Source organism: Bos mutus, chromosome 24 (genome assembly GCF_027580195.1).
Source record: "Bos mutus isolate GX-2022 chromosome 24, NWIPB_WYAK_1.1, whole genome shotgun sequence".
In the NCBI taxonomy this organism is placed as follows: Eukaryota; Metazoa; Chordata; class Mammalia; order Artiodactyla; family Bovidae; genus Bos; species Bos mutus.
Window position 1 is genome coordinate 26,037,870 of NC_091640.1, and position 60,948 is coordinate 26,098,817.

The following is a 60,948-nucleotide window of genomic DNA, read 5'->3' on the forward strand; positions in this document are numbered from 1 at the left end:
GTCTTTGACAGCCTAAATTCATCTCTGAGAAATGAATGTAATGCATGGGACACACTGTATGTTCCACCCTCGATCTCTTGGAACCTCTTGCCTTCTCTTGTTTCTTTCCCAGATCTGCATGTTTCCTGGCTGACTTAATACAGATACAAAGAGCATCTTGCCTCTTGATCGTACAGTTTTTTGCCATGTCCCCTCCATTTCCCCACCACACAGGTTTGAAGTGACTTTAAGTCCTGAATAAATTATTGCTCAGAAAATGTCATTTTAATTTTATAGTATTTAAAACACACTGGCAGGGATTATAAGCAGAATGTAAATATGGATACTTGCATGTTGTACATGGAGGATAATTGGGAGTTTATATCTTATGTTGTTATATTATCTTTAATAGACTTGTAGTTTATAACAGTAGGAGTCATCTTTTTGAAGGAAATTCTCCCAAGAAGCCTAGCAGCTACTTTATTGGAATGATTTCCTAAATAAGTTCCCTAAGAATATTGTTTGACTCTATTTATTAATGCAATTCCACTAAGTTGCTAAGCTAAAACTAGAGTTTAATATTTAATATCCTCAATAAAATAAAAAGAAATCAAATGATTTTTATTAAAATGTTCTCTGTCATACAAATGAAGAGGTCAGAAATGAAAACAAAAACAGAAACTCTGCAACCTTATATCAGGATGCTGTTTGCTGTGAAATGTACTTGCCTTTAGATTTATATATGAATATTTGAGGGATGCCCCCCGTGGCCCAGTGGTAAAGACTTTGCTTTCCAATGCAGGAGGTAGGGGCTCGATTCCTGGTCAGGGAGCTAAGATATCACATGCTTCCCAACTCACAAACCAAAGAGAAACAATGTTGTAACAAATTCAATATTTAATCCAGGTGACTGCAAATTTCACAGATTAAGCAATTCATGTGCAGAAAAGTGTTTTAACTCAAAGTACACAAACGTAAGAGGCAAACCTACCCTTTAAAAGACTAAATGGCTAAATGACATTACCTATTATGCTGAATGGGGTTTTCCTGGTGGCTCAGACTTTAAAGAATCCACATGCAATTTAGGAGACTCAGGTTTGATCCCTGGGTCCAAAAGATCCCCTGGATGAGAGCATGGCAACCCACTGCGGTATTCTTGCCTGGAGAATTCCATGGACAGAGGAGTCTGGTGGGTTACAGTCCATGGGGTCGCAAAGAGTCAGACATGACTGAAGTGACTTAGCATGAGCGCATAATGCTAAATGAGAGCATTATTCCAGGAGCTCAGCCATGTTTCCGATCCCTCCTCTTCCTTTTTCTTCTATCTTTACTTCTCTCCTTTTTATGCTTGCAAATAATTTATTTACTTATTTGGCTGTGCTGGCATGTGGGATCTTCGATCTTTGTTGCAGCACGTGGGATCATTCGAACTCTTAGTTGCAGCGTGTGGGATCTAGTTCTCTGACCAGGGATGGAACCTGGGCCCCCTGCATTAGAAGCACAGAGGGAACCACCAGGGAAGTCCGCTGCTTGAAAAGAATTTTTAGGACTCTGAACAGACTTTTCGGCAAGGAATTCCAAACTCAGAATACAAAAAAATCTGTTAATTTTTCCTAAAGGAACAAGAGAAATAGTCTATTCATCATACACTCTTTTTCCCCCCTCCAGGGAAACCGCAGCACCAGGGGAAGGGACAAAATCTGTGTGCTGGACGCTGCTGGACTCTGTGGATGCGATGATCAGCAAGACTCCTGAGGCCTTGCCCTGATGGAGGGCACATTCTAATGGAGAAGATAGACAAAGAGATAAGAATAGATGAGATACAGTGTGCAATCGTAATAACTGCTAAGAAGGAAACAAAGAAGGGACTGGCAGAGAAAGTCATTGGGATCATGGGATCTGCTCTCAGGTGGCCAGGAGAAGCTCTCTGAGAGGAAGATATAAGCTGATTCATGGCTTCCCAGGTGGTAAGGAATCCACCTGCAAAGCAGGAGACTCAGGTTGGATTCCTGGGTCAGGAGGATCCCCCAGAGAAGGAAATGGCAACCTGCTCCAGTTTCTTGCTTGGGAAATCCTATAGACAGAGGAGCCTGGCGGGCTACAGTCCATGGGGTCGCAAAAGAGTGGGACACGACTGAGTGACTAAACTACCACCACCATGGAAAGGGGGATGAACCAGGGGTGAACTAACTGCTGAGGAGAAATTCCAGACAGAGGGATAGGGCGTGGCTAAGTCAAGGCAAGAATGATGACTTACCTGTGTGGTCTCATGGGGACCAATTATTTTCTTAACACCTGATCCTGTCATTTTCTTTTTTATTCAACAAAAATTTATTTGTTTCTCTGTGGGAGGCATAATTCTAGCCAAAGGGATTAAACAGTCCCTGAACAGAAAGAATTTATTGTCCAGGAAGGAAAACTTGCCAGTCAACTGGAAATGACTAATCAGAGTAAAAGGAGGCTTTCTATGAGAAGCATACCTAGTACCAATTCACGAGGGGGTAAAGAACCAGGAAAGGTTTGCCTACACAGGTAACGTCCAAGCAGACATAAGAGGAATTATATGTCATTAACGGGGCATGGAAACACAGGGGGTGTGATTGTCTCCTTTCATTGGATTGGAAGAGTTGAATAAATGACTTCAACATCTCTGTGGTTGAATTGTGTTCCCCCCATATTCATATGGGCTTCCCCAGTGACTCAGCAGTAAAGAATCTACCTGCAATGCAGGAGCTGCAGGGAACATGGGTTGATCCCTGGGTCAGGAAGATCCTCTGGAGGAGCACATGGCAAACCACTCCAGTATTCTTACCTGGAGAATCCATGGACAGAGGAGCCTGGTGGGCTACATTCCATAGGGTCACAAAGAGTCGGACATGACTGAAGCGAATTAGCACGCACAGGAATATTTATATGCTGAAGACTGGTACCTCAGAATGTGACCTTATGTGGGATCAGGGTCATAGCATCTGCCCATTAGCTAAAATGAGGCTATTATTATGGGCCCTAATCCAATGTGACTGGTATCTTATAAAAAAAGAGGACATTTGGACACAGGGACACATAAAAAGGGAAGGTAATGTGAAGGGACATGTGAAAAGACAGTCATCTCTAATCCAGGGAGAGAGGACTTGAACAGATCCTTCTCCCTGGAAAAAACACTTTGCTCACATCTTGCGAACAATGAGATTATAAATTTCTGTTGTTTAAGTCACCTGGTTTGTGATATTTTGTTACAGCAGCCCTACTAAGCTAATATAAACATAAACTAGGAAATACCTACATGATTGTCTTAAATGAAAGGAATATACGGAAATGAACACACAGAAAGTATATGTGTTATGCATATGTGCTCATTTGTGTCCAACTCTTTTCAACCTCAGTGGACTGTAGCCCACCAGATTCCTCTGTCCATGGAATTTTCCAGGCAAGAATATTGGAGTAGGTTGCCATTTACTTCTTAAGGGGATCTTCCTGACCCAGGAATTGAACACAAGTCTCTTGAATTTCCTGCACTGGCAGGAAGATTCTTTACCATTGCACCATCTGGGAAGCCACAGAATATATATATATATTCACCTATAACTTGGTGAGCTATCCTAAAATTGCACACATACAAACAAAAATATTACACCTTTGGGAGAAAATATTTGTGAAAGATGTATCTGATAAAAGATTGGCAGCCAAAAATATACAAAGAATGTTTCAAAATTCAGCAGTAAAAAAACAAGTCAACTAAAAAATGGGCCAAAGAACTCAAGTCCTCATCAAATATGATGTGTATGTGTGTGTGTGTGTGTGTGTGTGTGTGTGTTAGTCACTCAGTCCTGTCCAACTCTTTGCAACCCCATGGACTGTAGCCTGCCAGGCTCCTCTGTCCACAGGATTCCCAGGCAAGAATACTGGAATGGGTTGCCATTCCCTTCTCCAGATGATATACAGATGGCAAATAAGCATATGAAAATATGCTTCACATCATGTCATCAGGGAAATGCAAACTGAAATAACAATGAGATACCACTGCACACCTATGGCACCCCACTCCAGTACTCTTGCCTGCAAAATCCCATGCACAGAGGATTCTGGAGGGCTGCAGTCCATGGGGCCGCTGAGGGTTGGACACGACTTAGCGACTTCACTTTCACTTTTCACTTTCATGCATTGGAGAAGGAAATGGCAACCCACTCCAGTGTTCTTGCCTGGAGAATCCCAGGGACAGAGGAGCCTTGTGGGCTGCTGTCTATGGGTCGCACAGAGTTGGACACGACTGAAGTGACTTAGCAGCAGCAGCAGCATACCTATTAGAATGGCTAAAACCTGGAACACTGACACCACTAAATGCTGACAAGGATGTGGAATAAAAGGAAAACAAAATGATACAGTTGTTTTAAAGGCAGCTTAACAGTTTCTTTCCCAGTTGGCCCAGCTGTAAAGAACAGTCTGCCAAAGCAGGAGACACAGGTTCGATCCCTGTGTCAGGAAGATCCCCTGGAGAATAAAATGGCAACCCACTCCAGTATTCTTGCCTGGAAAATCTCCTGGACAGAGGAGCCTGGCAGGCTACAGTCCATAGCATTGCACAGAGTCTGACGCAACTAAAGTGACTGAGCATGCATAAATGTTCTTGTCTGGAAAATCCCTTGGACAAAGGAACCTGGTGGGGTACAATCCATGGGTTGCAAACAGTCTGACACAACTGAGTGACTAAACAACAACAACGAGCATACTCATATGATCCAGCAATTGTATCTCTGTATTTACCTAAGAGAACTGAAAATTTATCTCCACCCAAAAACCTGCACACAGATGTGTATTGCATTTTTATTCACCATTGCCAAAACTTAGAAGAAACCAAGATGTCCTTCAGCAGTCGAATGGACTCACAAATTGCAATACACTCAGACAATGGACTATTAATTAGTACTATAAAGAAATGAGCTGTCAAGTCATGAAGACAATGAAGAAACTTAAACGTATATTACTAAATGAAAGAAGCCAATTTGCAAAGGTTCCATACTGTGTAATTCCAACTATATGACATTCTGGAAAAGGCAAAATTGTGGAGACAGTAAAATGATCAGTGGTCCGCAAAGGTTGGGGTGGGGAAGAAGGATGAATAGGTGGAACACAGCCTAATTTTAGGGTAGGTAAACTATTCTGTACAACACTGTAATGGAGGCTACATACACATTCACCAAACCCATACAGTATATACCCAGAAATAAACTCTAATGTGAACTCTGGACATTGGATAACAATGATCTATCAGTATTCCCTCAGTTGTAATAAATGTTCCATTCTGGTGGGGATGTTGCAAATAGGGGAAGCTACTATGTGTGGGGGTAGGAGGTATGTGGGAACTCTTTGTCCTTTCCTCTCAGTGTTGTTGTGACCCTAAACCTACTCTAAAAATAAGGTTGGGGCTTCCCTGGTGGTCCAGTGGTTAAGACTCCACATTTCTAATGCACAGGGTGTAGGTTCAAGCCCTGACTGTAGAACTGCTGCTGCTGCTGCTGCTGCTGCTGCTAAGTCGCTTCAGTCGTGTCCGACTCTGTGCGACCCCATAGACGGCAGCCCACCAGGCTCCCCCGTCCCTGGGATTCTCCAGGCAAGAACAGTGGAGTGGGTTGCCATTTCCTTCTCCAGTGCATGAAAGTTAAAAGTGAAAGTGAAGTTGCTCAGTCGTGTCCGACTCTTAGCGACCCCATGGACTGCAGCCTACCAGGCTCCTCCGTTCATGGGATTTTGCAGGCAAGAGTACTGGATTGGGGTGCCATTGCCTTCTCCGGACTGTAGAACTAGGATCCCACATTTCACACAACCAAAAAAACTTTTTAAAAAAGATTTACTTTAAAAAATGCTGTACTTTGTTTCATAGAGCCCTTTAATTAGAATATATGAAAGCAAGCTAAATCTTCCTAATTTGGTAAATACAAAGCATGACATTTCTCTTGACTTTTCAAAGAAAATCTTTATAGGTTAAATCTGCAGCTTTGTATCTTGTTCTTGATAATTACATTAGTTCTATGTTTTATTGCATAAGTAACACTTGGGATTCATAACCAGTCTAAACTGGAAATTTTAAAGAAACATATTTTTTTTTTAAAGAAAGTTTTCTCCAATAATATTGATCTTAGCCCTGAGTCACTTTTTATTTATTTTAATGTTCATTGGACCTTATTAAAATTAAAGAAGAACATTTTCTCTACAAGGCTGAGTAATGAAAATAAAGAGAAAATTCTTAAATAGCAAGCAGATATTTGTATACATAGGGTAGTGTGTGTGTGTGCATGCACGCTTGGTCATGTCTGACTCTGCAACCCTATAGACTGTAGCCTGCCAGTCTCCTCTGTCCGTGGAATTTCTCAGGCAAGAATACTGGAGTGAGTTGCTATGTATGCTCTGGTTTAAATTGTTTGGGGAATGAGTGAGATGTCCTCAGAGATTTTAAATACTCAGAATATGCATGGAAGTAAATCCACTTTTTCTTCCTCTCTACCTTCCTTTTCTCTATTTAAAAATTAATACATGAAATGACAAGAGGAAGAAATAGACTCATTTCTTGTAGTCATCAAAACACGTAGAAGTGCCCCAAATTTGCTACCTTTTATTTTAAATTTCTAAAGATATCCACAGATTGGATGAAAGGCATTTCTTGTGAAAAGTTTGTTAGTTCTTGTTAGGGGAGGATTCTCTTAGCTTATTTAGATTGGCCAGTGGTCCTCACTCTAGGCAGCACATTCAAATCACCTGGAAGGATATCTTTGGTTTCTTTGTTTATTTAAGTATCTGAGCTCAAATCCCAGAGATTTGGATTTAATTGGCCTGGGGTGGGGCCCAGACATCAGTAATTTTTTTTTTTTTTGACTTTATAACTGGTGGCAGTTGAGAACCCCTGACCTAAGCAGTGTTTCTCCTCCTTGGCTAATCATCAGAATCACCAGGGCAACTATTAAAAATGTAGCTTCCTTGGTCACTCCCTCAAGAATCTGATTCCTTAAGTCTGAAGTGGACCAAAGGAATCTGTGCTTTTAACAAGCACCCTGGGTGTTTTGATAATCAGCCAAGTTTGAGAAACACAGGAGAAGTCCAATAAAAATGCTTAACAAGCTCAACTGGTCTGTTTTTTGTCTGATGACAAAATTCCCTCCAATCCATCTTACTGCTGCCTCTCATTGAAAAAACAAAGTTTTTCTTTTAAAATCTTCTACCTTTTCCTTGCATATGTGTTTGTGCATGTGTATTTGGTTTAACTAACCATCCATCCCTTTCAGAGCATTCAAGGACCAATTCGCCATGTTCATTTTATGCACACACAGTCACAGATGCCCACAACATAAATAAAACCAAATAGCGGCAAAATATTTGTGTATTTTTAATCACTCTAAACACTGGGAAGAGTTTTTTAAATGATATTTTTCTTTAGGGAAAATTGCTTTTCAATCAGATGCTACTTTCTTCACTGACTGAATCACCATGTTCTATCCACATGAATTTACAGAATGCATACAATCAAGCACTTTCCTTCAATTTCCTTCAAGTCCCCCCTGTCAGAACACCTCGTCCTCATCCTCCTTTGGGAGGTAATACCTGGTGTCTCATCTGGTAAGGAATCTCCCACCAGTGCAGGAGACCTGGATTCAGTCCCTGGGTTGGGAAGATCCCCTGGAGAAGGGAATGGCAACCCATTCCAGTATTCTGGCCTGGAGAATTCGATGAACAGAGGAGCCTGGCAAGCTGCAGTCCATGGAATCACAGAGAAATCGACTAACACTTTCATCACTAACTGGGGTTGGGAAGGAAGCTCCATTCTGCTGACTAGACTTTTCAAGTGACTCTGCCCAGTGAGATTCTGCAAAAGGTGTTTCTTGTTAGACAGGTGCCTTTCAGCCAGGACTCAAATTGCAACTAAGTTTCTAGGGTGGGGTGAGAAGGAAGGAATTCCATCTGTATTTTCACAGTTTAAATGTTATAAGCAGCATTCTAATTTACAGTATCTATTAAGCACATTTGTACTTCTTAAATCAACATGGAGTTCTAGAAGTATGGATTTCACACAGAAAGACTTCTTTGGAACTTGTATTCAGGAAATAAACCTCAAGTTTATTGAGGTTTCAAGCTTGCTGCTTCAAACATACTAGAATTTCCAGATTTAACAAACAAAAATGAACAGAACAGCATCATCACCAATGAAAATAATGACAAAATAAAGGGGCAAGAACTCACAGAGTTTCTTTCTCTATTTTCCTTTTTTGCTGAACTCTTTGCTTTTACCTGCAGCTGTTTTTCACTTGAATCTTCAGGCCTTCTGTAGTTAGATTTTTTACTTAGACACCAACATGTTTATTTTGTTTTAATTCTTTACAAGAAAGTGAAACATATTGATACATTTTCTTTCACTTTTCCCCCCCTCACAATCGGAAATAGAGTAAGACTGTCCTAGTCTAAAAAAAAAAAAACAAATAGAATAAATAATCAGTTATCCCTGGAAGAAACACAAGCTGGAATCAAGATTGCCAGGAGAAATATCAATAACCTCAGATATGCAGATGACACCACCCTTATGGCAGAAAGTGAAGAGGAACTCAAAAGCCTCTTGATGAAAGTGAAAGAAGAGAATGAAAAAGTTGGCTTAAAGCTCAACATTCAGAAAACAAAGATCATGGCATCTGGTCCCATCCTATTTCATGGGAAATAGATGGGGAAACAGTGGAAACAGTGTCAGACTTTATTTTTGGGGGCTCCAAAATCACTGCAGATGGTGACTGCAGCCATGAAATTAAAAGACGCTTACTCCTTGGAAGGAAAGTTATGACCAACCTAGATAGCATATTCAAAAGCAGAGACATTACTTTGCCAACAAAGGTCCGTCTAGTCAAGGCTATGGTTTTTCCTGTGGTCATGTATGGATGTGAGAGTTGGACTGTGAAGAATGCTGAGTGCCGAAGAATTGATGCTTTTGAACTGTGGTGTTGGAGAAGACTCTTGAGAGTCCCTTGGACTGCAAGGAGATCCAACCAGTCCATTCTGAAGGAGGTCAGCCCTGGGATTTCTTTGGAGGGAATGATGCTGAAGCTGAAACTCCAGTACTTTGGCCATCTCATGTGAAGAGTTGACTCATTGGAGAAGACTCTGATGCTGGGAGGGATTGGGGGCAGGAGGAGAAGGGGACAACAGAGGATGAGATGGCTGGATGGCATCACTGACTCGATGGATGTAAGTCTGAGTGTACTCTGGGAGTTGGTGATGGACAGGGAGGCCTGGCATGCTGCGATTCATGGGGTCGAAAAGAGTCGGACACGACTGAGTGACTGAACTGAACTGAACTGATCCCAGTTGGTTGTTTAACAACCAATTCTCCAGAAAAATATATCTTTGAAAAAATGTTCTGATTTAGCGCCTATGATGTTTGCCATGGGGTAAATACTCCCACATTGTTGATTTCAAGCTACCAACGTGATTCTCTGAGGGCAGATTTTGGAAGAGATGTGCATAGTTGGGTATAAAGAACCAGGACACGCGCCTTCCATGCATCCCTGGCGGTAACGTTATGAGCATTTATTCATTTAATTTAATCCATTATAACCTAATAAAGTGGAAGAAGAAACTTAAAATCAATTGAGTCTGGGTTTTGGTCTAGCCACTTACTAGCCATGTGAACTCAGGCAAGGAACTTCATTCTCTCTGATCCTGAGTCCTTCTGACTAATGTATTTAAAGTTTTCTCTATAACCATCTCCTTCTGAATGTTATCTGCTTCTCAGCATGTTCCAAAACAAGTGTAAAGTATGTCATGTTGCTAGCATGTACTTTGAAATGACGTAATGAAAATGGCACTTCTACTGCAATTTAATCATGGGAAAAATATCAGACAAATCCCGTAGGACACACAGTCTCTGACCAGTACTCTTTAAAACTGTCAAGGTCATTGAAAGCAAGGACAATGTAAGAGACTACTACAGTCAAGAAGAACGTAAGAAGACGTACTTACTGAATATTATATGATATAACATCAGCCTCCTGATGGGAGGCTGGAGCAGAAAAAGGAAGCAAAATAAAAGCTAAAGAAAAATCTGAATAAAGTATGGACTTTAGTTAATAATAATATATCAATCTTGGCTCACCAATTATAAGAAATGTAGCACAATAATGTAAGATAGTAGTAGGAGAAAGTGAGTGTAGAGTGTCTAGGAACTCTGTACTCTTCTTGAAAATTTTCTAGAAGATTGAAACTGTTCTAAAACATATCAACATGAACAACAACAAAAAAATTCAAGTGTAAGATTTTCCCCATGGGATAAATATTTGGAAAAACTATTATATAATATCACCACTGAATCCTCTCTTCTATAGGATGGAAATTCCCAGTTTTTTTTAATGATCCTTTACGTGTTACATCTTCAAGTTCCTCCAACCTGGGAGTTTCTCATCACTTCCTGAATAAGCGTTGTTCGTCACACTGTTTTTGGTTTTGGTTATAAACTTCTCTGAAGATTGTTCTTCCTTTGGATCCCTTTAGTTGCTTAACTTCACTTCATCTTTCAAGAGCCACTCAAACAGTGCCTCCTCCTTTATGACGCACCAAATCTAACGGACTGCTTTCCTATCCACTGTGCCAAGTGACTCTCTCTTCTCTGTACTCTCATGACATTTGTTCAGAGCTCCTATTACATCATGCAGTGTTATAATTTTTCTCATCTGTTTCTTTTTTTCACACTTTAAGAAGAGGCCATGTCTGTAATCCTGGAAAACCTAGAAAAGCACCAGATACAAAGAAGGGACATGCTAATTATCAGTTGATAAGTTTGGTCCTACCTATTCTAGCCGGTAATGCTAATCCATTTTGGTCAGTTCTCCGTTCAAATTTACAGTTGTCGCTAGGTATCCAAGGGGGACTGGTTCCAGGATGCCCCACTCACACCACTGAGGATACGAAAATCTGTGGATGTTCAAGTCCCTTAAACAAAATGACATAGGACAATTGGGTCTTGATATCCACAGGTTGGAATCCAAGGAAGGTAACTGCAACCAAGGGTGGGGCGCTGTGTTCGCGTGCCTCTTTTAGATCGGATGTTCTGCATCCTCTTTTTGCTTATCTAATTCCTCTCTATCTTTCGATTCTCCATTTACAAGATACACTTTCTTTCTGAACCTCCATCTCACTTATAGTTAGTGAGGCGGCATTAACTTGTTTATCCTTGTTTTAATGCACACTTACTTTGATTTCAGGGCCATTTTCTTGATCTGTGCTTGAAGTCCTTGGTCTAGGCTTGAAGAACATGTTGGTGTCTATGCTTGGTCACCTAATACTGGCTAAGATGTTCTGGTGGTCTGGTTTTCTGATTGTCCTGCTCTTCTGTGAATGTCCTTCCTCTGAATGCTGGAAAACTAAAATTCTGACCAATATTTAGCATGTGCTCATGTATTTCATGGGGCTTCCCTGGTGGCTCAGACAGTAAAGAATTTGCCTGCAATGTGGGAGACCCAGGTTTGATCCCTGGGTTGGGAAGATCCTCTGGAGAAGAGAATGGGACCCCACTGTAGTATTCTTGCCTGGAGAATTCCATGAATAGAGGAGCTTCATGGGTTACAGTCCCTGAGATTGCAAAGAGTCGAACATGACTGGGGACTAACACTTTCTTTCTTTCATATATTTCTTGTTCTGTTCTCTCTTTGAAACATAGGCATTTTGTCCACTTCACAGCATTGTAAGCATTTTTTAGGGCATAAGTGTTTTCCCCTACAAATTTTGTTTTTCTCACATTCCCAGGCAGTGTGATAGACACATCAGTTCAGTTAAATTCAGTTCAGTCACTCAGTCGTGTCCGACTCTGCAACCCATGAACTACAGCACTCCAGGCCTCCCTGTCCATCACCAACTCCCGAAGTCCACCCAAACCCATGTCCATCAAGTCGGTGATGCCATCCAACCATCTCATCCTCTGTCATCCCCTTCTCCTCCTGCCTTCAATCTTTACCAGCATCAGGGTCTTTTCCAATGAGTCAGCTCTTCGCATCAGGTGGCCAAAGTATTGGAGTTTCAGCTTCAACATCAGTCCTTCCAGTAGACACACAGCAAATCCTTATTAATAAATAGGGGTCTTATTCTAATTCACACTGACGACCTGGCAAAATACTGGGCCTGTTCCAATATGAATCCAAACTCTGCGAGTTAAGTCTGGAAGTTCCTACAGTCAGTGCTTTCTAGACTCACTTTCCCTAAATTATTCCAGGGCTGGAGAATTGTATGTTACCAGTTGATTGCAGAAGCATCTAGAGTGCAACAATAATTTGAGTCCAGTGGCTAATTGAGGCTATTTCATAAAGGGAGTATGCTTTAAAGGGTGTGGTTTCTTTTGTTTAATGTTAATCACTCTTAATCCATTTACATAAAGGAATGTGTTTACACAGTTAATACAAACCTAAAGTGTAAATGTGTATTTTTAATGTAACTTAGTCCACAAATATTCAAGGGGCACTACCTTCCCTTTCTCCATCAATCACTATTTTATGCATTATATATTCTATGAGTTAAAAATTCTTATATATTCTATTGATGAAAGTAACACCATCAGGGCTTCAGCAAAACAGACTGTAGAATTATTTTCTTTCTGAATAAAGGTAAAATCGCAAAAGAGTCAGCACAATAGTTGAGACCAAGTTGAGATAAAGCCGAGTTCTTTCACTGTACCTGAGACCTCTGATCAGTCTCAAGAGAAGCACAGGGGGCAGCCAGGCACATTTTCGAAGTACAAATATTCTCAGAAACAGTCTAGTTCAAATGTGTATAAGGAAACTTTTACTAAAAGACAAAACACTTTACAAAGTGTTTCTCTATTCACACGGGAGAACATGTTTTGTTTGATCGTGCACAGCAGTTTCTGCTTCCCATTCTTATTATCTTCCTGTATATGACTCAGGATGTAAAGAATCCACCTGCCAATGCAGCAGAATTGGGTTTGATCCCTGGGTCAAGAAGATCCCTTAGAGAAGGAAATGGCAACCCACAACTGTATTCTTGCCTGGGAGATCCCACCATGGACAGAGGCGCCTACTGAGCAACAGTCCATGCAGTTACGAAGAGTTAGACACTATTAAGCAACTAAACAACAACACTGCATATAAGAAATAGCAGCAGTTCATAGCAACCCTTGTAAGGACCAGCAATTTAATCCCTCTTCTTTACTCTTTGAGCCTTAAGCAGCAGCAGGACCACTGATTTGATGATTTGACAGTCTGTTTGTTCAGTTAACCTTAGATAAGAACAAATTCTTAGGGGCATTTCATGAAACACTATACAAAATCAGATCAATAGAGATTTATTTTTATGACATCCAAAACAAGCTACAAGAACCTTAGCGAATGGGTTTTACTTTTAGTTCAAGAATGAAAGAAATTAGAAATGGTTCCACTGAGTATGAATCACATTTGCTATAGAAATGACAACACGTATTTCAATCTAGCCAAAAATCAATTTATAAAGCTCTGGGTGAGTTCATGGTTCTTACTTCAGAAAATGTCAGTAGTTTCTCAGGGAAGATTAGTGTTGCAATGGACTTATAAGGCAGAAATACTTTTGCAGTCAATGCGTTCTGTTGACTCAATCACAAAGTTACAAAAGGCTAGAAATTAAGTGTAAAAATTTTCTCATCTCAAGAAGGTCCATTGAAGAAAGGCTTTTAATTATTAACGTGTTTGGTGTGTTCTATGGTTTCAAATATGTGCCAATACATAAAAAAGAACATAGGTATTATAAAAAAAACTACAATGGCTTGGTAGTTGCGAAAAGTGCTATACATCATGTTTAGGTAAATACTTCAAATTAAAATTATAATTTTTTTTACTTAGTAACATAGAAAGATTTTTAGTGATATGGTAACTTTTGACCCTGGTGAGAGTGTTTATTGTTGCATTCACTGTCAGTAAGAATGTACATAGATAGCATCACTCATTATTAGAGAAATGCAAATCAAAACCACAATGAGGTATTATCTCATGCTAGTCAGAATGGCTGCCATCAAAAAGTCTACAAAAAAATAAATGCTGGTGTGGAGAAAAGGGAACCCTTTTGCTCTGTTGGTGGGAATGCAAACTGTACAGCCACTATGGAAAAAACAGTGTGGAGATTCCTTAAAAACTGCAAATATAACTGCCATACAACCCAGCAATCCCACTGCTGGGGGACTGCTCCCACACATGGAGGAAACTAGAATTGTAGCACTGTTTACAACAGCTAGGACTTGGAAGCAACCTAGATGTCCATTGGGAGGTGAATGGATAAGGGAATAGGATTCAGATCAGATCAGTCGCTCAGTCGTGTCCGACTCTTTGCAACCCCATGAATCGCAGCACGCCAGGCCTCCCTGTCCATCACCAACTCCCGGAGTTCACTCAGACTCACGTCCATCGAGTCGGTGATGCCATCCAGCCATCTCATCCTCTGTCGTCCCCTTCTTCTCTTGCCCCCAATCCCTCCCAGCATCAGAGTCTTTTCCAATGAGTCAACTCTTTGCATGAGGTGGCCAGCTATAAAAAAAGAACGCATTTGAGTCAGTTCTAAAGAGGTGGATGAAACTGGAGCCTATTATTCAAAGTGAAGTAAGTCAGAAAGAAAAACACCAATGCAGTATATTAACTCACATATATGGAATTTAGAAAGATGGTAATGACGATCCTATATGCAAGGCAGCAGAAGAGACACAGATGTAAAGAACAGACTTTTGGACTATGTGGGAGAAGGCAAGGGTGGGATGATTTGAGAGAATAGCATTTAAACATGTATATTACCATATGTAAAATAGATGACCAGTGCAAGTTCGATGCATGAAGCAGTGTTCTCAAAGCCGGTGCTCTGGGACAACCTGGACAGATGGGGTGGGGAGGGAGGTGGGAAGGGGGTTCAGGATTGGGGGACGGACACATGTGCACCCATGACCGATTCATATCAATGTATGGCAAAAACAACCACAGTAGTGTAAAGTAATTTCCCTCCAATTAAAATTAATTAATTTTAAAAAAGAAAATATCCAGGTTGACAAAATTAGAGGGAAAAAAAAAGAATGTACACGGGTACTCTGATTTTGTGACGCAAGTTGATTTTGTATACTAAAAGCTATTAAGTCCCATTAAATATTTTTGATCTAGAACTTTGTAGGACTTGTAGGACTCTATCTTGAGAAGATGCTCCTAAATCTAGAGAGAGCCATCCAAGATAGCACAAGTGGTAAAGAACCTGCTTGCCAAGGCAGGAGACAAGAGATGCAGGTTTGATCCCTGGGTTGGGAAGATCCCCTGGAGGAGGAAATGGCAACTCACTCTAGTATTCTTGCCTGGAGAATCCCATGAACAGAGAAGCCTGGTGGGCTATAGTCCATAGGATTGTAAAGAGTCAGACTCAACTGAAGCAACTTAGCAAACAAATCTAAAGAAGGGTTTATCTGTCAAGATGATCTTTATAACCATAAAAATAAAAAATTAAATGACTTAGATATCCAATATTAAGGAGTTGGGTAAATCAATCATAAATCATTTATTTGAAGAAGTTTAATACAGTCACTGGTAAATCTATGTAGGACTTATGACATAGGACAAATGTTTGTTTTATTTTATTAAGTGGACAAGGCATGCTATGTAATTATATTTATAGCACAGTATAACAATGTTAAAAAATTCTATATACAGAAACTGGACTGGAGTATATACCCTGGAAGATTACCTTTAGATCATAGGTGAAGATTCCCTTCCTCATTTTTTATCTTAACAAAGTTTAGGTAGGGAATGTATATTTTTATGTTTAAAAATCAACATTTAAAAACATGATTTTTAATATGTAATATGAATAACTGACAGTAAAATTCCATTTGTCATTTAAAAATACTTTTTAAAAACTTAATTTTGAAAACCAGCACAGAAAATAATAATTGGCGGAAATATCAGAAAGAGATTAAAAGTCTAAAATATTCATTGTGTTTCTTTCACCAGGATGAAGTACTTTAATTTTCAAAACTGATAGTAGACTGTAAGCTTCATGAGGGCAGAGATGGTGTTTTTTCCAGCTTCCATTCAGCAGCACCATGAGTAGTGCTTAGGAAACAGAAGGTGTTAATAAATGATTGATGGATAATCCACTGACACTGTTGAAATGAGAATAAAGAAAAGGTCAGTTTACTGGGCATCATACAATCTGTTTTTCCAGACACCTTTTTCTGTCAATAGCTGACAACTGTCTTGGAGCAAGACCTTCCTCACCACTTCTTGCCCATGTGCTCTGGCCTTCCTTTGAGGTTAGCCTTTGGGGCAAGACTCTCCAGTGGGATTGTGTTTACTCCAATTAGTAAAAATGAGACATGCTCTTCCAACTATGGATTACTGAACAACTGACTGCAGTCTGAGAGTTTCTGGTTGCCATCTTTGGCTCTGTACTGAGAACACACTGAATGATAGTGAAACCAACAGAAAGTCAGAGCTAAGAGATGGAGAGAACCAATAGCTTTACTTATTCACTTGTTTTTGGCTGCACTGCGTCTTACTGTGGTGCACAGGCTTTTCCCTGTGGTGGCTTCTCTTGTGGAAGAGCACAGACTTCAGGCCCAGGGCTTCAGTAGTTGTGATGTGTGGGCTCAGGTTCGGTAGTCGTGACACAAGGGCTTAGATGCTGTGAAGCATGTGAAATCTTCCTGGACCAGGGGTCACACTGGTGTCCCCTGCCTTGGCAGGCAGATTCTTAACCCCTGGGCCTCCAGGGAAGTCCGAGACAGCCAGTATCTTGGTGACATCATTTGATCGCTTGACTTGAACTATGTTTGAATCCAGGACATCCCTGGACTTCCCAATTACATGACCTAACAAATGCCTTTATCCTCAATAATTTTGTTTTGTTTTGCTTCTCTTAAGCCAATTTAAGTTGGGTGTGTGTGCTGAATAGAGAGAGTTCTAAATTATACAGATATTTATGCTGATGTTTCTTTTCATAAGTTTGCCAACAATTTTGATGATAATGGGAAGTGGTCATTTTTCATAAAATTAGTCAGTACTCTATGCAAACAGCCTTAAGAAATTGTTCCTTAGTAATTGTCAATAGCTATGAGTTACTTCTAATTTTTAGTAACATTTTACCCAGATAAAAGTCCATGAGTTCACTGGAATTGTAGGGACTTTCCATGGCACATTGAATCTCTGAGACCCAGATGGCTTTCTACAGTTAACTTCTTTTTAACTCCTTTATACATTTCTAATCTTCCACATTAAGCCCACACACTCTGTTTTATTCCTGTAGTTTCTGTTTTCTTCAGTCCTATACACTTAACCTAAATATGCTTTGTGAGGGCTTCATTAACATGTAAAGCATTCCTACCAGTCCAGAGTCTTTCAGAATAAACTGGGTAGCCTGACATAGATAATATTTTATAAGCAAGAGGCTATTTTGAGGCCTAGATTTTATTCATAAGCAGTACTTTCTGCAAGTCAGCTGTGAATAAATATCTTTTATGAAAACTGTCACTGTGCTTCTATAAGACACATTCTTTGAAATTCACAGAAAGGCATATATTCTTGACACCTCTTAAACTAAAAACTAAAGAATTGCAGAGGTCAGGTGGCTCTTTAGACTTAAATCTTTCTCTGTGTGAGAAATAAATAAATCTAAACAAATAAGTCTATGGTGGAAAACAAAATATACAATATATACATATTTTAAATTAATTCTTTTCTTTCACAGGAGTCTCTCTGTTAAGCATGTAATCCTTATCTATTCTTAATTTCTCTCTAAATTGTTAAGATATTTAATATTTGTTAAATTGCCTCTTTTTAACCTATGTGCTGTGGTGTGATTTTGAACTAAAAGAGAATAGATTTGCATTCTGCTCCACAAAGTATGCCTTTATGAATAGTAAGATTTCATCTTCTTTTCTTTCTGTATATGGTGCTAATTGTTTAGCAGGGGTCAGAGCCCAATATACAAACCTTTAAATATTTCTCCAATGAATCTATCTGGTTATATATCTTTAGATAACATTTTCAAGAGACCTTGGGTTTGCAATAATTTAGTGTTTATTTCATTTAAAATTCAGTCTCTGATTTTTTTATTATACTCCTGGGCAATTATATGGTATAAAACATTAGTACTTGCTATGAACCAGACGGTGTTCAAAGTGTTCTATGTAACATCATATTTACCCTCATAATAGCCTAAATTAGCAGCTATTATTACCCCCATTTTACTATGAAGAGATTGAGGCACAGAGGGTTAATTGACTTACCTAATGGCATACTGTGACTAAATAGTAAAGCCAGGAGTTGAAGCCAGAGTCTAAGCCCTTAACCACTGTCCTACACTATCAGTCAGTTATGTTGTTAATTCAGACACAGATTAAAAGAAACAAAATACAACAAATGTACACATAAAAATAAAATAGAGCTCTTTTTGAAAAACCTGATGGCAGGAAATTGAAAGGGATGATTTTTATTTTCATTTAACTTGATTTTAAGGTAATTGATTTATTATTTTATTTTATTATAAAAATAAATTGTTTTCATATAAAGTACTTAAATTTTTAAGGAAAATTTTGTGTATAAGTAGCAAATACAGGGAAAATATTGTTGATGTGGTAAATTTGCAAACCAATGATTCAGAGTTAGCCTTTTAAAAAGTTTTTTTAATGACTTTCAAGAAAGAATTAATTGGAGGAAAAACAAAGACTGTGTAACAGGCAGGCTAAAAGAAGTAGAATAAAAAAAAAAGATTCCAGAACCATGGAGAAGATTCTGGATTAACTTGAACTTAGTGATGAATGCCTTGCATCTCTTCTACAGGTCATACATGCTAATCTTTTCAGTATCACTAATTTAGTTTTTGTAATGCATTCCTCCCAATTTCAATGGAGAATGTCATAATATAGGAAGATGCAATTATGACTACATTAATTGGAAAATATAACCCAACTTTCCAGGATTCAAGAGTTGAAGAACTTTAGTCTTTGAATTCAGGAATAATATATATATATATATATATAATTAAATATATCTTTATTATCTAAATCTATATTTAGATAATTATGCTTAAACATACACAGAATTTCAGTTGAATTTTACATATATATACATTTTAGGTAATTATTCCTGTTTCCACATTTTCATTCTTTTCTTCCAAAACATCAAATATAAAATTTGCCAATTGAAATGATTTTATTTTCTTAGTGAAAATCAATTGCAACACAGATTCAGAATATATATTTATTGGTGATTTTATCTTTGGCAATAACATACTACAAAATATCATTCAGTTCTTTTTCCAGGACCTTTTATTTTCCAGTTATATTATTATTTCCATCTCTACATATTCTGTCAGATTATAAAAAAAAAAATCTTTAACTTTTCCTTTCTCTGAAGCATGGAGATTAAACTGTACCTTTTTTTTTTCCTTTTGAGGTAGAAATATAAGTAACAAGAGCAAGAAGACTAATTTCAAGTATATGTTTGTGTTAGTTTTTCAGTCATGTCCAACTTGTGATCCCATAGTCACGACCCCATGGTCTGTAGCCCACCAGGCTCCTCTGTCCATGGGATTCTCCAGGCAAGAATACTGGAGTGGGTACCCATTCCCTTCTCCAAGGGGTCCTCCTGAAACAGGGATTGAATCTGGGTCTCCTGCATTACAGGCAGATGCTTTACCACCTGAGCCACCAGGGAAGCTCAATTTCAAGTATAAACATTTGTAAGGTAAGTAGTTGAATAGCCATTTTACTTTGCCTATAGAAAGACCCCACAAAAGAGGCCAGATGCCCACAGTATTCTAGAATAATTGACTACAATTAAGAGGTGTAGCATATAACTGCTTCTGAATATGTTTCACTGGTTTCAAACTGGCTTATCATTCAACAAGACAGAATTCTCACATTCCTGACCATCATTTTCTGCCCATTTTCAGTATATTGATATATATTTATTATCAGAATAGCAAGAAAGAGTGAAGGAGTAGCACCTTGGTGACGGTCAGACCCGAGTTCACATGTTTACTTCTCCTTTTTCTCTGGGTTAATGGGCAGAGGTTGGTTACTTCCTTTCTCATGGTGTCATTACCTAAAAGGAGCCCTCATTGGGCTGTTTGGGAGGATTTAGTGAAATGCCTGTCAGTGGTTTCTTATTCTTGCTGCTGCTGCTACTAAGTTGCTTCAGTCGTGTCCGACTCTATGCGACCCTATGGACAGCAGCCCACCAGGCTCTAGGCAAGAATACTGGAGTGGGTTTCCGTTTCCTTCTCCCTCTGATTCTTAGTAGTGGCTAATTAAATATGAATTTAAGTTTCCTTTTGATGCTCCAAATTAAACAATTACCATATGAAAATATTTACCCTCCTTTCCCAACTTCCATTGCTGCTGTGGGTGTGCAATTGATACTGACTGGTATTGAACTCATTGAGTTATGATGGGAGAAATGATGCTAAAGTTGCCATTGCCGGAGTCATTAGTGTTTAAAAAAACTAAGCTTGATGGGAAAATGTACTTTTAGGCAAGAATGTCCTGCATGTAATGTACAAGTAATTTGGATGAATGGAGTGATTTTTAAAAAGAGTTGGTCTTAGATTATAGGTGTTCTCAAATAAAGATATTCAAGGGAAAACATCTCTACATGAGTAATAAAAAGAATGCAATAAGAAGAGAATTGATATTTTATATTCCAATGGTATTTTTCACAGAAAGAGAAAAAGCAGTCCTAAAATTTGTATGGAACCACATAAGGCCCAAAAGAGCCAAAGCAGTCTTGAGAAACAATAAAATCGGAGACACTGTGGGACCTGATTTCAAACTCTATCACAGAGCTATCATAATCAAAATAGTGTGGTATTGCACTCGGATAGTGGCTGCAGGAGCAGAGTGGAGCAGTTGCAGCAGCAGCTGAGCTAAAGACCCAGCATGTCTGGTCAGCTGGATCTGGATCCAGTGGTGCAGTGAGCAAGGCTTGACCGCTCGAGCGGTGCAGGTCCATGTACCCATGGAGTTGCCAGTGAAGGGGGCGTCTCCCCAGACCCACCTGCCAGGCTTGGAGAGGCCAGAGGCCCAGGCACACAGGGGTGGGTGTCAACCTCAGGGTTTCTCGAGTGAACCTTTAATTAAGTGTGCCAAGGGAGGACGATGTTAGCCAATGGGTGCTACCTCCTCAAGGAGGGAGAGGAGGACCCCGACCATGATGCACTCTATCAGAAGTACTGCCTAACATTATTTTTTAGAAAATAGTATGATATCGGCATGAAAACAGACAGATCAATGGAACAGAATAGAGAGCCCAGAAATAAACCTACAGTTAATGTGGTCAATTGATTTACAACAAAGGAGCTAAGCATATACAATGGGGAAAAGAGTTTCCCCAATAAATGGTGCTAGAAAAACTGGACAGCCAAATGCAAAAACAAATGAGACAGGACCACAATATTCCACCACACACAAAAACTCAGAATGACTAAGACTTGAAGATAGGACCTGGAAGCATAAAGCTCCTAAAAGAAAACAAAGGGGATAAGCTCCTTGAAATAAATATTGGCCATGATTTTTTGAATCTAATCCAAAAGCAAAAACAACAAAATCAAATACTAACACAAGCAAGTGGGACTATATAAACTAAAAAACTTCTTCACAACAAGGGAAAATATCAACAGAATGAAAAGACAATCTATTAAATGGGAGAAAATAATTGCAAATCATATATTTGATAATGGGCTAATATCAAAACATGTAAAGAACTCATGCAACTCAATAGCAGAAAAGCAAACGATCTAGTATAAAAATGGACAGAAGATCTGAATAGACATTTCTCTAGAGGAGACACAGAGATTGGTCAGTAGGTACATGCAGAGATACTTAATATCACTGATCAACAGTGAAATGCTAATCAAAACCACAATGAGATATCACCTCATTCCTGTTAGAGTGGCTATCATCAAAAAGATTAGAAATAATAAGTGTTAGTGTGGATGTGGAGAAAAGGAACACTTCTGCACTGCTGATGGGAATGTAAATTGGTACCACCACTATGAAAAGCAGTATGGAGGTTCCTCAAAAAATTAAAAATAGAACTACCATATCCAGTTATTCCACTTCTGGGTATTTATCCAAGGAAAATGAAAACACTACTTTGAAAAGATATATGCAACCCCTTGTTCTTTGAAGCATTGTTTACAATAGACGAGATATAGAATCAACCTGGATTCCATTGATCAAGTCTCCATCAATGAACGAGTGGATAAAGAAATTGTGGTGTGTATATATACAATGGAATATTATTCATGCGACAACATGAATGGACCTGGAGGGCATTATGCTAAATGAAATAAATAGGACAGAGAAAGGCAAATGCCCATGATCTTACTTTCATGTGGAATCTAAGAAAAAAAATAAATAGATGGAAAGCTAAGCTCATAGATACAGAGAACAGATTGGTGGTTTAGAAGAGAAGCGGGAGGTGGGAAATGGTGGAAGAAATGGGTGAACTCGGGGTTTTTTGTTTTTGTTTCTTCCAGTTTAAATAAATAGAATTAAAAAAAATTGAAGACTGCAATAAGAAAATTATATCTCATTCACTTACTGTTATAACATCAATATACACTGTAGTAAATTCCTCTGACAGAGAATCAAACCAGTGTGCAGTCGATAATAAGGAGCAGACACAGTGCCATCTGCAAAGTTGCTGCTGTGGACTGCGGCGCTTGGTCTCTAGCAGAACGGCTTTGCTGTGTGTGACAGACTACACCTAAATGCTTAGATGGGGAGATAACGCCTGATGTATGTGATTCCACATGCCTGTGTATCCCTGATTTGCCAAGGGTGGTTGAGAAGGCATCGCTTCTTTGCATGGAATTCGTGCACAATCTATGTTTGTGCCCAGGGGCAAGACGGGTTAATAAGGCTAGGAAGGAGGGGAGGACGTGGGAGTGGGTAATAACTGGGGAGGACTTCAGAGCATTGACCTGGGGGGAAGGGCGGAGGGCCGAGGATGGAGGGTGTTCCCTGTTGCTTCTGCCGATGTGTCAAGTGGCAGGAGAAATTTTGAAAGCCGTGAGGAGGAGCCAGTGGCTGCGTTTGGGGGTGTTTTGTACCCCACCCTCCCCAGTTGTAGGAAAACCTCTTTCCATTCCGAGGTAACTGAATTGAAGGACGAAGACTGACCCGGGAATAGGAGGAAAGCAATTGTCCCATTGCTCCCTCTCCTGTCATTTCTCCCGTTTGCCTGCTGACTTTTCTCCAAAGTTCATCCGCGCCAAAGTGGCAACAGGTTACCCTGCCCAGGTGCCAGCTGTGGGGAATCTGCCGAAGCCGCCCTGTGTATTCCAAGCTGCCCTGTTATCCAGTCACCATCCCTGAGCATCAGGACCACTTCTGATGGCTGTGGCCTCTGCCGCCCCAGGGAGCATCTTCTGGAAGCAGCTCCTATTCTCTCTCCTGGTGAGTAACAAGCAAAGGATTAGGGAGTCTATGCATGTTACTCGGTGCTGCCTTCCTTCAGGTTGGGCTTGAAAGAGAGGAGGGCGGGAGTGGAAGGCAGAGAAGGGAGACTGGAAGAACAGGAGCAGAGCTGAGTAAAATTCAAGGAAGCACAGAGACTTGTGACCCAGGACGGCTGGTGTTTGGTTTGCTTTTCAAGTTTCCACCGCCAGGCTGTTCATTTTTCAAGGGAATCCCCTGTTCAATCTTGCTGGGGTGTTTTTCTAAGGAGCAATAGGATGAATTCACTCCTCAGGCATTTGGCCTGGAAAGTTCTGAGGTTTGCTTTTGCTACTAGTCACTAAAGAAGCTGTACTTGTTTCACCTGCTTAGTTCCCCTGAGCTTCGAGAAGAGGAAAAGGAGTCTGGATGAAGATGTGAAATATCCAGGATTCACTTCATTTTAGCCAGAAAGGACTGAGAGAAGGGCAGAGCTCTTAGTTCAAGGAAGGCGTTTAACTGGGGAAAAAATAATAATAAAGAAAAATGTGACATTCATTGATAAAATACAGGAACTTGACTTCCACTTATGTTTTTTGTAACTGTGTATTTAGGTACTAATTTTTTTCTTTGGCGGGGGTTAGGAAGAGGGGAGTTGTCCCATATCTACATCTGGCATTTCTGAGCACTGAATTTCTTTCTTGTTTTCATTTTCATAAAATATTTTAGCTTCAAATTATATTTTCAGTATTTAAAGATTTTATTGTATCAGGGTAAATATTTTCTCTGTATAAACAGTACACTAGGGGACTTCCCTGGTGGTCGAGTGGCTGAGGCTCGATGCTCCCAATGCAGGGCCCAGGTTCAGTTCCTATATCAGGGAACTAGATTCCCGCAGCTAAGAGTTCTCATGCCTCAGCTAAGATCCCGTGACTAAAACCCAGCACGGCCAAATAAATGAATCAAAAAAAAAAAAAATACACTAAGTGGGGTTAATGGTCATATGCTCATCCTATAATTGTCTGGGGGTATGTGTAGGGGGAGAACAGAGATCTTTAGTTAGTATTATTAGTTAGGTAAAATGAAGGGAAAGCTTTCTAAGATATTCACCCAGATTTCTTTTACTTTTGGTCTCTGCTTTGCCCAGTACCCTTTGGTTAGCCCACTGCCCATCCATTCCTTATGCCATGATGCCTAAAAATGAGTCTGACCCCAGCTTCCTCCAAATAACTAAGCTGCTTGTTTAGTTTGAAGACTGGGATATAGTATGTCTTAGAGATCTGCATTGGCTCTGTCTGTGAGGCAGAACCAATGAAGTGGGGACCCTAGGGCAGGAAGGAAAACTGATGGAGGTATGAGAGGATATGTAGATGTATCCTCTGAGAATAATGTGTGACTATATAGTATAGATGTGTAGGTCTATGAATCTATGTGTGTAGATACTCATATCTATTTCTAATTATAAAATGCTCTTCCACGTTATATACTTAGACCATTATTAATATAATTTTTTATATACAGAAAGTTCTTTAGGTATATTTTTGTACATTCCCTGACATTAGAAATGAAAATATTAAGAAGTTAAGTACGTAGTAAAAAGACCCATTTTTAAAAAAGAGGTTATTTAATTTAAAGCCAGAATACAAATACAACTTTTTAAATTCCAGTTTTTGGTGTTATCTAACAGAGTTATTGTAAAATTACAGACTATTTAAATAGGCCTACATGATATAGCCAATAGACTTGAGTTGAGTTAGAAAAGAAATGTACATCCATAGTATAGCTGATGGTTTTCTTTCCTTCTCTCAAATAATGGGTCCCCTAACTCTAGAAGGGCTTCCCTTGTGGCTCAACTGGCAAAGAATCTGCCTGCAATTCGGGAGATGTGGATTTGATCCCTGGGTTGGGAATATCCCCTGGAGAAGGGAAAGGCTACACTCCAGTATTCTGGCCTGGAGAAGTCCATGTGGTTGCAAAGAGTTGGATGCAACTGAGTGACTTTTCCTGAGAAATCAGAATGACATTTACAAATGACCCTAGAGATGATAAACTCTACATATAAAGTCAATAGTTTGTAACTCATTTTCTTGAAATGATGCAATACAATTCAGGTTCTAAGAACTCTGTTCATTTTAATTTTTTCATTGCTACTAAATGACTGTTGGGTTCCTAAAGCCATTTTCTTTGCTGTTTCCTTTTAAAATGAATATGAAAAATATTGAAAGATTAGAAGATTAATTTGTTATTGAAATTCACAATATTTTTATCAGTAAGACAAAACTGTAATGTGAAAGCTTCTGATCAAATGTAACTCCTGATTTTTTTCTTTCTTTTGAGGTTTTAATATTATTTTGCGATGCTTGTCAGAAAATTTCTCTTCAAGTTCCTTCTCATCTTCGGGCTGAAGCACTTGTAGGCAAAGGTGAGAAAGGATGTAAAGAATTTCATAGTTTTAACTGCTACACTTAGCTTTCGGCTGTTCAAGCCATACGGTAGTCATTTTGGCATTAAAATTTGACTTGAAAGATAAACAACTTGTTTTTTGGTTGTGGTTAGAAACAATTAAAGCACCAAGTTAGTTGTGTACTTTTCTTGCTAGGAAAATTAGCAAACATCAGAAGGCTAAATTATCTTAGTTTAGTACAAACAAAGCACCAAAATGAGAAATGTGTTTTAATTTCCTATGACTGATCTGCTGCCAAAATCGCCAAACCAGCATTCTTTCATTGATTAGATAGAAAACAGACATGACAAAATTGAAGTGCCCCCAAAGAAAATTTATGCTGGAGATTGATTACAAAGACCAGGTGCCCAGCAAGAATTTGTGTGATCTATTTTACAGAAAAGCTTCCGAAAGTCAAATAAAATGTTAAGTAGTTTTACTGTTGGAGAAGGCAATGGCACCCCACTCCAGTACTCTTGCCTGGAAAATCCCATGGATGGAGGAGCCTGGTGGGCTGCCGTCCATGGGGTTGCTAGGAGTCGGACACGACTGAGCGACTTCACTTTCACTTTTCACTTTCATGCATTGGGGAAAGAAATGGCAATCCACTCCAGTGTTCTTGCCTGGAAAATCCCAGGGTTGGGGGAGCCTAGTGGGCTGCAGTCTCTGGGGTCGCACAGAGTCGGACATGACTGAAGCGACTTAGCAGCAGCAGCAACAGTCTTACTATCACAGCCAGGCTTTCCTGGTGGCTCAGCGGTAAAGAATCTGCCTGCCAATGCAGGAGACGCAAGAGAATGTGGGTTCAGTCCCTGGATTGGGACGATCTCCTGGAGAAGGAATTGACAACCCACTCTAGTATTCTTGCCTGGGAAATCCCATGGACAGAGGAGCCTAGTGGGCTATAATCATGGGGTTATAAAGAGTCAGACACAATTGAGTACCTGAGGATGCATACACACACTGTCACAGCTATATCTGAGGCATGACTTGGTTGTTCTAAGTCCAGGAGTAACATCCCTTTCATCAATATTTTTCACTAGCCTTAAGTTTACAACTAGAAAAACACATCTCATATACAGAAGTGGTATTTTTTCCAAGACAGACAATGCTTTGCCCAGTGTTTGGAGGTTTTAAATTAATCCCCTTTTCTTTCAAAAGTACTGAAAGGATATACAGCCTACACTCTAAAGACACAAAGTAAATATGATAAATATTGGGTTAGCCACAGAGTTCATTGGGGTTTCTTCTGTAACAGCCTATGGAAAAATCTGAATGAACTTTTTAGCCAATCCAATATATTAAATATGAATCTGCAAAGGAAATATTTTGATACAACCACTAAGCATAATTAAGCATGGAGTTTATTAAGCTTCCAAAAGATTTTATAGAAGTAGTACTTGCAATATTACTGAGAAATATTATTCAAGTATAGGACAGTTTTCTAATTTTTTTGCAAGACAGTTTTATTAATAACCATCATAGATGATTACAAAGAAGTTCAAAATCTGACATTATGCAGTTAGTTTAACTACATGTAATAGAGAAGGATGCATTTGTGCATAATAATGAGTTAAAGTGGAAACAATAAATCCAGTGACATTAAAAATATTTTATATCTATTCATAAATTAATTGCTAATGAAATCAGTGGAGACAGCAACTCCATCAATTTAATTATTTAATTTTTATGGCCTATAAGTTTTAGAAGAGTAAGTACTCCACACCCCTAGCGTAACCTCCCTCTTTTTGCTTCTCCCACATTAACTAGAGGTTGTCATTCCTGTAAAACTTGTTCTATCCTTGTTTCACTTTACAAATAACTGTGATATTTCTTCCCTGCAGTGAATCTGAAGGAGTGTCTCCAGTCGGCCAGCCTAATCCTGTCAAGTGATCCTGACTTCAGGATTCTAGAAGATGGCTCCATTTACACAACACATGACCTTGTTTTGTCTTCTGGAAAGAGTTTTTCGATTTTGCTCTCAGACAGTCAGGGACAGGGGCAGAAGGAGATAGAAATCATACTGGAAGCAGGAGGAAAGAAGGTATATTAGACAAGACTTAAATGGCAACCCACTCCAGTGTTCTTGCCTGGAGAATCCCAGGGACCGGGGAGCCGGTGGGCTGCTGTCTATGGGGTCGCACAGAGTCGGACACGACTGAAGCAACTTGGCAGCAGCAGCAGCAAGCACAATAATCTGCTCACCAGAGCCCTTCATCTATTTCCATCCTTGTTAAAATTCTTGTTCTTGAATACTCACTTTTTTTCTATTCCATTTATAACAAACATATGTAAAAACTAGACTGCTTTAATGAGTCATAGAGTGATTTACAAGTGGTGTAAAAATGAACAGCTCTGTAGCCAGGGAACGAAGGCAGAATATCAAAGGTTTCAGGTGATGTTCTGAGGTGTGGCAACAAGAGTGACCTACCTGCAGAACAAGGCAGGGCAGGTCTAAGACTCACTGAAGATTGATCCTGGCTGGAGGCGTGACACTCCACCCTGAATGGCTTTCCCTCAAGTGACTGTGGGTTTGAGTCTCTAAAGAAAAGATGAGAAGGTCTCCAGTTTATTCCTATCTTAACAGAACATTTTACAAGGTCCTTCCCTTCAGAGAATGCTGTATGGCCAGTCCACAGGATTGGTTTGAATGTTCTGACTCTAAGCTAGTCTTCTTGCAGGGAGTGGTGGTGCTTAGGAAGTGAGAAGGGAGAAGGTTCCTGGAATTCATATAAATCTCACTTTAAACAAATTATGCACAACGAATTTGGTCTTACAAGATAATTTATTAATAAGTGATTTGATTTATAAGGAAAATTTTCAGCTCAATTCCTTTTGACTGTAAGAATCTTCATCAAATTTAGAATATGCTTACATATTACATATCCTTTACATTTGTTTAACATTTAGACTTAATGTTCTATAATAACATAACATTAACATAAGCCTTAATGTAACATAAGGCTTATACAATATTATTTTATATCCAAATTGTAAAGAGTCTCCATATGAAATAAAATATGCTGGAACACACACTGTGTGTCTTTATATAGGTATACAAATATATACATTTTCAAGTTAGCTAGTATTTTAGCAAATTCTGGTTGTACCACTCTTTGTGGAATAAAATCAAGTCTTTATTTTTTGGATTATTTCTTTTTAGTGGGTCAGTATTTCTTCAGATAGTATCTTTCATCAAAACCCTATAAAGTTCTGGTTGGTTAGGTGATAAGTGATTAAAACAGGAAATAGGTGAAACTGGTTTTGTGTGTGTATGTGTGTGTGTGTTACTAACAAAAAAAGAGAAATTGGGCATTATCCATAAAATTGTTATGTGCAACTGTTACCTATTTTCTTCATGTTACTGTTTATGTGAAAAATCACTGGATCTAGAATGATAAGCAATGCTGTATTTTTTTCACCTCTCATCCAATGCAGGTTCCTAAGAGACATATGAAAGACGCAGTCCTCAGGCGAAGCAAGAGGCGATGGGCGCCTATTCCGTGTTCGCTGATGGAGAACTCACTAGGTCCATTTCCACAGCATGTGCAGCAGGTATATGTCATTTTATTTGATGTTATATATGTTAGCTTTGTTTCTTTGTTTTTAGAACTTTCCATTTGAGTTGAATCAGGGTTTTAACCTGTTGGTACTAATAAGGACCACCTATTTATGAGAACTAGGGTCCTATAGAAGACAGTTTGAATTTTATCACTTCCCTCCAAAAGTCATATTTTAGCATTAGAAACAAGTTGTATATTTTGAGTTTCTGATTCTTTTAGGTCTGCATCCAGATTCTCTCAAATATCTTGCCAGAATTTAGCATTCACATACAGAGGACATGCCTACAGGTTTTGCATAATTCAATTCTCCCTTTCATTAGCACTTACCCTCACAAAAAAAGGCCAATATATCTGTTTTCCAAAAAGTAGTGTTACTGCCACTTAACTTAGGCCAATTTTCAGTTCAGTTCAGTTCAGTTCAGTTCAATTCAGTTGCTCAGTTTTGTCCAACTCTTTGCGACCCCATGGACTGCAGCACGCCGGGTTTCCCTATCCATCACCAACTCCCGGAGCTTGCTCAAACTCATGTCCATCGAGTCGGTGATGACATCCAACCATTTCATCCTCTGTTGTCCCCTTCTCCTCCTGCCTTTAATCTTTCCTGGCATCAGGGTCTTTCCCAATGAGTCAGTTCTTTGCATCCAGATGGTCAAAGTATTGGAGCTTCAGCTTCAGCATCAGTCCTTCCAATGAAGATTCAGGACTGATTTCCTTTAGAATTGACTGGTTTGATCTCCTTGCATTCCAAGGAATTCTCAAGAGTCTTATCCAACATCACAGTTCAAAGGCAACAATTCTTCAGCACTCAGTTTTCTTTATAGTCCAATTCCCATATCCGTACATGACTACTGGAAAAACCATAGCTTTGACTAGATGGCCAAGTAGTGTCTCTGCTTTTTAATATGCTGTCTAGGTTGGTCATAGCTTTTCTTCCAAGGAGCAAGTGTCTTTTAATTTCATGGCTGTAGTCACCATCTGCAGTGATTTGGAGCCCAAGAAAATCAAGTCTGCCACTAATTCCATTGTCTCCCCATCTATTTGCCGTGAAGTGATGGGACCGGATGCCATGATCTTCAGTTGAAATTGTACAATTCATGATGCATTAACTATGGGAGGAAAGTTGTGTTATTTCCAGTTTTTTAGTCACAAAATTTCCCTTCCAAATAATTCAAAACCACTGAAATCATGGCTGTATACAGGAATAAGAGTAAGTGAATAAGAATAGAAAAAGAATAAATCAGTGCCATGATTTTTCTATACTTATGCAGATAACTTCAAAGACTTTAGTATTCGATAATAAGTGACAGAGTTTGTGGCTTCACACAATGCAGGATATAACTGAAAATTTTAAAATATGGGAGACACTGGGAAAGAAAGAATAGATATGTGGGAAAGAGAGCAAGAAATAAAAAATAAGGGCTTCCCTGGTGGCTCAGTGGTAAAGAATCTGCCTGCCAGTGCAGGAGACCTGGGTTTGATCCCTGGGTTGGGAAGATCCCTGGAGAAGGAAAAGACAACTCACTCTGGTATTCTTGCCCGAGAAATTCCAAGGACAGGGAAGCCTGTCTGGCTACAGTCTATGGGGTCACAAAAGAGTCAGACACGACTTAGTGACTAAACAACAACAATACTAAATAAACTATCACAAAAGATTAGGTTGAAAGTATTTATCATGATATATTTGCCCTTTTCCTAAACTGTCAATTATTGTTACAGGTTCAGTCTGATGCTGCACAAAACTACACCATCTTTTACTCCATAAGCGGACCAGGGGTAGACAAAGAGCCCTTCAATCTGTTCTTCATAGAAAAAGATACAGGGGATATATTTTGTACAAGAAGCATAGACCGTGAGCAATATCAAGAGTTTCCGGTAAGATGATTGCATCATTAATTCAGATTTATGTTTTTTATTACTGGTTTAGTATTTTCATGGGGCTTCCCTGGTGGCTCAGAGGTTAAAGCGTCTGTCTGCAGTGTGGGAGACCTGGTTCAATCCCTGGGTCGGGAAGATCCCCTGGAGAAGGAAATGGCAACCCACTCCAGTATTCTTGCCTGGAGAATCCCATGGATGGAGGAGCCTGGTAGGCTGCAGTCCATGGGGTCACAAAGAGTCGGACACGACTGAGCAACTTCACTTTCTTTAGTATTTTGAAGCTATTTATATATATCAGAAGAATCAATGATTTGTCTTAATATTTTAAATATTGTCCATTGGTACAATAGATGAAAAAGGATGATTATTACAAGGGAATAAAAGGGAGGGGGAAGGGAAAATATAAATTTTAAAGGACAGGTTTTGATGTGTATAATCCTGGGACAAGAGCAGTGAATTTTAATGAATTTAAAGTTCTCTATAATAACTTAGCTCTGATCACATGATAATTTTTGAAAAATACTGGTGTTTGGGCCAGTTCCCAGAAATTCCAATTTAATTGTTTCAGGATGAAAGTAAAAGCGTTAGCTGCTCAGTCTTGTCCGACTCTTTACAACACCATGGACTGTAGCCCACCAGGCTCCTCTGTCTGTGGGATTTTTCAGGCAAGAATACTGGAGTGGGTTGCCATTCCCTCCCCCAGGGGACCTTCCCGACCCAGGGATAGAACTGAGTCTCCTGCAATGTAGGTTGATTCTTTACCATCTGAGTCACCAGTTGGAAATTTGTAGTCGATGGTATAAAATTTAAATAATAGTCTTCTAACTTGGCTGAAAATATGACTAATTATAAAATACAATATTCTATTTATACTTAATAGAGCAATATTTAAATATATTATTATTGCTTTCAATATAGAATTATGGGAACTAGCCTACAAAGTCATTAGTTTCATTGAGCTTTTTGAAACTGTTGCTGTAGTAACTATGAAAATATTTATAGTTTCTTTATTATCTGAGCACACGTGAATTATCCTAGGGGTCCAGGCTGTAGTTTAAAGTTAGCTGAATCTCCAGTTTAAATCATCTTTTTTGAGATGCTCAGCACATGAATAGTGAAAAATAAAACTAGAAATCACTACATCTGAAAAATCAGTGGAATGTCAAATAATGATATTTATTTTAAACATTGGGACGTATCATTTTAAACGTAAGAAGTAGATGATCATTTCCATTGAGGAGAAAAACTAGCAAAAAGTAATGTAAATTACAGCAGGATGGACTTAGGTTAGATGGGGAGATGTTTTACTGCCAATGTGATGAGGTACAGAAATTCGTCATAAGTGGTCCTGTAAGGCAGTTTTTACAGAGGGCAAACCCTTGGGGGTAGTTTGTTCTCCTAAAAAAGAAAGATGGATGGTATTATATGCAAAAAGCTGTTTATTGAAGAATTATTCAATGTAAGGCACTGTGCTTTAGTCACACAAGGTGCTTTAGTCACACAAATATTCTTACTCTCAGGCTTCAACTCTGAAAAAAATTGGAAACCAATAGGGACATAAAACAATTATAGAGCTTCCTCTAGCCAAGAGTCTCAAAATGACAGCAGTCGAAAGAGAGAAAAATTACATCAAATATGAAGGGAGAGGGAGGGTTTGATAAGAAGGCTGAAAGTGTGGTGGTGGAGGTGATGATGGTAATGGTGAAGTGGTGATAATACACTGCTGTATCCCTTAGTGTGGAATTTATTAAGATACAGGGATCAGACTGATGGAAACCAAAGTATAAGCTTTATTACTGAAAAAGCCCAGCTGGAGGTTGTTTGGGGAAAAGTGAAAAAGGGAACAGAGGGAACATGGACGGTTATTTCAAAAACTTCTCTTCTAGAGATTAGAAGTGGAAATGTCTTCCCCATCAGGTTAGCATGCGAAGATGAAATATGGCTTTTCAACACAGCAATGAGGATTTTCTGTTACTTTGGTAGATAATGGTGAGATCACAGAAGAGTCTTATTCAGGAATATCATGATTAAAATTGTGCTTTATGGAAATGCGTCTGACTCCTGAGAGCTACATAGTTTGGAGAAGGTCAGTTAGGAAAATTATAGGAAATTTGTTGGACATTGGTTGGAAAGTTGGTCGGCCAATACTTTGGCCACCTGATACAAAGAACTGACTCTTTGGAAAAGACCCTGGTGCTGGGAAAGATTGAAGGCAGGAGAAGAAGGGGACGACAGAGGATGAGATGATTGGATGGCATCACCAACTCAATGGACATGAGTTTGAGAAAGCTCCGGCAGTTGGTGATGGATAGGGAAGCCTGGCATACTGCAGTCCATGGGGTTGCAAAGAGTCGGCCATGACTGAGCAACTGAACTGAACTGGTTGGACATGTATGTACAATATAACAGGAAAGTTGATAGGATGCATTTGGGGTCAAATGAGGATGGTGGCTTTGGAAATAGAAAAGAGGAGATGAATAATAAAGAGACACAGAAATGCTGTAATCTCAAGAACTTAGTGCACAGAAATGCTTCACTCTCTAGAGTCTGGCAATTGACTAACATAAGGCTAAAGAGGAAGGGGTTAGATACCTGGGGTTTTAATCTTGGTTCATTGTAGAAAATGGTTACAGTAGGGGAATCAAGAAAGTTAGCTATGGTGAAGAACTGAATTCACACAGAGTTCACTCTGGGCAGCTTTAGTTGTTTCTGTCAGTGGAGAAAATCTGTTTAACTCAACAACCATTTACCAAAGACTGACTATGCATATACTACATAAGAAGAGTTCAAAAATAATCTGATGGTATTTAAAGAGAAAGGGCATTAAATTATTGCATTTGGGGTCAAGATATATCCTTTTGAGATAGAGTTTGGAATGCATATATGATTTTGCTAACACTTTTACTACACAAGAAATACATCTTAAGGATAGAAAAAATGAGAAAATACAGGTAAAGAGAGAAAAGAGCATAATTGAATCACCCAGAAATCATTGATATATATTGTTTATTTCTTAAGTCATTAAATCATGTCCAACTCTTTGCAACCCTATGGACTTAGCCCACCAGGCTCCTCTGTCCATGTGATTTCCCAGGCAAGAATCCTGGCATGGATTGCTATTTTCTTCTCCATATATGTGTATCAGTTCAGTTCAGTTGCTCAGTCGTGTCTGACTCTTTGTGACCCCATGGACTGCAGTATGCCCGGCTTTCCTGTCCATCACCACCCCCAGAGCTTGCTCAGACTCACGTCCATCGAGTTGGTAATACTGTCCAACCATCTCATCCTTTGTTGTCCATATATAAGTCTACAAATAACTAGAATCATATTTTGTACAAACTTTAGGGAAAAAAAAACAACTTGTCATTAGCATGACCTGAGGAAGTCTACATGCATTCTAACAAGGAGAACAGTGCACAGTTAATTCGGGACCAGAGAAGCCTCATTGAGCTAGAGTGTGGTCTTTGATGGGAAAACGATGAGAAAGGATTGAAGCTGGAGGGCAGGCAGAGACTGTGCAGCTGTGTTGTTTCTCTGTTGCATACATTCTTAGACCTTTGGCAATGATTTTTTTTTTAAGTATTATGACTTTCCCCAACTGCTAACTTCAATTTTGTGCCAAATTTGTTATTTAAGAATCAACTGATGGTGTTCATCTACCTTTCAGATCTATGCCTATGCGACCACTGCAGATGGTTATGCACCTGAGTATCCACTTCCCCTAGTATTCAAAGTTGAAGATGACAATGATAATGCCCCATATTTTGAAAACAAACTGACCGTCTTTACTGTGCCTGAGAATTGCCGAACTGGTAAGTTCATGTTTTAGGAAAATACGAGATATTTTGCTTCAGTTGAATTCTTTATTACTGTTTTAAGCAGGGTTAGGCAAAATATTTTTAAATGTTTGACTTTCAAGGTATTTTACATACGGACTTCCCTGGCAGTCCAGTGGCTAAAACTACATGCTCCCATTGCAGGAAGTCCAGGTTCCATCCCTGGTCAGGGAACTAGATCCCACATGCCACAACTAAAACCCAGTGTGGTTAAATGAATAAATATTTTTAAAAATAATCTACATAAAACTTTGTAGTCTTATAAGATCATAGGCTCTTCAAAGTCAAAGTCTTTGTATTAATTTTCTAGGCACATGTAGAAGGCTGCTAACTGATCCACAAAGTTTCTAACTTTGTTAGATTAATCCACAATGGCAGATAAATGCTTTTTATATTTTCTATTTTGATCATGTGCATAGGTGTCCATGATGTATTTATAAAGCAATAGATCTTTTGAATATTTACAAAGTCACAATACCTTTTCAAGGACTCAAAAATAGATTATGGTATGGAAATGCTGATCAGGCTTATAACATATGTATTCCTTTACTTTGCTTATTTTCCAAACAAATTGAAAAAAAATTTTTTAAACTAGTCTGATGCTCTTAGCAGCCAAGATTGTGACTTCATCAAACCAAAGGGTGTAACAAGTCTAATTTATTCTTAAAAATCACAAGATATGTTCTTAGTGTCTAAGCCTTCTCCATTCTGTTGTCACTCTGTGCCCATACTTTATGTTACTCTCCACAAGAAATGGTTTGCTAAGGTAGCATTACTAATACTCTGATTTCTGAGCCATAAAGCTTGTCCAGATGACACTCAGACTGTTGTGTAATGTTTGTCTCGTATGTATTAGCGATTCAGCACATTTATTAAAATATAAAAGCATGAAACCTTTGTTATCATATGCAAAGCTAGTCTTTTCCTTTAACATTATCAAGTTGAATATAAAGGAAACAAGATATATAGAGAAGGTCTCATCCAGAAATGGTCATGGACTAGATTAGGAGGAAGAATCTGAGCACCCTTGTTCCCAAGGGTGGGGCGGATAGTCTTACCTATGTAGAATACAAATCATATCAGTGGTAGCCACCTAATTGAAGTTTCCAAGTAAGGGGAGCTTAAAGCTGTGGGAGAGCATTTAGTCACTTCCCAGTTGGCTCAGTGATAAAAAAGATTTGCCTATCTGAGTAAGAGTTGCAGGGATGTGGATTCAATTCCTGGGTTAGGAAGATCCCCTGGAGGAAAAAATGGCAACCCATTCCAGTACTCTTGCCTGAGAAATGGACAGAGGAGCCTGGAGGGCTACAGCCCATGGGGTCACAGAGTCGGGCATGACTGAGCATGTATGCATGCTTCAGTTCAGTCACTCAATTATGTCCAACTCTTTGTGACCCCACGGACTGCAGCACACCAGGCCTCCCTGTCCATCACCAACTCACGGAGCTTACTCAAACTCATGTCCATCAAGTCAGTGATGCCATCTAACCATCTCATCCTCTGTCGATCCCCTTCTCCTCCCGCCTTCAATCTTTCCCAGCATCAGGGTGTTTTGTCATGAGTCAGTTCTTCTCATCAGGTGGCAGGCTTATTTATTGATAAATTAATCAACCTGGGGGTTTTAGGGGAGAATATGCCACAGCCATGCGTTGATTTTATTTTTGTTTGTAATTCAATTAGATCACTACTTTAAGTTGTTGACAACATTGGATTTCTCTAAACAGGAACTTCAGTGGGAAAAGTGACTGCAATAGACCTCGATGAGCCTGACACTCTACATACTCGTCTGAAGTACAAAATCTTGCAGCAAATTCCAAACAATCCAAGACATTTCACCGTACATCCAGACACAGGTGTCATCACCACAACCACACCTTTACTGGATAGAGAAGTAATGAATTGCTTAATTTCTCAATCACTAAACTATATTTAAACTGATCATGAATTCCCAGAGAAGTTACAATAAGGTTCTTGGTGGCCACCTCTCCAAGAATGTTTCCATATAGACTGTGTGTAAATCTTCTCAGGTCTATTCCTTTGTCCCTACAGAGATCTGGGAAGATACAAGGTCTCAGAGATCATTGACTTGGTTTGACGTGTGGATATTAAAATAGCTTTACTTTTTAAAATACTATATCAGAAACACCAGCTTTTCATTGTACTGACTGAAATATCTTTTCTTTATTTGCATTTATGGTGGCTTCTTTTTTTTTAATCAAAAAAGAACGTTTGTGAAAGAATCAAAGCCTGAGAAATGGCTATGAGACTCACAAGTTATGAGAAATATGTGTTCATCAGTGTATCTTTTTATTTCTTCCAGAAATGTGATACGTATAAGTTAATAATGGAAGTTCGAGACATGGGGGGCCAACCTTTTGGTTTATTTAACACAGGAACAATTACTATTTCTCTTGAGGATGAAAATGATAATGCACCATATTTTACAGAAACTTCTGTGAGTATATACATGTATTCATTTATCTAGGTTCATTTACATCTTCAAAGAACAAATCTAGAATCTGGTAGCACCATGAGATTATACATTTTGGTTTTAATAGCTACCATTTACAAATAACATCCACAGAAAAACATGATTTCTGTAGAAATAGTCAGTGCTAGGATGCAAGGAAAATCAGGATGCAAGGAAAATAACTACTCTCTTACAGTTAGTTAGTACAGTTTAGTTGCTCAGTTGTGTCCAATCTTTGCAACCCCATGGACTGCAGCACACCAGGCTTCCCTGTCCATCACCAACTCCTGGAGCTTGCTCAAACTCATGTCCATCAATTTGGTGATGCCATCCAACCATCTCATCCTCTGTCTTCCCTTTCTTCTCCTGTCTTCAATTTTTCCCAGAATCGGGGTTTTTTTCTAATGAATCAGTTATTTGCATCAGGTTCTTAGCCCTGAATTCATTCATATAGTTGGTGTTTCTTGGATACCAAGCTTTGGAATCAAATTCTTTGGATTTAAATTCCTTTTATAGGGTGAAGGAAAAGAGGGCATTTGTCTGTGTTCTTTACACGTCATCTTCATAAGAGAGCAAGGGACTACCTTGTATCTTCTGCTCTGCTGCGAGCTCGATAGTATAGGTTGCCCACTGCCATCTGTACACAGGCTCTGTAGATATGGGTTATATATGAGGACACTTTCACTTAGGAAGTACACAATGCAAGAAATACATTTTGGATGATACTTCTAGAAAATGATTCTTCCTTGAACTTTTCATGAGTAATCTCCACATTTTCATTAATCTATACCAGAATACAAGTCAAAGAAGAGAAAACCTGTAGTGAGAAGCACATTCATGTAATTTTTTACATTAATCCTTGTAATTTATAAGGATATGTTTAATCTTATATTTCATAGGAGGAAATGAAAGTTCAGTTAGGTAACTTGCCCATGCGCTCATACCAAGAGACCATATAAGAGGAATATGTGGGATTCAAATCTATATCTATTATTAAAAAAAAAAAGAATCTAGAGCTATTAGGCTATCATCTTTCTATGAATTTATTTTACATCTCTAGAATGTTCTGATTTACTGCTTTTTTAATGTCCTTTTCTGTAACCATATTTCTTGAGGGAGCTAGGGGAGAGAAATTATGATTTCATTTCTCAAAGAGGGCAAATTTTTTTCCTTAAAGTGTTTGTCTGTGAATTAAAAGTTTAAAAAATACAATTTATAATTATCTTTAAATAACTGAAGTTTTAATATCTTGATAGAAAGCATTTATGTATTTTAAAAAGAGGAGTATTAGACTGTAAATATTGTAAGATCAGATCAGATCAGATCAGTTGCTCAGTCGTGTCCGACTCTTTGTGACCCCATGAATCACAGCACGCCAGGCCTCTCTGTCCATCACCAACTCCCGGAGTACACTCAGACTCACGTCCATCGAGTCAGTGATGCCATCCAGCCATCTCATCCTCTGTCATCCCCTTCTCCTCCTGCCCCCAATCCCTCCCAGCATCACAGTCTTTTCCAATGAGTCAACTCTTCGCATGAGGTGGCCAAAGTACTGGAGTTTCAGCTTTAGCATCATTCCTTCCAAAGAAATCCCAGGGCTGATCTCCTTCAGAATGGACTGGTTGGATCTCCTTGCAGTCCAAGAGACTCTCAAGAGTCTCCTCCAACACCAATGCAGTTCAAAAGCATCAATTCTTTGGCGCTCAGCCTTCTTCACAGTCCAACTCTCACATCCATACATGACCACAGGAAAAACCATAGCCTTGACTAGATGAACCTTTGTTGGCAAAGTAATGTCTCTGCTTTTGAATATGCTATCTAGGTTGGTCATAACTTTCTTTCCAAGGAGTAAGCGTCTTTTAATTTCATGGCTGCAGTCACCATCTGCAGTGATTTTGGAGCCCCCAAAAATAAAGTCTGACACTGTTTCCACTGTTTCCCCATCTATTCCCCATGAAGTGATGGGACCGGATGCCATGATCTTCATTTTCTGAATGTTGAGCTTTAAGCCAACTTTTTCACTCTCCACTTTCACTTTCATCAAGAGGCTTTTGAGTTCTTCTTCACTTTCTGCCATAAGGGTGGTGTCATCTGCATATCTGAGGTTATTGATATTTCTCCCGGCAATCTTGATTCCAGCTTGTTTCTTCCAGTCCAGCGTTTCTCATGATGTACTCTGCATAGAAGTTAAATAAACAGGGTGACAATATACAGCCTTGACGAACTCCTTTTCCTATTTGGAACCAGTTTGTTGCTCCATGTCCAGTTCTAACTGTTGCTTCCTGACCTGCATACAAATTTCTCAAGAGGCAGATCAGGTGGTCTGGAATTCCCATCTCTTTCAGAATTTTCCACAGTTGACTGTGATCCACACAGTCAAAGGCTTTGGCATAGTCAATAAAGCAGAAACAGATGCTTTTCTGGAACTCTCTTGCTTTTTCCATGATCCAGCGGATGTTGGCAATTTGATCTCTGGTTTCTCTGCCTTTTCTAAAACCAGCTTGAACATCAGGAAGTTCACGGTTCACATATTGCTGAAGCCTGGCTTGGAGAATTTTGAGCATTACTTTACTAGTGTGTGAGCTGAGTGCAATTGTGTGGTAGTTTGAGCATTTTTTGGCATTGTCTTTCTTTGGGATTGGAATGAAAACTGACCTTTTCGAGTCCTGTGGCCACTGCTGAGTTTTCCAAATTTGTTGGCATATTGAGTGCAGCACTTTCACAGCATCATCTTTCAGGATTTGGAATAGCTCAACTGGAATTCCATCAGCTCCACTAGCTTTGTTCATAGTGATGCTTTCTAAGGCCCACTTGACTTCACATTCCGGGATGTCTGGCTCTAGGTCAGTGATCACACCATCGTGATTATCTGGGTCGTGAAGATCTTTTTTTGTACAGTTCTTCTGTGTATTCTTGCCATCTCTTCTTAATATCTTCTGCTTCTGTTAGGTCCATACCATTCCTGTCCTTTATGAAGCCCATCTTTGCATGAAATGTTCCTTTGGTATCTCTGATTTTCTTGAAGAGATCTCTAGTCTTTCCCATTCTGTTGTTTTCCTCTATTTCTTTGCATTGATCGCTGAAGAAGGCTTTCTTATCTCTTCTTGCTATTCTTTGGAACTCTGCATTCAGATGTTTATATCTTTGCTTTTCTCCTTTGCTTTTCACTTCTCTTCTTTTCACAGCTATTTGTAAGGCCTCCCCAGACAGCCATTTTGCTTTTAAGGTTCAGACTAAAGCTAGATCTGAGGGCTTGAATTAGAAAAATCACCTCAGTCAGTCAATTCAGTCACTCAGTCGTGTCCGACTCTTTGAGACCACATGGCCTGCAGCACACCAGGCTTCCCTGTCCATCATCAGCTCCCGGAGGTTGCTCAAACTCATGTCCATCGAGTCGGTGGTGACATCCAACCATGTCATCCTCTGTTGTCCCCTTCTCCTCCTGCCTTTAATCTTTCCCAGAATCAGGGTCTTTTCAAATGAGTCAGCTCTTCGCATCAGGTGGCCAAAGTATTGGAGGTTCAGCTTCAGCATCAGTCCTTCCAATGAATATTCAGGACTGATTTCCTTTAGGATGGACTGGTTCGATCTCCTTGCAGTCCAAGGGACTCTTAAGAGTCTTCTCCAACACCACAGGTCAAAAGCATCAATTCTTTGGTGCTCAGTTTCTTTATAGTCCAACTCTCACATCCATACATGACCACTGGAAAACCATAGCTTTGACTAGACATGCCTTCGTTGGTCAGGAAGTTGAAAAGGTAAGGCATGAAGAATGGACAAGATTTGAAACAGCATTATGCGTTAAATGTGTACATCCTTCCCACTGCATGTTTGCACATTTCCATATCACTTTGCTTTCTTTTTCTTTAAATATAACTTTGAGTAGAAAATTACGTCATTAAAACTCTGAATTTATAATAACAATGGGCAATTGTTTCAGTATACTGTAGAAGTAGAAGAAAACAGAATTGATGTTGAAATTTTACGAATGGCGGTGCATGACCATGATTTGCCAAACACGCCGCACTCGAGGGCTGTGTACCAGATCCTACAGGGAAATGAAAATGGAACCTTCAAAATTAGTACAGACCCAAATACAAATGAAGCGGTCTTGTGTGTTGTCAAGGTAAAAAATATTTATATATATATATATATGTATATAGTAATTCTTATATGTATATAACTAGAGTTGTTGCAATGCAATGCTGAAATGATTTATATTGTTTCATACATGAGCTTTATTATTATTTTATCCTCCTTTTCTCTTAGACGAAAGAGGTGGTTGGTACAAAACTGACTGTTCTATATATGAGGAAAACCAAGACAGAGAAATATTAAACTGATAGATATTAACCTTAGAAGGGGTCTTAGACACCCACTTATCTAATTCCTTATGAAGTATAAGACAGAGAGAAATGGAAAAATCAATATTGAAATTAACCTCTTGACTTTTCGATTCTCTTCACACTCACATTATAGTTTTACCACTCTACAATATATTTTGTAAGACAGACTATTTACTAAACATTTAGCATCTATTCCCATTAATTCTCCTATATTTGAGGTAACAAGTGTGTTGGGATTTTAAAAATTTAACTGCATTTGCTGGCTCAGAGAATATTCACTTTAACTCAACTTGGTTTCTTTCTGAGACCTTCTACCTGCAATGTTCACTAACTTCTTACAACTTTCCATATTAATTTCTTAGAGACAGTGTATTTTCTTAGAAGGGATATGCATAAATTTTGCCTTCCTCGTGAAATTTTTAGAATATGTCCTTTAATTATAATATTACCTATTCTATCTTTTTTTCTCTATTTCTTTCTTTTTAAAATTTTTGGACCTTTTTTCTGGGTTTGGTTCTCTCTTTTTTTGTATTTTGGTAGATTTAGTCTCTAATTGTTAATTGTTTGTAGATTCTTTCTAGTTATTCACTTCAGGAACAAACAAACCCAAATATAATGTACTTTGAAAAGGTGCTGCTGATAATACAATTATGTCTTTTGATTTAGACGCTCACAGTAACCGCTCCATTATAGCCAAGTCTCATGTCCTAGTGGTCTTATTACGGAGCCCAACTTGGGTCCACTCACTCCTGCATGGTAAAGACAATCTACTGACACTCAATTGTGATAAAGTGCAGCTTTCTTGTAAAGGTTCCAATACAAGGAGAGTGGCTGACTTGTGCTTGAAAACCCCAGACTCCCCTATCGTGCGTGTGTGTTAGTTCCTCAGTCATGTCCGACTCTTTGTGACCCCATGGACTGTAGCCCACCATGCTTCTCTGTTCATGGATTTCTCCAGGCAAGAATACTGGAGTAGGTTGCCATCCCCTTCTCCAGGGGATCTTCCCAACCCAGGGATCAAACCCAGGTCCGCATTGCAGGCAGAATTTTTACTCTCTGAGGCACCAGGGAAGCCCCTAAGGGTTTCAACAAGCCATTTACAAAGGCAAGGTGAGGAAGGAACATTCCAGGTATGTGGTCGGCTTGTGCACAGTGCTCTGATTGGCTGATGGTGAGGTAACAGGAGTTAACAGTATCAGTCTTTAGGTCGGGGGGGCTGTGTTCTCATGGTCATCAAGGAGTTAACATCTTCCATTTGGTGGGCTGGGGGCGGGGTTTCACACCTTTAAAAGAACTCAGCAAGTGTGTGCCAGGTGTCATGCCATTATCTAGGTACTTCAGAAAGAGCTGAAGCAGAGGATATGGGGGACAAGGGCCTGCCCTAGGAAGGCCCCATAGGGTCCTGCTTGGTTACAGTCTATCTAATTATTTTATATACTTAGCTTAGAGGGACTTTTGCTGGTTTAGTTATCACTGTTACCCCATTTGATAAATAATAAAATAATGAGAAACCGCCCATTGAAATTCATTCGAATATTCTGTATTTTTATTCCTATTCAAACTTGTAAAAAAAAAATAATGGAGGAAGGAACTTCCCAAAGGAAAGCAAGAAGAAAAATTGGTTGAATCTTAAAAATAAACAATTTTGCACTTGGTAGTGTTTGTTGCTTATAGGAAGCTGATTATTCATTGTTAATACATGAGCTGCAACTTCCGGTAACATTTTATACATAATGATTCTCCCTTTGGTGCTAAAACTTAGAATCATACTTTTGTCTTCTGTATATAGTGTTAAATATTGACTCATTCAAGTGTGTTTATTGAACAGCCACTGAACTATGAAGTCAATCGCCAAGTTGTCTTGCAAATTGGTGTACTTAACGAAGCACAATTCGCTAAGGCAGTAAACTCAAAAACTACTACGACTATGTGTACTACAATTGTCACTGTTAAAGTTAAAGACCATGATGAGGGCCCTGAGTGCCAGCCACCAGTAAAAGTCATTCAGAGTGAAGACTGCCTCCCCGCAGGCACAGAGCTCCTTGGATACAAAGCAGTGGACCCGGAAAGGGGCACTGGCGAGGGCTTAAGGTAAGATATTTTCAGAATTTTCTTCTTTTTAATTGTGAGGTTCATCCTCACGCTCAGTCGCTCAGTAGTGTCCGACTCTTTATGACCCCATGGACTGTGTAGAGTCTGACTCTTTGTGACCCCATGGACAGTAGCCCACTAGGCTCCTTTGTCCATGGAATTTCTCAGACAAGAATACTGGATAAGGGTGCCATTTCCTCCTCCAGGGGATCTTCCCACCCAGGGATGGAACTCACATCTCCTGCACTGGCAGGCAGATTCTTTACCACTGAGTCACCTGGGAAGCCCCAGTTGTGATTGATGATTGATTTCAGATTTGGGAACATTCTATGTGTTTTTCAGAATGACAGATTTTGGCTTATGTCCACTCTTTGGTTTGAACGTTTACATTTGATTTCTGAAAACTAGGTATAAGAAGATACAAGATGAAGATAACTGGTTTGAAATTAATGAATACACTGGTGACTTGAAAACTGTAAAAGTGCTAGATAGAGAATCAACATTTGTAAAAAACAACCAATACAATGTTTCTGTGATTGCGTTCGATGCAGGTGAGTGCAAGTTTCTAGAAATAAAATATAAATATAGGACATATTTTTAAGGAAATCTTGGAGTTAAATTTGTTTGTTTCCACATCAAAATTTAATACAAACAATAATTGTTTAATTGCAAACAATGGTTGCATCATGATTGCTTAATTTCTTGGCAACCACCCAGTTGAGGTCTCAGTGTATCACTAATTCAAAACTTGGAGGTTTCAGTTTCAAGGTTCATATTATTTGATGTCTGCCATGGACCTAGTGGCATCATCAAGGATCTCTATTGTTTTCAGGATTTTTAGGTTTAGATTATTCTAATTTTATTAGATTATTATCTAATTTTATTCTAATTTTTTTAGATTATTCTGAACTTGCTGGAGGGATTCAACTCCCTAAAACAGATGGGTTCAGATAGGTTTGTTCTGAGTCTTTCTTACTAGGGAATAAAACATTTATCCTATTTCCTAAATAAATGTCCAAACAATGGTTTTTGGAGTCTTTTTTACTGAGATTCGCAGTCATTCTCCAAGTTTAATTCTAGAACCTATCTTGTGAAGAAATGTCCTAAAATAGTGATCTCAAAACCCTTTTGAACATACCCTCCAAGCAGTAAATCATTTTTTAATATGAACCTTTGCAGTGTAAGCTCTGTCAGTTGGTTTCTCTTTTTGCAATGCAAGTGCTTGACTTAAGCTTTGATTGCCATCTCAAATAAACACATTCTTTTTTTTTTTTTTTTTTTCAAATAAACACATTCTGAACCACTGAGCTAGATCCAGAACCATGTCAACCCCCTATCCCATCTCCCCAGGCTCCTTTGTTTTGGAGATCTTGGTTGATTTCAATAACTCACTATTTGAGCTGCTTGTTTTTCTCTTCCTGTGCTTTAAATTCTTGCTCTTGTGTCTTAAATTCATCAATAAAGAGTGAGCCTGTGAAACTCAAGGCCCTAGCCTCCACCTCAACTAATATGCTAACATCATAACATACTATGTATACATTATAAAAATAGACCTTAAGAGAAGATTATAAAAAACATAAATAAAAGTTACAATATGGCATTTCATCTCATCAATTATATACTCACTCATTTGGGGTAAATTTCCATAAATGATAAAGATGAGTGAACTTGGGTTTTTATGATAGAGCCTATGTTTTTGACTATCTGTTTAATCCAAGATGGTTGTCATGGTCTATACCTGGGTTGGAAAAGAATTTCCAGACATGAGGTAGAATGAGAGATGAATAAAGTTTATTAGAGTGGGAGAGGCTGTTGGAACAGCAGGCCGGCTCAAGGGAGAACCAACTCTTTTCTTGGGCTAGTAGCTGATTTTTATGGCCTCAAGACAGAGGAAATTCTACTGAAAATGGTGGCATTACGTGATTGGTTAGGATGCTATAGGGTGGGTATTTTACCTAATATGGGGTCAAGGAACTGGCTGGTTTAGATCTAGAGGCCCATGGCAACAGTTGCTATGGGGCTTGGTCAGTTTCAGAGACTTTTGTCCTGTGACGTTGGTGCAGGGTTCCACTCACCTGTGGCCTTGGTATAGAGCTCTACAATGATATGGTTAGCGTATTTTTATACATTGAATGTTCAAAACAAACAAGCTGGTACAACAATGCTGTGGTCTTTTTCTTTTTTTTTGGGCTTTTTCTACAGAATCATTGAATTTCTTTAGCAGGAATGGGCAAGTGAATAAACATGTCAAATCCCATGGAAATAAACAAAAGCTGAAATGGTCCAAAGTCATGAAATGACTTGTTCATTTTATGAAAAATTACTTTTCATTTTACCTTTTAATAGTTTGATAATAAGATAAAGACAAATATTTTCTCACATATTATACTTCTACTCTTTTCTATAGCTTTACAATAAAAGCCACGTCTACTTAAAAAAAAAAAAAAGATTCTCTGTTGAGAGACAAAGGTTAATCTTTATTGATGCTGCTGCTTATGATGTATGTGGCAAGCCAGTCCATTCACATTTGTCCCATTTAGGTTTTTTCCTTACTTTCTCTCTCAGCCTTGGTGTATTCTTGTTGCCTGGGAATGGGGACGGTCTGTCGCACGTCATAATCAGTGAGAAAACCAAGCAGTCTGAAAACAAAGTATGCCCACGAGTGGAAAATATTTCAATTTCAAAGTCTGAAAGAAAACCACAGTTTGAATATTGTTGCCTAATCATGTGCATATCATATTCCTTTAATCTTTTTAAAAAAAATTTATTCACTTATTATTTATTGTCAGCTGTGTTGGGTCTTCATTGCTACATGGGCTCTTTTGTAGTTGCATTGAGTAGGGGCTACTCTCTAATGGCCATGTGAGGGCTTCTCATGGCGGGGGCTTCTCTTGTTGCAGAGCATGGGCTTTAGAGTTTACAGGCTTCAGTAGCTGTGGTTCTGGGGGCTCTAGAGCGCTGGTTCAATAGTTGTGGTGTGCAGGGTTAACTGCATGTGGAATATTCCCCAACCAGGGATCGAACCTGCGTCCCCTGCACTGACGGGCAGATTCTTAACCACTGGACCACTAGAGAAGTCCTTCCTCTCCTCTTGGCAGCTCTCACAGAATCTTTTACTATAAATCTTTCAGTATAAGTAGGAAAAGAAAATACCCTACTAAATAGTGGGGGAAACATGAACTGAGAAATACAGTTAAAACTGCTACTACTTTATAATCATGGTGATTTGCTGGTTATAAAAAAGCAAAGGTGAAATCTGATTGGATCAGGAACACAATTATGACGTGAAACAAGGATTTATATTTACTCACTTATTACACCAGTGTTGATTGTCTTTTAAATCCTAAGTTCTAAGCCATGAAAACTAGGATTCATAAGACAAAATCAAATTTTTCACATAATATCAATTGAAGGATGATTATATTCTTATAAAAGATTCTCTGGTATAAAAACTTTCCCCATCAAAGAATGCGTGAATATCATAAGTGGAAAGCAGTTAAAGTGTTACCAAACTGAAAGGGTAAAGGGAGGTGATTTCACAGAAATGCAAAAGCTTGTTGATAAAAAAGGAAATACTCTTTGGGGAGAAGGAAAATATGGAAAACAGAGATATAAGAAGCTAACTTTGTCTTTTGGTGATAAAAGAATGTCTGTAAGTATAGTGATCACAGTACAAAGAAATGAAGTGTCATATCTATGTCTGAAGCTCATGGATAACCTGGCCGTGCTCAAGAAGGAAAGATAGGGTGTAAGAAATGTTAATGGAAGATTATATGGTGAAGGATTTTGTTTATTTAAACTTTAATCCATTTTAATATATGCTTCCAAGGGTCAAATATATAAGTAATTACTTATATTTCTACATGAACATTTCGTTTTGATGCTCATATATAGTTCATGATGGTCATCTAGGTGTCCAATTAATTTCCTTGTATTTTTTGTGTGAGTTCTTTTTTGTCAACCAGGTTGCTTCCCTGCTTTCGCTCTAAAAGCACTGTTTTGTACCCTCTCCACCTACAATAAGGCTGCCCCTTCTGTTTGAAATTCAGGTCCCTCTGCTTCTTCAAATGGATGGCAGTGATGACTGTTGTGATAACTCTCACTAATCTTTGTTTAGTTCCTCTCTGAATACCTTTTTAACCCTCCTTCCCTGGGAATAATACTGTAATTATCACAGTATAAATATATATACTTATATATAATTAAGTATAAGACATACAGATGATGTGTCTTCTCTATAAAATGGAGCTCTCATTGTTTCTCATGTACAGTCTTTCCCTCTAGCTAGGCTGACTATGAACTCATGTTCATATAAAGACCTTTATCTTTGCTAAATATCTTTTTACAAAGCATCTAGCAGAGATCTTGGCATGTTTGCTTCGTGTAGGTACTGGTATTTGCCATTCCTCTGCTGTTCTGTGAGTCTCCAGGTTCCAGGTTGTGAATTTTACTGCTTAGTCCTTTGCAAATTCAGGTGCATAACAGGCACTTGGAACTTAGTTTTAATGTAGAAACTTGAGTTCAAAAGTTTACAAATGCTTTGATATACTTGAGTGTAAAAAGAATTTTCTTAAAATGAATATTTCAGGGTTGTCATGTGGAAGAGGTAAACTTTTTGCATGTATAGTCCAAAAAAAGAAAAAATGAGAAATGATTAGGAAATGTATTACAGCTTGGTAAGAAAGAATCTGAAAACTTTCCAATCGTTAAAGAGTTCTGTATATGGAGTGGGCTAATTTATAACCCAGTGAACTTTCTGTTCCTGGAAACATTTAAATAACAATGGGGAACTCTTGCTTTTCAGAGTTCTTATTGTTGTAAATTTAGATTTTAGTTAACCTAAAATGTACTTTCTAGGAGATCATGACATTCCTTACTCACTGATTCTTGGCATTTGCTTACGTGTTTAACTTAAAATAAGGTTTGTTCTTATTTAGTTCCTTAGTTGTGTCTGACTCTTTTGCGACCTCACAGACTGTTGCCCGCCAGACTCCTCTGTCCATGGGATTTCCCAAGAAAGAACTGAAATGGGTTGCCATTTCCTTCTCCAGGGGATCTTCCTGACCCAGGGATTGAACTAGTGTCTCCTGCACTGTAGGCAGATTCTTTACTACTGAGCCACCTGGAAAGCCCAAAATAAGGTTTAGAAGCAGGCAAATATACATACTTAATTACCTTTTCATAGTCTTCAACTATTATCAGGAATTACTTTTTTTGGCTCTGTTTCCCAGAAGGAAAAAATTTGCAATCAGGCTTTTGTAGTTTTAGAAGACATCTAGGACTTAGTTTTGGAGAAGGCAATGGCACCCCACTCCAGTACTCTTGCCTGGAAAATCCCATGGGTGAAGGAGCCTGGTGGGCTGCAGTCCATGGGGTCACGAAGAGTCAGACACGACTGAGCAACTTCACTTTCCCTTTTCACTTTCATGCATTGGAGAAGGAAATGGCAACCCACTCAAGTGTTCTTGCCTGGAGAATCCCAGGGACGGGGGAGCCTGGTGGGCTGCCGTCTATGGGGTCACACAGAGTCGTACACGACTGAAGTGACTTAGCAGCAGCAGCAGCAGGACTTAGTTTTCAGCTGTGGCTTTGCCTACTATCCGTTTTAACAGTTTCGAGTTTTCCTTTTTTAACAACATGCTTAAAACAGAGATTGTGATGGAAAATAATCATTTATGTGATAAATGTTTGTTGAATATGGAATTAAATGAGTCTTTATTTGCTTCTGGATGGCTGCCCTATTTCTTTATTTCACTTTTTAAAGTGTGATTTCTATTGTACCTTAAAGAGAAATAGCTTTCTTCTTATATTTTAATAGTTAAAATCCTAACACCCATGTTGATTCACACTAGTACCTGTAACTATTTTTTACATTAAAAAAGCTTATTTTTCCCACTTCTCACTTCTTTTTCAGGTGTTGAAGTTGTCATTTGTACTCAAATTTATTTACAAATTTATGGCAATCTCAAAATGTTTATATGCTATTGTGAAAGTGAAATCTTTCGGTCCTGTCCGACTTTTTGTGACCCCATGAACTGTGGCCTACCAGGCTCTTCTGTCCATGGGATTTTCCAGGCAAGGGTACTGGAGTGGTTGCCATTTCCTTCTCCAGGGGCTCTTCCCAATTCAGGGATCAAACCCAAGTCCCCCGCATTGCAGGCAGACGCTTTACTGTCTGAATCACCAGGGAGATATCTATGCTATTGTAGATTTTTTTTTAAACAAAAAAGTTGTTATTTCTCTTTAATTTCTAGATGTTATTAAATTTGTTTAGATTGAATAGTTTTTAAATAGGTATATACTGCTGTTACCTTGTAAGTAATTTAAAAGTCACTTTGAATAAATTCTTATTCAACAGAAAAAAAATTCACTGAAATACGCTACTTGATATGGCTTAATTGTTATTTTAATCTAAAAAGAAAGAACATTAAATTTGCACATGATTTATGGTAGTCTGTATGATAAATTCAATGTTTATGCATCAAAATTTAGACCACCATTCAAAGCAATAAAAGTGAGGAATTTCATCAGTTATTTTTCTGTTTATTTCAATTTTGAAATCTTACTATTTAGAGTAGTTTGTAATTTTATCACAAGCTTTAAAATTTGAACATGTTCTCTAAACTTCATTATCTTTTAAACATGCATAATGGGTATTATGCTAATTTAAGATATTTATTTAGATTTATGTGTTGAAGCATTAGGCCATTAATAGTGGAGTTCTGGAGGTAAGAGTTCTTATTCTCAAAAGCATATTAATTAGATTAGGGTGGGGGTACAACTTTTTTACAGTTTGTTCAATTGATTTTTTTAAATATAAAAATTAATGCTATGACAAACGTAGGCAGTAAAAAACAGAGACATCACTTTGCCGACAAAGGTCCGAATATTCAAAGCTGTGGTTTTTCCAGTAGTCGTGTAAGGATGTGAGAGTTGAACCATAAAGAAGGCTAAGCACCAAAGAACTAATACCTTCAAATTATGGGCAGCAAGGAGATCAAACCAGTTAATTCTAAAGGAAATCAACTCCAAATATTCATTGGAAGGACTGATGCTGAAGCTGAGGTTCCCATAGTTTGGCCACCTGATGTGAAGAGCCGACTCATTAGAAAAGACCCTGATGCTGGGAAAGATCAAAGACAATACGAGAAGAAGGTGGCAGAGGATGAGATGGTTGGATGGCATCACCAATTCAGTGGACATGAGTTTGAGCAAACTGGGAGACAGTGAAGGACAGGGAAGTCTGGGGCAGCGAAGTTCATGGGGTTGCAAAGAGTTAGAAACAATTTAGCAATTGAACTGCAAGTGTTCAGTGTGTTAATATTAAGTTAGCCAGGAAATACTGGGCAGATCACTGAACTGTCAAGATGAATACAAAGTAGCCCTTAGGATGAAAAGTTAAGTGCATGAGCTAAAGATGAACAAGGGTTTTTGAGAAACTGAAGGAGAATATGCAAGCATTGTCCATAGAAGTCACTGGCAAGTTTCATGCAGAGGTGACATTTGAACGGATTCTTAAAGGATAATAAGGTTTTATCAGGCAAAGGGGAGGAGAAAAGTATTCCCAGCAGTGGCAAGAGCATGTACCAAAGCTGCACACAGGATGGAGCACAGTTTCTGGGTTTGATGATCAGTTTTACAAAGTTTGGGCTTCCCTGGTGGCTCAGATGGTAAAGAATCTGCCTGCAATATGGGAGACCTGGGTTCGATCCCTGGGTTGGGTAGATCCCCTGGAGGAGGGCATGACAATCCACTCCAATATTTTTGCCTCTCTCCATGAGAATGGAGAGAGGAGCATGGTAGGCTACGGTCCATGGGGTCGCAAAGAGTCGGACACAACTGAGTGACTAAGCACACACATGACAAAGTTTGAACAATGAGTATATGAGGGAAAGGGTCAGGAGAGAAAGTTAGGAAGTGATTGTGACCTAATGTAAAGTGTTTATATTTTAAGCATGAATACACTTTCAAAGAAGGATGAAAGAAATCAATTATCTTCTAAATCGGTCATTCTGTAGTGACATGACTCATAATCTCATACCTTTTAATTTTAAAAACCACTTCACGATGTCATCTGATACAGCTACCAATCTCCAGGGAAGAGTAATGTCACTATTTTGTACTGGTAGCAGTGGTATTTGTGGTTTGGAAAGTGTGTGAAATTCAAGTTCAGGCATCTAGTAGAAAGCAGATGTCAACTGTACATCATAGAGATTTTTGAAAATAAGTGTTCAAGTGGAGAAAAATCCTATTTTTTATTTTTCTTAGATGGCAGATCTTGCACTGGAACGTTAGTAGTTTTTTTGGAAGATAAAAATGACCACCCACCACAGATAAAACAAGAAGAACTGACAATTTGCCGGCATGATAAGGATTATGTTGTCCTCGAACCTACAGATCAAGATGGACCTGACAATGGGCCACCTTTTCAATTCATTCTTGATAATTCTGCCAGCAAACTTTGGACAGTAGAGACAAGGGATGGTGTGTAATTATGCTAAACCTTCTAATCAATAGGACTTAGAATGTTTGGTGGCCTAGACTTCTACCTTAGTTACTTATACTAAATAAATCTTAATTTTAGTAAATTATTTTATTGATCCCAGATAAAGGATAATACATTGTTTCTTAAGACAATGAGTAATATGATTAGATTCTTATCCTGAATATCTTTAAGAAAACAGACAAATCCATTTTAATAAAATATTTGAATAACATAGTAAATATAGAATAGTAAAGATGAGCATAAAGCAATATCAATTACCTTTCCTGTCTTTTCAAGAAATCAAAATCTCTCTCTTTTTTTTTTTTTTGCATAGGTAAAACTGCCATTCTTCGGGGGCGGCAAGATCTTGATTATGACTATTACACTGTTCCTATCCAAATAAAAGACAGACATGGCGCTTCTGCAACACACATATTACCAGTGAGAGTATGTGATTGTACAATTCCATCCGAATGTAGAATGCCTAGTAAACTTTCGAGAGAGGCAGCACTCGCAAATGTATTCCTTGGAAAATGGGCAATTCTTGCCATGGTGTTGGGTTCTGTATTGTTGTTATGTAAGTATAATTAGATAAAATGTGTTATCTAATATTTTAATATTAGAAATGTTATCTAATATTTTAAAAAATATATGACAATTCTTTACATTAGTGACATTGATAGCCTTTGAGAAGTGTGTCCTTTTAAAAATCTTGTGCAAACTCAATGGCTTGGAGTTGTGAGTCACAGAAGAAAAGGAATTTTCAGAACTATGGCCACAGTTCTTCCAATAATTAGTTGTGAGACACTGGATAAATCATTTCCTCTTCTCTAAGCTCTTTTTTTTTTAATGGTTCAATGAAGAGGTTGGGTAAAATTAATGTTAAGTTTCCCTCCCATACAAAGTATGATTATCTTTCAACCAGCCACATTCATGGAGTGGATGCACAAAAAGAGTTAGTGAAAAGAGTAGTTTAAAAATTTACTTAGATGTTTGTGCTCAATGATATTAATGAATATTAATGACATCATTTAGCATACATCTTAATTAGACTCCAGAGTGTGAGAGAATGGAGAAGGCAATGGCACCACTCCGGTACTCTTGCCTGGAAAATCCCATGGATGGAGGAGCCTGGTGGGCTGCAGTCCATGGGGTCGCGAAGAGTCAGACACGACTGAGCAACTTCACTTTCCCTTTTCACTTTCATGCATTGGAGAAGGAAATGGCAACCCACTCCAGTGTTCTTGCTTGGAGAATCCCAGGGACGGGGGAGCCCAGTGGGCTGCGGTCTATGGGGTCCCACAGAGTCGAACACGACTGAAGTGACGCAGCAGCAGCAGCAGCAGCAGTGTGAGGGAAATGGCCATTTGATGAGTCGCTGAGGAAACGCAGTGGAAGATTTTGCATTCTGCAAACTGGTTTTTGGAGAGGCAAAAGTGATGGAAATCTTTGCTCAGGCTTCTCCCCTCCCTTCCTCTCCCTTTTTCCCTCCTTTGCTTCTTTTCCCTTCCCTCCTTCCTTCTTTTTAAAAAATCTGTTTGACTACACACAGTCTATTTGCATTTATGGACTTTTCCCATAGCCTTTGCTGTGTCTGTGTTCAGTGATTTGTGTTTCAGGTTAAACTGGATATTCCTCTTAGCACTTGATGGACGCTTTCAAAACCAAGCACTGGTTTTATGTAATGGCTTTTCCTGTTTGATTTATGTCTAATGTTCTTTGTTTTGTAATTCTAAGATCTTTGAGTTGTTCCGTATGGACTTTAATGCCAATAATACTAGCTTAAAGTCCAATCAAATGAAGTTACTATTTCAGTGTGGAGAAAAGAAGGAAAATGTTGAATTCTGAACCTGGGAAGAGAGCTGTTCACAAACTATGTTCACTTCCTCTTTCTTTCTATTGATTTGTTTCTTATTTAGCCTAATAACATAACCTCAGAGGTAGTCTATATATATTTGTTAATAATCTCTTTTAAATTTTATGACCCGAAGAAATCTCAATTTATGGAACCAATTTTTTTAAAGTTCTGTGAAGAAACTTAAAAAAAAATCTGATTCAAATGATATACTATATAATTCAAATGATTATAATCATTTACTATAAATCATATGATCTACAGTACCAGCATGAAAAAATGTGATTTTACTTATATATTTTTTATTTTTTAGGTATTTTGTTCACATGTTTCTGTGTTACTGTTAAGAAAACAGTAAAGAAGTGTTTTCCAGAAGATGTAGCCCAGCAAAATTTAATTGTATCAAATACTGAAGGACCTGGAGAAGAAGTGATGGTAAATCAGATTTCACCTTTTTTGGTATGGTAGTTTAATGAGGCTGTGCTGTGCTTAGTCACTCACTCAAGTCCAACTCTTTGCAACCCCATGGACTATAGCCCCACAGGATCCTCTGTCCGTGGGATTCTCCAGGCAAGAATACTGGAGTGGGTTGCCATTCTCTTCTCCATCAAACCCAGGTCTCCTGCATTACAGGCAGATTCTTTACCATCTGAGCCATCAGGGAAGCCCAAGTTCAATGATAACAGTTGATTATTACATAAAATAGTAATAATGATAACCTGCATGCAACCTAAGTCGCTTCACATATCCAACTTTGTGCGGCCCTTTGGACTGCAGCCTGCCAGGCTCCTCTGTCCGTGAGATTCTCTAGGCGAAAATACTAAAGTGGGTTCCCTGTCCTCCTCCAGGGGATTTTCTTGATCCAGGGATCAAACCTGAGTCTCTTAAACCTGCCTGCCTCGGAAATGGGTCCTTTAGCACTAGTGCTACCTGGAAAGCCCAAATGATAACAGCTAATGCTCCTGAGAAATCTGTACGCAGGTCAAGAAGCAACAGCTAGAACCGGACATGGGATAACAGACTGGTTCCAAATTGGGAAAGGAGAACAAAAAGGCTGTATATTGCCATCCTGCTTATTTAACTTGTATACACAGTACATCATGAGAAACGCTGGGCTGGATGAAGCACAAGCTGAAATCAAGATTGCCAGGAAAAATATCAATAACCTCAGATACGCAGATGACATTACCCTTACAGCAGAAAGCGAAGAGGAACTGAAGAGTCTCTTGATAAAAATGAAAGAGAGAGTGAAAAGCTGGCTTAAAACTCAACATTCAAAAAACTAAGATCATGGCATCTGGTCCCATCACTTCATGGCAAATAGATGGAGAAACAATGGAAACAGTGACAGACTTTATTTTCTTGGGCTCCAAAATCACTGCAGATGGTGACTGCAGCCATGAAATTAAAAGATGCTTGCTCCTTGGAAATAAAGCTATTACAAACCTAGACAGCATATTAAAAAGCAGAGACATTACTTTACTGACCAAAGTCTGTATAGTCAAAGCTATGGTTTTTCTAGCCATGTATGGATGTGAGAGTTGGACTATAAAGAAGACTGAGCACTAAAGAATTGATGCCTTTGAACTGTGGTGTTGAAGAAGACTCTTGAGAGTCCCATGGACTGAAAGGAGATCAAAGCAGTCAATCCTAAAGGAAATCAACCCCGAGTATTCATTGAAAGGACTGATGCTGAAGCTGAAGCTCCAATATTTTGGCCACCTGATGTGAAGAGCTGACTCATTGGAAAAGACCCTGATGCTGGGAAAAATGGAAGGCAGGAGGAGAAGGGGATGACAGAGTATAAGATGGTTGAATGGCATCACCAACTTGGTGGACATGAGTTTGAGCAAGCTCCAGGAGTTGGTGATGGACAGGAAAGCCTGGGGTGCTGCAGTCCATGTGGTAACGAGTCGGACACAACTGAGTGACTGAAATGAACTGAATATTTTTGAGCACTTACTATGCCAAACAGGGGCTTCCCTGGTAGCTCTGCTGGTAAAGAATCCACCTGCAATGTGGGAGACCTGGGTTTGATCCCTGGGTTGGGAAGATCCCTTGGAGGAGGGCATGGCAACACTATAACAAAGCATGACAAACTGAATGTAACTGAATTGAAATTTATTGTCTCACAGTTCAGAAGGCTAGACATTAGAGATTAGGTGTTGACAGAATCCTACTCCCTCTGAAGGTGCTAGGATTCTATTACAATTCTCCCTCCCAGCTTTTGGTAATTCTTTGGCTTATGACATCATTGACTGAGTCTTCATATGGCTTTGTGTATGTGTGTCTGTGTCCAACTTTCCCCTTTTGGATTAGAGACCCATCTTACTTGATTAGGACCTTGTCTTAATTTAACTAATTGCATCTAAAAATGACTCTATCTTCAAATAAGATCATATTCTGAGACAGTTGAGGGTTAGGACTTTAACAATTGAATTGGGGTGGAGGATGTGATTTAACCTATAACACCTATGATATGAGTATTATTATTATCTTGATTTTACATATGGGGAATTAGAGAGGTACAGCAGGTAAGTGATTTGCCCATGTGAAAGTGAAAGTTGCTCAATCATGTCCGACTCTTTGCAACCCCATGAACTATGCAGTCCATGGGATTCTCCAGGCCAGAATACTGGAGTGGGTTGCCTTTCCCTTCTCCAGGGGATCTTCCCAACCCAGGGATGGAACCCAGGTCTCCCACATTGCAGGCGGATTCTTTACCAGCTGAGCCACAAGGGAAGCCCAAGAATACTGAAGTGGGTAGCCTATCCCTTCTTCAGGGGATCTTCCTGACCCAGGAATCGAACTGAGGTCTCCTGTATTGTAGGCAGATTCTTAACCAACTGAGCTATCAGGGAAGCCCTCAGATTTACCCCTATGAGATTTGCCCATGGTGGGAAATAAATGAAAGAAAACTGTTAGTTACAATTTGATTTATTTATTTTAGGATGCAAATATTAGACTCCCCACACAGACATCCAACGTTTGTGACACAAGCATATCTGTTGGCACACTTGGTGGCCAGGGAGTCAAAACACAGCAAAGTTTTGAGATGGTCAAAGGCGGCTACACTTTGGATGCCAACAAAGGAGGTGGACATCAGACCCTGGAATCTGTTAAGGGAGTGACGGACACTGGCAGATACACGTACAGTGACTGGCACAACTTCACCCAACCTCGGCTTGGCGAAGTAAGTGCCGCTGTCTTCATGTTCATTTTACATGAAAGTTAAACTCTGTTTATAAATCAGGATTTCCCCAAAGTTTCAGTCCTTATACATCTGGATCTCATCACCTTTTTCATGTTGAATTATCATAGATATATGAATATTAGATCCAAACCCAAAGAGGAAAATGACCGCGTAAAGTTCAATTTTTAAAATAAGGTTTCCAAAACTTGACCTAGGAGTGGCATATGTAGGCATTTCTCTACTTTTGTAAGTATAAAAAGACTCAGCAGCAGCAGCAGCATAGCTTCTTTCCTAAAAATTGCCAGGAAAATCACCTAGAGTGAAATGTTACAGGGTACTACGTGGATCACAAATTATAAATATTCTTAAGATTATGAAATCTTAATGATCGCCATCAACCAGACAGATCATTAAGCTTTTATTTTGGGTTTTAGTTCCCCATTTTATGTTCAGATCAGGCAATGTACATTAATATTAGCCAGTTAAATATATTACTATAAGTATGTAATAATGTATAAACATAAGGGTCATAGCTTATATTTGTTTCCCCTAAATATGTAAAAAAGTTGTAGACACATTTCAATGATACAAATTTCATGTTTAAATGGGAAATTGTAAGCTAGTTGTGTGATGCATGTGGAGCTTTAGTTTTTATCAATGTGTTCAGTAGGACCATTTATATATTTGCTATATTTTAAGAATGAATATAATACAGACCAATCATGTGCATTTTTTATATGTAGGAATCCATTAGAGGACACACTCTGGTTAAAAATTAAACAGTAAAAGGTAAATCAAAGCCATTATTTTTAAGCTAATACATTTAGGTGTTTTTTAAAAAAAATAATAAAATGTGCTCTTTCTCGACACAGAAGGTGTATCTGTGCGGACAAGACGAGGAACACAAGCTCTGCGAAGACTATGTTCGCTCCTATAGCTATGAAGGCAAAGGGTCTGTGGCCGGCTCAGTGGGCTGCTGCAGCGATCGGCAGGAAGAAGAGGGGCTTGACTTCCTAGAGCATCTGGAACCCAAATTTAGGACGCTAGCGAAAACATGTGTAAAGAAATAAAATGTGCCTTTTAATAGCGTAGCATCTACCAGCGCATGTGTAGGAGTTTATTGAATGTAAAACAATAGCAGCATCTGCTAAAGTATTTGTTTATGGAGGTAAACTTCCAGTTGCGTATAGATAAGGCTCCCTTAAATTCTCCTTGTCTGAGATAACTTTAGTCTTCTCTAGACATCAGTGCTTCCTTTGTTAATTTCCTTTTCTATGCACGTACATTTTCTTGCCCTTTCCAGGACGGCACCATGTGCTTTCTCACACCTTCTGTTTGAAAACTTACGTTACTTGGTATGCTCTGGAAGAGTATGTGAGGGAGTTAGGGATTGTGGAGATTAAAGAAAAACACGTTGTTATTTTAAATGAAAATGAAATATTTTCTTCAGAATCTTGGGGACAATTATGCTTTTAGAAGTATTGTCTTTGGTGCTACAGAATTGCTTCCTTTACCTGAATGGCTTTGTGCTGAAGAATTTCTTATGCATTCTCTGATGCAATCTTTGATTTGGTGAATAAGAGCTCATCTTTCATTGTGTTTTCACCCTGTGGAGGTGCTCCCAGCTTGATCCTGGGATCTCTGTTGATGTGGATGTGTTATCAGGTTCCTACAGGTTCTAGAATTGTTGGAAAGATGTGGACCAGAAGAGGCTCACAGAAATTTGAGTCATTGAGATTTTTTAAAAAAAAGCATTTCCATGAAAGAATTGCAGCCTTAATGCCCATGGGTTGACTGAAACATGCAAATCTGTTTTGTTGGCCCATCATGATGTATTATTACTTTTTAAAAATGTAAATACCTTGGCAAGGACATGTTCTCTCTAGTTTGACACCATCCCACCATCCTCAAGCATTTGAGTAACTAGACCAGTAGGCATTAGGCTTACAACCCTGATCGCCCTTTGAATGTGCTAAACACTGAATGACTATCCATACTGGAGTGGATACTCAGGCTACATTGGTAATCACTTTCAGAAAATGTTAAATAAGAAAAAGTGTCTGGCATATATATGTTAAAAAACTGAAATGTGTTATTAACTCAATTCTTACCAAACATTTGTTGAGTGATGCTGGATAAAAGAATGAAAACATGAGTTAATGAGCTATTTTGAATACATAGCATTTTAATAAGATATTCTATTTTATTACTTTAGAAAAAACCCATATATTTAAATAATATTTTAATATTTTTTGTGCCAAATGCTATAGATTCATAAAACATTTGCAGTATATATCACAAGGACATTTTCATTCAGACAAAAAACTTTTTTTCATCTTTTAGCTATTTAACCTTCAAAAAAAATGAGTGACTAATTTTCTTAAATTTTGTGAATTATTTTCCTTCTTAGTCACAGGATCTAAATAAAGATGTTTCTTGAAATGAAATTGAATAGTAGAGCAGAATAAATAAGTAGCTTTAGTAAATACAGTTTTTATTTTAAAAGGTGCCCTCTATGTATTATTTTTATGGGCATTGTCAGTAAAATAATTTTGGAGAGTAATGCAGCTTCTGAATATCTGTTATCTGATGTACATGTTATTCTGACAATGATGCTAGTTTTGAAATTTTATAATATTAAAATTTTGGAAATATATCATAATAATGTTCTAAGTTATATTTTTGAACATAGGTGCAGAATGTTTGCTGAGCAATTAAAAATAATTAGTTGAACATTAGCCTACATGTTTATGTCTTCGTATTTCTTAAATTTAAATGTGAAAAAGAAAATTTGTATCTGAACATAAGGTACAAATAAAGGCCAAAGGCTGATTTCTCAAATCAACAAGAGAAGATACTTTAAAACTATGACCAGAATTATTAGAAAGTGTAGGAAATAAATTTGTATTAAGGAATTTGACTATTTTAAGATGTTTCAAAATATCATTAAATTGTATCTCATAGAAGAACTATGATGTCTTTTGATTTATTTAGGAATTTCAAAGTTATTCTCTAGTTACACTCAAAATCAAATGTTAATTGTATGATTAATGAAATTTATGAAACTCTGCTAGACTGTTATGAATTTAGTTAATAAAATATTGTATATTATGAGTTATTTCATGTATGTTAATTTTCACTTAATTGTTGGTAAGTTAATCATTCTGAATTGTTTTCAATAATGAAATCTATAGTTATGGAAAACATACAATTAAAACTTTCTTATCTTATCAAGATCTCAAACTATTTTATGTGAAAAACTTGATGGAAACTCCAAAATAGAAGAAAATTGGCATAATTGTTATAAATGAACTTTTGTTAAATACTTCCTTAACTTTATTGAGCTTTTAATTCCTCCTAGGTTTTTTAAAAATACTTTGTAAAACTTGATATCTATGCATG

General features: G+C 38.5%; 1 protein-coding gene across 2 annotated transcripts; it reads left to right on the forward strand.

Annotated features, from left to right (window-relative positions):
* The first annotated feature begins 23,262 nt into the window (after nucleotides 1-23,262).
* DSC1 (desmocollin 1) lies at nucleotides 23,263-60,228 on the forward strand. 2 transcript variants are annotated; one of them, XM_005901039.2, is made up of 16 exons: nucleotides 23,263-23,410; nucleotides 25,727-25,811; nucleotides 27,677-27,876; nucleotides 29,271-29,387; nucleotides 31,112-31,267; nucleotides 34,938-35,082; nucleotides 36,831-36,997; nucleotides 37,427-37,561; nucleotides 41,517-41,702; nucleotides 43,751-44,013; nucleotides 44,422-44,564; nucleotides 52,282-52,497; nucleotides 52,833-53,075; nucleotides 54,667-54,788; nucleotides 57,304-57,546; nucleotides 58,419-60,228. In XM_005901039.2, exons 1-16 carry the CDS (start codon nucleotides 23,348-23,350, stop codon nucleotides 58,614-58,616), a joined length of 2,682 nt encoding a protein of 893 aa, XP_005901101.1. In that variant the 5' UTR covers nucleotides 23,263-23,347; the 3' UTR covers nucleotides 58,617-60,228. The 2 variants fall into 2 exon arrangements, with proteins under 2 accessions (XP_005901101.1, XP_070217633.1); XM_070361532.1 differs by lacking the exon at nucleotides 58,419-60,228 and adding an exon at nucleotides 58,290-58,325.
* Nucleotides 60,229-60,948: the final 720 nt, after the last annotated feature.

Excerpts from the sequence above, each read along its gene's own strand:
- DSC1 (XM_005901039.2), top strand. The coding sequence starts at position 23,348 with ATGGCTGTGGCCTCTGCCGCCCCAGGGAGCATCTTCTGGAAGCAGCTC. Across the intron at positions 29,388-31,111 it reads TTCCACAGCATGTGCAGCAG|GTTCAGTCTGATGCTGCACA; the intron begins GTATATGTCATT and ends TTATTGTTACAG. Across the intron at positions 31,268-34,937 it reads AGCAATATCAAGAGTTTCCG|ATCTATGCCTATGCGACCAC; the intron begins GTAAGATGATTG and ends TCTACCTTTCAG.